At 42.0% G+C, this 72,089-nt stretch overlaps 2 protein-coding genes across 3 annotated transcripts in view; one reads left to right on the plus strand and one right to left on the minus strand.

Annotated features, from left to right (window-relative positions):
• Positions 1-3,711, minus strand: part of LOC139641534 (cytosolic beta-glucosidase) — a 4,525-nt gene extending 814 nt beyond the window's left edge. Inside the window, exons 1-4 of the mRNA XM_071515966.1 lie at positions 3,646-3,711; positions 2,913-3,140; positions 1,386-2,188; positions 581-704 (exon numbers count right to left, since the gene is read on the minus strand). Of these exons, the coding sequence (XP_071372067.1) occupies positions 581-704; positions 1,386-2,188; positions 2,913-3,140; positions 3,646-3,700 (1,210 nt within the window). The 5' untranslated portion in view covers positions 3,701-3,711. The remainder of the gene's footprint in view (positions 1-580; positions 705-1,385; positions 2,189-2,912; positions 3,141-3,645) is intronic.
• Positions 3,712-6,970: 3,259 nt separating this feature from the next.
• Positions 6,971-41,978, plus strand: adgra3 (adhesion G protein-coupled receptor A3). 2 transcript variants are annotated; one of them, XM_071515963.1, is made up of 20 exons: positions 6,971-8,005; positions 17,472-17,543; positions 24,334-24,405; positions 28,728-28,799; positions 28,960-29,031; positions 29,306-29,466; positions 30,770-30,983; positions 31,673-31,837; positions 32,588-32,789; positions 33,102-33,251; positions 34,266-34,424; positions 34,652-34,819; positions 35,091-35,298; positions 35,948-36,156; positions 36,455-36,579; positions 37,446-37,569; positions 38,304-38,449; positions 39,419-39,514; positions 40,151-41,318; positions 41,403-41,978. In XM_071515963.1, exons 1-20 carry the CDS (start codon positions 7,803-7,805, stop codon positions 41,622-41,624), a joined length of 4,008 nt encoding a protein of 1,335 aa, XP_071372064.1. In that variant the 5' UTR covers positions 6,971-7,802; the 3' UTR covers positions 41,625-41,978. The 2 variants fall into 2 exon arrangements, with proteins under 2 accessions (XP_071372064.1, XP_071372063.1); XM_071515962.1 differs by having other exon boundaries at positions 40,151-41,978.
• The last annotated feature ends 30,111 nt before the right edge of the window (positions 41,979-72,089 follow it).

Genomic DNA, 72,089 nt, shown 5'->3' on the forward strand with positions numbered 1-72,089 from the left:
ATCCACTGTTAGAGTTATACATTGCCATCTTAACACATCATGAAAGTGATTCCTCTACAGAAAGAAACATATATAAACCTTGCACTTCCTTTATTGTATCGTATGTGATCTCCGACAATGAGCAGATGCATTCCTTGGCTGTATTTTCTGCAACTGCAGCATGGTAAAGTGGTATGCAGCACGGTTAAAAAAGTAAGAGGGGATTTATATGTGGTGGTCAGTGGCTTAATGATAAATGACGTGTTTTGACAGCAAATGAGTGAAGGAGGGGGAAAATGTGTCAACAGCATTATGCAAAAGGGGAAAGGATATTGAGTCAGAAACTGATAGCAATGACATGCCAAATGTATTGGGTGCTGACTGAATTTGGGATAATAAAATGTAGTCAAAATACCCGAGGCCTTCGATGCCATAGAGTGTATGCCTCCAGAAAATATAGTATTAGCCATCACTTGATCCCTGGACACTATTACAACTGTCATGGAAATCCGAATGGCACATGTATGCATTTAACTCATAATGAATTGTTTGCTTGTTTTCAGTGGCAGACATCCAATATAGAGAATTTTCCAGTTATTACCTTTAGCCACTTCCAAGATGGTGTCCTGGTAAAACTCACATCGCTGCACATCCTCCATCTGCAGCGGCCCCACCTGAGAGAAGCCGTTCTCTGTGATGTAGACGGCAGGGTTGTGGAAAGTGTCCTGGAGAGTCAACGGGGCAGACGTTGTAGTCAAACAAGGCATCGCGGCTGTCAAACATTCCAGCGAGAGACAAAGCGGTCTACAGTGTGCCGTTTAGCTGCATTTCGACACTGCCAAGCTCAACCTAATGGTCTGTGACAAGTCACAACAGCAGGAAATTGCTCGTTTGCAAATAGTTTTCACCCAAATAACCGCTTCATTCAATGTGACAGCACTAATGGAGCATCAGTGTGTTTCTGGGGGTGTTAAAAGGAGATTACTGCATGCAAAATCGATAGCAAGACACTAAACAAATGTCAGAGTTTTCTCCGCATTTGGTTGGAGGGAATTTGTTTCCTAGTTTGTCAATTCAGTTTGATTGTAAGAGAAAAACAGAAAATATGAGTTCACATTTCGACTGATTGAATTCAAAGTCAAATTGAAGGACATGGAGCCCAGTTTGGAGTTTTCCCTAGCGACGAGGACTAAGTGGCAACTACAGCCTAGTTTTAGCCTAACATGAAACAGAAATATAAACTAGGGATGGGACAGTATGCTAATCGCACGATACGGTTCGATATGTGATATGGGGTTGAAATTGTGATGGTTGTATTGCGATATATTGAATTTCGATATATCGTCTATAAACCCAAGCTGCTGTGTCATGACCCCAAATGACGAAGGCCTTGGTAGTGCTTTTACCTTGATGTACTTGAGAAGTCTCCTCAAGCCATGAGGCACCACAGCCAGCCAGGACACCCCGCACACCGGCCAGGACGGGTCCAGGACGTCCACTGCGTCTCGGTCACTCTTCACACACAGCACCTGTCCGCACCCTCCTCCCGGCTTCACTTTCCGAGACGTGTAGTAGTTTAACGCGAAGAAGTCAGCCGTGCCCAAAACGGAGGGTTCGTCTTGGGAGAAGCTGGGCAGCCTGGAGCCGCCGCTGTGTCCCAGCTTCCTGCTTTGAGCGTCAATGGCAGATCTCATGACTTCTGGGTAATCTCCGGTGACAAATACCGGCCAGGCAAACCACCCCAGTGTAAAAGCGAGGTAGCGTTCAGTAGCAGCGATACCCTCGGTGCTTCCTGGGTGTAATGGCTCAACCCAGTCGCTGTTGATGGCCAGTGACACTGCGCCCCTCTGTTCCGGCCTGTAGAAGGAGTTGTAGCTATGCCAGGCCATGGCGTGGGCGCGCAGCATGTTATGGCCCACCAGGTAGGCGGCGACCCCCGGTTCTTTAAGCCCCGGCGCGTGGACGCCGTCTTCGTGACCCAGTTTGGCGCACACGTACGGCTCGTTGATGGTGATCCACAGTTTGACGCGGTCCCCGAATGTCTGGAAGCAGAAGCGGGCGTAGCTGTCGAAGGCGGCCGCTATACCCGCTGATTTCCAGCCACCATGGTCTTGGAGAGCTTGAGGCAAGTCGAAGTGGTAAAGGGTGACCATGGGTGACACGTTACAGGCCAGCAAGTCATCAATCACCTTGTTGTAGTATTGTACACCTGTCGGACAGATAGAAAGGATTGTCACAAATGTGTAATAAGCAGAAGTGGGGACTCGAGTCACATGACTTGGACTCAAGTCAGACTTGAGTCACAATTTTAACTGCTTGAGACTTGACTTGATGCATAAAGAGAACTGAGCCTTGACTTGACTTGGGTTCTGGTGACCTAGGACTTGACTTTGACTTGCACTTTGATGACTTGAAAAGGTTTCTAAAGCCTTGACAAAATATCTTGTGTTTGTGTAAATGACTTAGATTGAAAGTGATGAGATTTGTTCCACCAGACCACTGAATTTAAATTGTATGGAATGATTGAATTTATTGAAGTTGAAACTGATTATAGAAATCAAACTCATGATTCACTTACCACGTTTTTACACTATTAAAACCATATTGCATTGAAAAGTCCGAGATATTTTGTTTTCTATCAGATATTAAATTGATACTGGACAATGGATATTAATGACATGGACTTGATTTGATGTTCTATATTTAGACTTAAGACTTAAATTGAGACTTGTGCCTCAAGACTTGCGACTCGAGCAAAGTTGACTTGGTCACACCTCTGGACTAATCAGGTAAAACAGGACAAAAACTGTCCACAGAAGTCAAAAATAGCTGATTCTCTGTCCTACACTGATGAAAACCCTTCCCCAAACAGACTTGTCACAGTGTGTTTTGGATAGAACTGTGGCGTGGGTCTCATGGGATGATGGAAATACCTTTTTGATTGACATGCTGTGTGGTCCCATCCGGCAGCAGGCGGGCCCAGGAGAGAGACAGGCGGTAGTGCGTCAGTCCAAGCTGCTGGATGCACTGCAGGTCTTCCTCCCACAGCTCATAGCTGTTACAGGCCACATCTCCATTCTGCTCCCCAAACACTCTGCCTTTCTCATGATGACAAAACGTGTCCCAGATACTCGGTCCCTTGCTGTCGGAATCCCAGCCACCTCAACACACACATAAACGCTGTTTCATTGCACAAAATGAGGTGGAATGTAAAGAAAAAACACTATAATTCTCCTATTGGGATTAATAGTGTTTTTGTGGTACACAATAGGGAGTTTACTGTGATTTATCTCCTACAGTATCACTATAACATCCATATAATATTCCTACAGCATATTATGTATAGTGTTTGCTTTTGCTGTGATTATTTGTATAGCATCCTTCTAAAATGTATTATAGGATCACCATAGTTATTTTTGTAAGGGTGTGGCAATGTGTTTTTAATCAAGCGTTAATGCGTTTTTGTGTGCTGGTCCAAGTCTGTCAGAACTAATTATGGTGATGAGATAACTGATGTTAAATTCTTTATGGGTTACTGCTGACTCTCGGGAATATAGTGAATATATTCGGGCCTATTAAAAACCCCACCGTCAGGAGGAACCCATGCCTCGTCTTTTGAATGGAGTGTGCTCGCTACAACATTACAGGCTGGTTGTGTTTACATACCTTCTATTTGATACGCAGCAGTTCCCGCTCCCCACGCAAAGTCACGTGGGAACATGTTTATTAGTTTGACCAACTGAGCAAATCACTTCTTTATATTCTGCGGGCTCATAGTTTTACATGTTTACACGCTACTGTGTCTGTCTTCACACATGATCTTGAATCCGCATGGACACTGAGCGATGCGGGCTCTTTCGATCGAAAGAGAGGGAGGGAAGAGTAATGTAGCCTTCACGAGCTGTCGGACATTACGCGTTTTACGCTCTTGAACGAAACAACAGTCAACTAATACGACCGGGAACGTTGCCAGGGTGTACGTTTAGGAGGCGGAAGCCATCTATACAGCTGATGGCAAAAGTGATCAATTGTTTTTGTGACTATTTGGCATGCTATGTAAATAATTATCATTGTTGTATGTTTCTATTTCCACTTGGCTATTTGTTTGACTTTTAGTTGTCACTCATTTTGTGCACACATAACTCGATTTTAACATTAATTACAGACCTGATATGCATTTTCTCCCCTTTATGCTGACACTGCAGCAAAACGTAGTCTCGCTCTGTGCCCGCTTGATTACTAAAATAAAACAACAGTCACCAAAAAACGAATTCTCTTTGAAAGTCGTAGGCCTATAACTTTGCGATATCGGAAATGGGAGCTTACGGTGAGCACGTGAAGGCAGCACACTACACTCCTGCGTTATTACATCATGATTTGAGCTGTTCGCGGACGGAGTTTTGCACTGCGCAGGTTGGCCTAGATATCATGAGAGACCACTCTATTGGCCAATGATGATTTTCTCATGACCTGTACCGGTCATGAAGAAGTCATTTTGGGAATAGGCCTGTGTTATTTCACCCTTCAAGACATTTTATTCATCCGAATAATCCAATGTGTTCAGTCATTATTTATATTAGAGCGCTGCTGGTTATTTTTACGGCCATCATTTTTTTTTTTAGACATGTTCCCTATTTTGGAGTAAATTATAATATGACAAAAAACAGGCATACCATAGGTAACATTATTGTGGGAGATGTTAGTGTAAAAAGGAATATAATGTTTGAATGTGGAGATAAAAAAACAATAAATAAATTGAATTTTTCCCGCTTTGCTGCAGACTTTTGTTCTGCTCATATGATGACCGATTAAATGCTTAACTCTTGCTTTAATTGTAGCGACTAACATTTCAGATTCTATTGAGAGGAGTTCAGTGAAAGTCTCTTGTTTGCAGACAAACTCCTTTCAGTGAACGTCAAGCCCTCCAAGGTCCTGAAATCAAACCCAGGCTAATGGAGGTAAAAGCATCATGGCCTCAGGCTCTAGGTTCCCTGGCCTGTGATCACTACAAGGTTAGACTATAGTTCAGTTCTCTCTAAAATGAAGTCACTCACTCGACCCGATCATAACAAAGAACAGGGAGATGAATCGCCCTCTGGCAAACAAACCCTCTTCTTCAGCAGAAACGTTCCCCTGACGTCGGTGTTATACAAGGATATTGTTTTGCTCCACATGTGACTTCATTTTTCATTTATTGCTTATTGCAAGCTAGCCTGAACTTGTTTGAAGACAGCTAAACAGAAGAGAAGAGGCTGGATGGAGAGGAAATAAGAGGAGATAGGCTTACATTAGCTGGGCAAGCAATATGCTATTGGTTGGTTTATAGCAACTCGATTTAAAAAATGTCTCTGATGATATATTTTGTAAACGAATGAACTAGAAAAACTCCGTATAACACCACATTTGAGGTCAAATGTTTCCAACAAGTAGCCTATTCCCTTACGAAAAAGAACTATAGCTAGGTCTAACAAATTCATAATAGCCTATAGTCTAATTAAAAACACATTTTAGAGGGATATTATAAACAGAACATGTAAAACCATGAGTAGGCTATAGAGGAGTATAATAGCGATAAGAAATAGCCTATAAAATAGGATAATGTCACTATAAACTCACTATATCAGTGTTTTTTTTTCGTTATACAGGCCTATATAAAATAAGATAGATAGTAGTTAAACTTTATTTCATGGTTTGACAGCGTCTGAAGCTGTTGTAGCCTATTAAACTTTATTTTACCCTTTTATTCTGTCCGCATGAAAGTAAAGTAAACTTAGATGGCTAGAGAGGCAGGCTCTATGAGTGAAAGGTTGTAGTGACGTCATGGGTTTTGGTTAAAATAACCACAATTGGCTAGAATGAGACCGGAAGGTAAGCGAGGTTGCCTTCAAAACAAAAGAGTTAAATTTGTCACTTAGGAAAAATAATCACCAGGGGGGCACTTGCTGGTAGACGTGGAAATATGTAATATCATTTTTGAAACCTTCTATAGAGTAAAACAGTTGGTGACATCACCTGGCACAAAGACCAGCCAATAGCAGAACCTTACTTTTCACCATTAGGTGTCAGGCTTCACCATAAATTTGGGTTTGGGGTTTAGTTACTCTTTAATCTCAGTTTTATAAACTTTGCCCATGGTTAATCCACGCCTTCAAAGAAACCTTTCCTGCAGCAGACAGCTCAGGAGCTGGGTCAAATATATGCCAGCCATGCAGAAATAGCCACATTAATACTAGTAGCCTAGTTCAATGATTTAAGGCTTAAATGTACCTCTCTGTAATGCACTCTTTTATCAAGGAATACAATGCACCATAATTCCGTCATCATCACTTCACTCAAAATGTAATCCAATAATTCCACTGAGTATATTTGTGTTAGTGACAAATGTTGCGCTTTTATTTTGAAGGCAAAATCCTCTAACTTCCGGCATTATTCTGGCCTGTGACTCTCGCTGACTTGACGCAGCCGTTTGCTGTCGGGAAAGTTACTTTGAGAGCACAGTTTATAAAACTGCGAGTAGCCTACATAATATTGAACTGTACGCACGAGTTTTAAAACGGAGAGTACACATCGACTGTTTTTCTTTTTTTTTAACCAAGTGCCCCCCGGGGGCTCCGTACCAGACAGGAAGTTCCTCCGTTCACCATAACATGTAACTTAACGTTAATGCGGTGAACAGAATGACAAAACTCGTATCAAGATTCTCAGAGGAATCGCTCAAAGTAAAACAACACGTTAAAAACAACACCTGTATTTCATCTGCTTCAGAATCCTGCTTAAATATGACCTTCATTTTATTATCGGTGCCGCTTTGCAGAAAAACGTTGCAACGGATATTCGTTACTAAGGGTTTTATTATGAAATTCTAGACCGGATGTACTATTTTCTTTTCTATCGGGCTTGACACTGGTGGAGCCCCGGGGCAGGACCATGGAAGAGGACTTCTCAATGGATAGAGAACTGGCTGTGAATACTTTCCAAAGAGAGTGGGGGCTGAAAAAGAGCCACAACAACAACCGTTTTGGATATTCTCCATCGAGGGATCTAGCCTAGTCTACGTCGTTTACTGAGGATTTACACTCCACTTTCAACTCGGGAACGGCTGTTTTTGCGCTCTCGTGTTTTTTCCCTGAGTAGCATTATTTCCTCTTGGAACTAAAACTGGATACCATTTCTTCGGGGGAGAAAAGTTGAAGCTTTGCAAAGAGAGAGAGAGAGAGCGAGAAAAAGGGGGACGTTTACTTGCTCTTGTTTGGTTCAGTATACAGTCCCAGGGCTCCGGGGAATATCCGTGAGAAAGTTTTTAAAAGCTCGGCCGGGTTTCCTGAAGTTAGTGCATGGTGGTGGTGTTGATAACCTGGGATGACTGCAGCCGTCTCCTGTGGAGCAGACAACACTCTCACTTGGATCCGCGCTATGGCCAACAAAGAAACCCCTTCACCAACCGGACAACTTATTTTATAACCAGTGGACACGTTTAACCGTTAATATAGTGCGCGGTGGCAATGTCGGGGGAAACGAGCACCACACCAGGATGGAAAGGGCATCATAAATGAGTCGTTTGGCAAACAAAGGAGGACACCTCTGTCGGGTTGAATGCCGCCGAGCAAAGCGAAAGCCTTGCGAGAAATGGAGGAGGAAGGTTCATTTGAGCCAAACAAGATATTTGCAGCATGGCAAATGTTTCATTTTTGTCTTTAACGGGGCATGTTGAGTGTGGCTTACAGACCACCCTTTCATAGCAAATCCGCCGCCCGTCCTATTTATTATTAATACATTATTTTCTTTGCCAATGCTGCAGTGGTTTTCTAGACGTGTTTGAAAAAATGAGGGTGGATCTGTTGCAGTTGTTTGTGATTTTACTGCTCGGCGGCGGTGGCTCGGCGGTATCATCTGATTGCAAATCATATGATGAACGCTCAAAAAGCGCAGGGAAAAGCCTGCCGTCGGACAGGAAAGTGGTTTGCAGCAACATGGAGCTCCATCAGGTGTTACCCCCAGACTCCTTCCCCAACAGAACAGTCACTTTGTGAGTATGGCAGGCTATAAATCACATTTCTTGCACCACCGATGCTGTACCAGCGAACTAATGTGAAGCAATTTCATCTTATCTCCCAGACCTATTTATTTCACCCTAAAGTTTAAATATTGATCGATTTATTATCACTATATTTCCCCAGTTGTGGGTGGACTACAATAGATTGTTACTATTCTGCAATGACCCTAACGAAAAAACACTGTATATTCCATAGTGTGTACATTATGGTATTTTTTATCCCCTATGATATTACTATCATTTCCCCATAATATTATATAGGGACCTGTACATGTTTTTGTGATACTTATATCCTTCTAAAACTATTATTGGATTACCAAATGGAGGAAAGGCTGATCTAGATACATCATAACATACATGTTAACTTCCACATAAGTAGTCTGTCCTATTCATAATAATCATATAATCCACCCATCTTTAAAAAGGTAGATGTGGCTTGCCAAGAAGTCCACTAAGCTATATTTGTGTCCATTTGTTGTAACCCATACATCCCTCTTTCACAGCTGCAAACTGTAATGGTGTAAATGTAAACCCCATGTAACAGTAGCTTCCAGTCTTTCTCTAGTCTTGTGATCCACACATAGTAAGGTATTTTGGCTATTAAAACAGTGCTCACGCCAAAGAACCTATTCACTTCTCTTCCGATATCTCAGTGACATTTAATAGATATAGCAGCTGTCTGATCGGGCTACATCCAGATTGTGTAGCGCACTATATTCAACAACACACCCACATTTTTAACCAGCCCTGTGCTTTAATTAGCCAATAATTCATTGGGCTTCTTGCAGTTGATTATATTTAGAAGGGAGTTGTAGTTTGTCACTTGGTTAGCTAATACCCACTAATATGGTCAAATAAATCATAAACTCAAAACCGCTTGTGTGATGGGATGCCTTTCACCCATTACTCTAAAAGCCTTATTGGTACAGTTGTCAGGCTTTGTGTGGCCTCCCCTCGACCAAAATAATGAAAACACACACGACAGGAGGTTGAGCACAAGTGTAGCCTATGTCCCTTTAAAAACCTGTTTGTGACCTCAAGGATTGAGGTCTTAAAATATTCTTCTAGATTGCCAAGGCAATTTTATAACTGTGCTCTAGTTTGGTAAAGGTAATTTCACGTCAAATCAAATTTAATTACAAAGCACTGTTGACAACAAGGATTGTCACAGAGTGCTTTACAGAGAACCAATGGCAAAAACAAAACAAGAAAGAAACATATCACAAACTTTAAGCTATGGGCCTCGAGCACTTGTTTTTTGCGGTGGGGGAAATATGAGGGCACCATGGCAGGGTGCAGGAGCAGAAAGCAAATGATAGACTGCAGGGAAGGAATCAAAGGGACAGAAATGGCTAGTAAGGTATGAGTTAAGATAGCTTGTAAATTGCACCTAATAAATGGATCTTGGCTCTGGACCTAAATACTGAGACTACCACCACGTGTTATCTCGCTCGTAACATTCTCTCATTTATTATAGAATTGGAAATATGAGTTTTAAGTCATCTATCATAGCTATGGACTGCTGTAAAGTAATGCCAGCTAAGTCAGTGAGTGAAGTGGCCAGTAGGTCAGTCTCCAGTTCTGGTGTTTGCTATGTATGTATGCCTTCAATGAGCTTGGAGTCTGTCATCTTGTTCTAACGGACAGTGATGGATTGGAGGTTGATCCATGTTCCTCATGGCTTAGCATTGAGCTTAAGCACTGTGATTCAAGGATGGCCTCCACAGAACAAGAAAGATGTAATTAGAGAGCCTAGACAGCAAGCACTGCATAACTCTTAGGAATTCCTCCCAGTCCCCACTTGACTTTCTTTGGGTTCCTGGGCATTTTTTGACATCCTTTGTCAACGCATTTCAGAACAATAGTGGTTTGAAATCTTCTTCCAATGGAGCTTTCTTCACAGTTCCCTGCAGAAGAAAGTGGCAATGAAACAGCAATTCCTGTTGACTACACAGTTTGTGGGTGTTAATTTATGACCTGTAAAGTGGGCTAGCTCTCCCTGGAGGTGCTGTGGTCCAAGGGCTTGTTTTATGGCTCTCCCACTGTCTCGTGGTGGGGTTGACAGTGGCCTGGACTAGAGCTGCAATGATTAAATGATGAATCGATTAGTTGTCAACTATTAAATTAATCGGCAACTATTTTGATAATCGATTAGCCTAATCGGTTGGAGGAATTTTTTAAGAAAAATAAATCAAAATTCTCTGATTCCAGCTCCTTAAATGTGAATATTTTGTGGTTTCTTTACTCCTCTATGACAGTAAACTGAATACCTTTGGGTTGTGGACAAAACAAGACATTTGAGGATGTCATCTTGGGCTTTGGGAAACACTGATCGACTGATTTCACTATTTTCTGACATTTTATAGACCAAACAACTAGCCTACTCGATTAATCGAGAAAATAATCGACAGATTAATTGACAATGAAAATAATCATTAGTTGCAGCCCTAGCCTGGACACAGCTAGTCTGGACTGCTGTGAACTGCGGCAGGGGTCTCCGCCGCTCTGCTAAACTGTCCCTGAACTTGAAAATCAGTCCTATATCCCCCTGTTCAGCCGTTGTAGTTCCAGCACCTTCTCGCCTTACCTTCTCAGTTGGTGGGAGGACACCAAGTTCACCCAGTCAGTTCACTAGATCCTGCTGAAACTAAAATGAAAGTGACTAGTGACTATTACTGAATATGAGCCTATGCAGACATGTAAGGATACTGTTTGGTTTATTTTCAAGAAAATGAAAGATGATAAAGATTTCATTAACATGCATGGAAATTGCACAAGGCTAACATTTGTATGTGCCTTTCACCATTGTGAATAGATGTCTCAAAAAGGATATTTTGCTACGATTACTTAAGGTTTCTGAAGCCATGTTCTCTGAATCTGTTCAATATATGGACCTAGATCTAAATGGCTTGCATAGCCAGCCTTCATTAGTGTTGGCACACAAACCTCTCTCTGGTTTGTTTTGGATTTAATCCATGGTTTTCACTAGGCAGTGCCTAGAAGTAAGGCCTAGTGCCAGGTAGAAGTAAAACATTTCCATTTGTAAACATGACATAAAATAACACCAAATTTCACACCTGACTTTGGAATTACACTTTTCTAGGGTAATGTTGTTATTTAGTCAATATAGCAACTGGTTGAAATACAGTTCCCTTGTTATTTGGTTGCTTTTCAAATTGTCTATTTACATGCCTTCTTGTGCGTGCTAATTAAAGGCCTTGCCAAAAACAGTAGCACAAGTTAGGTGTGATTAGAGACCCATTCATCATACCTACCCTCTCTTTGGGCTTAAGACTTCCTGTTTTCCTCCTCAGCAGTCTGGACAGTGCCTCTGAATTTTAATTTGAATCCAGGCTTTCCCGAGAGAAAACCGATGATTGAAACCAAAAGTGCAGTTCTTTGAATATTTTCTTGAACATTCTTTGGGGCTATGATGAGTTTGTCAAACCGTCTGGATGATTGGTTTGGTTCCGTGCCAGTGAATTTAACCCAAACCAGGGTGGGAAGACCAGAACCGTGAGCTACGATGGGGCTTACTATGGAAAGCCCCTTATTTTGAGTATACCTGGACTGTACATGAAGCAGTAACCCAATAAAGTATCATTGTAACTGACTTAACTGATTGCGGGTAGTGTCAGTTTACCCTGAGTTTGAATGTATGTAGTTATGCAGTGCAGTTCTCTCCTAGTTAGGACTCTGAATGGCTCTCTGTAGAGAAAGGATGAGTGATGCATTCCCTGCATTTGTGCTCTCCCAATGATACCGCATGCCTAAGTAATCCGAGAGGAAATGACACAAATGTGTTTACAGCTGGCCTGTCCTCCCATGTCGGTGTAGGACACTAAAATACAAGGGCTTGGATGTAACCTTTGCCTCACACAGTGGGATAATTCAGGCTGTGTGCATAGTGTGTTTGGGTGTGTACATGAGTGTTTACTCTTGTGTACCTGTTCATGTTTCAGCCTACATACCCATGCAAACAGGAACTGGAACTGACTATATATAAGCTTGCTGTTCGTAGTCTTTACTCGCCCAGCTCATGTTTCTTTTACAAGGCTTGTTTAGTGTAATCTGGATCCATTCTCAGAAGCACCTGGGTTGGACAGTGCAAACAAGCACACCTGGTTTTGGCCCCTGCAGAGCAGCACAGGATTAATGTCAGGAAGAAAGCAGGGATTTCCTCCCCGGCTGCAGGAAAAGCATGCTCAGTTTGATGACACATTGGAGTGCAGTAAACTGTCATGGTTCACAGCAGCAGAAAACATGAGTTAGGGTCACATACGCATCTGGTTTCCTCGAGACTTCACTTCCTTTATCTGCCACTGGAGCAAACCAGAGTAATGTAGTACTCTGACTTCACTTTCAGAATGTCAGATTAAAAATAGTAATATGAAAGCGATTTGTATTCATCAAAGTCATTAGGGTTCTATATGACATAATCATGTCTTTCATTGACCGTCAGTTGAATGAGTCTGTTTTTGAGGTGTTATCGCGTCCAAAAGCATGATCCCCCCCCCTTAAGTCAATCATCTGTTTTGTTTATCTGCCCTAACATTAAAAAGGTACTCTGCCATGCTGGGAGCCTTTGATGTCCTTGTGTAGCTAGTAACCAGGTGCCTGCTGTCATGCATGTGCGGTGGTAAGAAGGGTCTGTTGTTGTTTTTGCTTTCCAGGCAAGTCTTTCGTCTAAAGCAACGTGCCTGTGTTTTCCTTAGCAATTCTGTGATGTTTGCAGAAGAAACACAAAATCCCAAAGGCAAGGCACTGACAGCTGCATATTCAGTCAGTCAGTCAGTTCACAGCCTTTCATTACGCAGACCTGTTGAGCCTTGGGTTTGCCAGGTTGCACTAAGACTTCAGATTTAATCACAGACGAGCTATTCAGTTTTGTGCATGGACATGAGCTAAGTGCATGTGATGCCTACTGGTTTCTGTTCATTTGCTGCTGATCTGCCTTTGTAATGGTGTTTGCATGGTGGATCATTTTCCCATTCAGCCAGAGGAAGCTATAAGGGGAATACCTCCTCCTGATACCGTGGCTTTTTGGATGTTGAAAGGGGATATTGTCAGGCTTATGACTTTGGGAGAGTGATGAGGCAAAGAGATCTTGTATGACAAGTGCCCTTTTCAGCTTGCCTCAACAAAAGTGAATTCCTTTACAGGACTAGATATTTTCTTTCCTCGGCAAGACTGTATGCAGTTGTTAGTCGTAAGCAACTGACGCTGTCGGTCCACTATTCTATGAGAAATTCAGATTATTTAGTATAGGCTACTAACATAGGATGAGATGTAAAAGGTAAATGCTGTAAGTAACATATTCAGCCTTTTGTGGCCCATGTTCTGAATAAATGTATACAAATATAAATGGAAATGAATATCTGCACACTCAGATCATTTGTGGAACAAACAAGGGTTAGATAGCTAAAGGAATCACCTTGGCAAGTCACAGCACCTCAACCATTGGCCCACTCCCTTTTTCCACCTGAGCTGAGGTCCGCTTTTCCATTCACTACATTCACAGAGGAAGTCACTCTAGCAGGGTTTTATGAGCTCAACTGCAGTCTGAAACTTTTTTGAAATCCTCTTGAAGGGTTACAGCTCTCCGCTCTTGGGAGTTCTTTGTCTAAGCCTCCTGAGCATAAAGGACGTGTTGAGAGAGCACCAGTTGGCTTTGTCCTTAAAACTCTATGTGCCTGTGAGACGGTTGTGCAGTGGCTGGCCATTTTAGTTCATCTCTGGTTAACGTTGTGCTTACAACCTGAGGCCTATGCTTTCAGAGGAGGAGTTTAAGTGAAAAAGAACACAGGCCTCCCATCAAGACTGATAATGTCAAGCATACTCCCTTTTGAAGAGGAGATGAGCTATAGGGCATTACAGTTTGTTATTTTATATTACTCTCTTTAAATCAAGGAAAACAAGAAATATGTCTCTCTCTTGACAACAGGGAGTAGATATATTACTGAATTTGAGGAGTTTGGCTATCCTGTGAATCTTATATAGTTACCTAGAGGAGAGGTTTCAGAGGCAACTTATAAATAGCTTCCTTTGAGATTTATAGCATCTTCGTCAGGGGACATGATATGAGATTTGGTAGGATCCCACTGCAGCTTGTTCCTGGCATGAGCTCAAGCAGGTCTTATCTATGCATCAAGATAAGGGCGACTCCCCTCCTCCATCGTTTCAGGCCTAGCCCAGAGGAATTCCATAGACTAGTTATTTAGTCTGCCAGCCTGGAGCCGACGACCAAGAACAGACAGTAAGGAAGCTGACTGTCTAGCTACAAATGTCCTGAGGGTGGTGGAGACACCGAGGGTTAAATGGCAATGTTCTGCATGCAGATGACCAGACGCTTTACTGTAAAAATTCGACTAAAGCCTTACAGAGTTCAAGACTATATCAGAATCACTTTATTCGCCAAGTAGAATAAATGTACAAGAATTTGTTTTGGTGACATTCGTGCAGGAACACATTGATATCTAACATAATATGAGTACATGCTGACACACAGGGTACAGGGGCACCAGGACCTCACATTCAGTGCAACCCATACAATAGACAGTATACCATATCACTCTCTCCCTCTCTTACTTCTGTCTATATATTGTATATATTCAGAATAGCCTATGTAATGTAATATATCACATATTGTAGCCTATATTCAGCCTTCTATCAGCTATTGGTTTTGGATAGTGGTGGCGGTAGTTAGATATTTTAGATGTAACTACTGCTAATGACAGTGATCATTACGCAGGCGCTAACACTAACCAGATACTCCAATATGTATCTGGAGTATATTTGTTGTCCTGACACAGACAACAAATATTTCTTCTAATGTTCCAGTGTGTTGTTGTCTACAGACTTATTCATTTAACCGTTACCAAACACCAACCATGGCCCTCAGGCTTTGACAGATTCTCACCTATTTCTGCTTGCCCTGTCCCAACTACTGGGAGGTAAATTATATTACTGGTAAGCAGTGTTCTCACCAATGGGAGAGTGTAAAGAACACTCTGTTTTGCAGCCAAAGCAGCTTCCCTCACACTGAGGTCACACTCCTGTCATGAGGAAGAGGGAGGGACAGGGCTAGCGAAGGAGGGTAAGCATGCAGAGGAGGGAGGGGTGGAAAGAGGGCAAGAAAAGGGCTCATGACTCTCAGGAGAACCCTCTTACATGGATTTATTTTGACGTTCCGCAGAGTCACAAGGCTGGAAGTGTATATTTGTGCAGCCGGATTTGAATGATTCCCAAGAAGCGCTGTTTTGAATTCATAAGCTACTCTGTAAACCTAATTACATTATTTTCCTGTGAAGATAAGCACTGACATACATCAATTTGTGAGAAACACTAGTCTGATTTGCACTGTATGGAACTTCAAATCACTTTTGTGTTGAAAGACTGGGGTACATTATTTGTATTCATAATCTGCTGAACAAAAAAAGAAAAGATATCAATATATTAGTATAAAGTCAGAGAGGTTAGATGTATTTGATTATGCTGATAGAGTGCCACAGTACTAATTAAAACAAGCCTTACGATGAGTCGATCCCTATTTTGTGGGATGATGATCATCATCCATAGGCATAGGTCTTCACGGTGCCAAATATTCTACCATATAAATGGAAGCTTTGTGACTGAACACTTGGTGGGAGCCCCGGTGTCTCTGCCTATATCATCAGAATGTGTGCACAGGCCGTGATAGAGTTTGCAGTCCTGTACCTCACCACGTTTTAACATCTGCCATTTCGGCGTGCAGAAGCCTGCAAAACACAGGCCGTGAAACACAGGAACTGTTTGTGTGCGTACTCTCTCTTAGCGGTCGGGAGCCAAAAAGCAAATCTCCAATGACTCTCCACCATCCAACCCTGTAATAAAACAACCCCTCAACACCCTATAATGACTCCAATCTGGCCCCGGGTTGTGGGTGCTGCTAGCATGTATGTCACCCACCACATCCCCTCCCTGCTAGCCAAAAACATATGCTAACCACAAGTCCCTGCTTGGTTTTCTGCCAGGAGTTAACATCGCTATTGATTTACCATGCCTTTTGGGACAGGTCTCAGAGAGACAGGAGCTCTCACGGACATGGGGACTGAAGGTGGAGCTGTAGTGCTTAGCTTTGTAAGAGATGCCTGAGCTGGTGCATTGCACTTGGAGTAAACTTGATAATAAAGCCTGGTTTATTACTGGGTGCGGAAGTAATCAAGAATCCACAGTTTGACTTGGAGGTTGTCTCAAACTGTCTCTATTTTTAGGATGATGATGTTTAAAATGACCTCAGTGATCTGTGATACAACAGAATCTTTTTTTGTTGCTTGCTGTGAACGGGTAGGTAGAGAATCAAAAGCCGTTTATGTGTGCTATTTCAGGCTATGTAGGATTATTTTATTGCACTGTGTAACACTAGTTTGACACCATAGTGCAATCCAATAACAGCTTAAATAAGATTGTGAATTTTATGTTTACAAAGTGCTCTTTGTTGTATGATAGCTCAATTTGAGGAGGTAGGCCAAACTCTGTAAGGATACAGTCAGACATCTTAGTATCACTATTGAAATTGCTGGGAAGGAAATCAAATCTAACCCATATATCCAGCAGTAAGCAAGCATCTAACATTGCACAAGTTCATGGCTAGATACCTAAGTTGACCCTGTCTGTGATCAAACATTTCCCTACTGCCAGAGTGCATTACTTAATGTGGCGGTTGGGGGAAAAAAGTGTGTCACCATCACCAATGAGTCACTGTTGCTACGGATCAGATTAGAATACCTTTACCCGTCAAAGCCAAGGGGGTTTCACAGAAAGATTGCACTTATCTCATTTTGGCTACCTGTTTGAGGAGTGCTCAGATGCTACCAATTTAACATGAAAGAAAATAGTCGGCTGAAGATCAAGTTGTTTTTCCTCTGATCTCTTCCTGGCACCAGGGAACATTCTGTGACTGGAATTAAAGAGTGTGATCTCTAAATGGGACAAAGAATGAGACATGACATAATATTGTTATAACAAGTAGCAGTGTGGCACAGTGTGGAAAGAGACACCTGATTCTTTCAAATTCACTTCCAAAATTGAATTAAGCATAAACAGTCCCTTTGCTGACAACTTGTTGAAATCTGTGGCTGGTTTTATATATGAGAATTGAATCAGAATCAGAATCAGAATTGCTTTTATTTGCCACATTCAATTTACATTTAATTTGACTTGGTGAGACAAGTGCAGAGAAATACTTAAGTAGGCCTATATACTTAAGTAACACACTACTACTGAAACATACAGTTACATGCAAGAGCTCATATATAGTGCAAAAAAGACATTGCAAGACATACATTAACATGTTAAGACAGTAAACTTTATTTTTACTACTCATACACTATACGTTTAGTTTCAATAGTTGCATCTTTCTCTGTTGCTTTGCATTGATGCATGTTTTCTTTCCCCACAGAATTTTAAGCAACAATAAGATTCAAGAACTGAAAAATGGATCATTCATTGGATTGTCTACATTGGAAAGATTGTGAGTATCACTGTTATTTTCTTCTCCTGAAAGTTATTTGCATGAGAAGAACTGCATCAGTGTTTACAGTCATGTCTTTGCTTGCTCTTTGGCATTGTTTTGAATACATCTGAAAGACAAAGTCACGATGGGAAATTAAATCTCTGCTTTGAATATGATTCGCACGCTAATCCGAGGAATCATTTGTCTTGGATTTAAAATGTTTTCATGCAGTGTTCCACTAAGCAGACATGTACGATTATGCGTGTCCATGAAAAATTGCCAATAGACTTTTACAATGACAGAACTTGATCTTGATGTCAGGCAGCCAGGCTATATTTCATGTTACACCTACCAGTGCATTAGCAGGATCTATCCATCACTCCATAAGTGAAGCTTGGGCTTGTGGAGTCGGAGCTTTGTAAAACACACATTGGCTTCATGCCAGCGGAACATCCAGGTCATAGAAAATGAGCAGGCATCCACACAGCACTTAGCCTCAGTTAAGAATATCAGGCCATGGCGGACGACCGTGGGGACGGCACTAGAAAAGGCTAATTATAGGTATAGCCCCCAGGGTTGGCTGTTGTCCGCCTGGTGACATGCTATCAACATATAGGAGAGTGAGTATTCGGGGGATGGGGGCCGCCTTCTTCAAAAGGAGTAGCACAGAATCAACCCCATCACTGGTCTTGGATATAATGAAGCAAAATTTGTGAATTAGATGTTTATTTTGTGTGCAGCCCATCTCTGACAGGCTACATTTGTTTTATTGTTACTGAAGATTGTAAACTTTCTAGTATAGTTTATCTTTGCTTCGCTTTGAGCTAGTAGGTGGGGAACTGTGTAGAAGAAGAAAGAAGAGGATAGTAGATGGTGAAGACGTTTATTGGGGTAGTGGTGTGTGTGCTCTGTCAATATTTAATGCACTATGGGAGGATTGCTTGAACCACGGAGATGCCATGCGACTCTCACTCTGGGGTTTGGAATCTCATCACCCATGTTTCCCCCCCAAGATTTCAGGGAAATGGCTCTGGGCCTACGCATACGGGCCGCCCGTGGGTGATTTATCACTCCGGAATGGCTTCATGCAGATAAAATAACCAGACCATTAATGGCCTTGCTTTTACCCAAGGCTACAATAACACATGACTGCATTGATATGGAATTCTAAGAGCATGTTTCCCCTGTCATGTTTCCAGGTCTTATTAAGAAGGCCAGAAGTCTGTGGCAAGCATATAAGGCCTTTTTGGCCACATTTAGCCCTCTGGTATCAGTTTGGAAACCATTGGCATGTAGTTGAAGATACAAGTACAAATATGCGCCTCATTGCCTGATATCATAGACAGTGGATTCTTGTGGATCTACGTCTTCACAAAATAGGCTACCTCTAGAAATCTTAAAAAATAATTCCCTCTCACATACCCAACACAAATACCCAACACACACACACACACACACACACACACACACACACACTTTTCCATTGTACTCGCAAGCCACCATATCTTGTACTCAAAACCATTCCTTTGAGTGTTCTTTGTAGAAGTTGTGATATTGCATATAATACCGAACTACACTTGATTCTGTATATCCTCAGAATAAAACAGGTGTAGTATTTCTTACGCTAATGTTTCTCTCATCTTGTGGTCGCAATTTGTGGTTTTGAGTTGTGTGAAATTGGACTGCATGCCTGTCCTCATGTTGACTCCCATATTAATGAGACATTCATCTGCCTCCAGATTGTTTATGGATTTGCAGGAGAATTCCCTCTGGGCTCTTGAATTGGGTCAGATGTTAGTTTTCAGAGCTGAGGCCCAGAGGATAAACAGGAGGCTGTGTGCTGAATCCACAAGTGTAAAAAGCTTTGATCTTTCTACGCCAAGGAAGCCTTTAAGGCGCTTCTGTGCTTTGTCTGTGAACGGCCAGTCGATTCGACTGTAGACTTGGTTCTGCCTGTCGTAGCTTCTATCCACAGGCAAGTTTACCTTCGAAAGCAGCTCCCATTGTGCCTCACAAACCCCACCCCACTCCACTCCTCTCCACCCTCGTCCAGTGAAGCGAGCTTTCTTGCCTGCTTGCTTGCTTTGTCATTGTAATGAGGCCAAGCCAAGGCCAGAGGTGTTGGCAGTACAATTCACTCACACACACACACACACACACACAATGCCAGCTTGACTGCATGCAGAAGCCTTTCCCTCTCTCAGATGTTCCCATACACTCCCTCCCTCCCTCCTTCCATCACACTTTCTTTCTCTCCTCAAACTCCAGTAGAGGGAAAAACAGAATCTGTTGCCTGAGTCTGTCTGAATGCGCTGAGGCGCTCCATCTTGCCTTTCACCCCTCCTTCCTCCCTCTGTCCCGGCTTTTCAGTTTTTTCTTAGTCCACAGTCAACAAAGAAACTCTCCCTCATTTGGACTGCCTACATGCAGTTGTGAACACTGAGACAGCAGCTGGCTGCGAGTGGCAGAGAAGGGGGGAGAATCGATTAGACCTATCCAGCGCTCTGCGTGAAATTGCAGAGTAACTGTGGAGACCGCTGTGTTTTGTCAGGGCCAAAGGTGTCCCTGCTTGGAAATAAGCCCCACAGAATCCCCATTATCACTCTCTTCACAGAAATATGAACCAAAGCTAGGCAACCGTCACATGCTAATGCTTTCCCAAATCCACTGCTGTGGAGGACTGTTTATTACAGAAAATGGAGCCAGGATAACTGCTCTAGTGTCTAGTTTCTGCAGAATTGATTGTTATCTGTTCACGAATGGTGCTATACTTAAGCACACGTGCAGAACTATAAAGCTAGTTTGAAATGGAAATTGTAACACTGGGATGCTTTTCTGGAGTACACCTTTGAAAGGGAGATATTTCAGATGAAAGATAAATATTTTCAGGCTGTTGACAAGACTTCTTTGTTTTACCAGTGCGATTAAGGAAGATTTGGCAGAGGAAACTATGGGTTCAGTAGGGCTTGTGATCTGTTAAGAAGGAGCCATCCATCATTCCGCTCCAGACTGGAGGCTTGTTTAACACCATCGGTTTCTCTCTCCACAGTGGGAGTTTTCACTCTCATGCCAGGAATCCTCCATATAAAAAGAAAGTAACTCCAAAAAACAACTTGGAGCAGGACTTTTGTTAATCTGAAGTTCATTTCACACCTTCTTACTCTTGGGCTGAACAACACTGTTGCTGCGCCCTCACAAAATGGCGACTGCTCCAAAACCAACCTTCGATTTGGGCCAAGTTCAAGAAGAGTTCTGGGACAAACTCGGACCTTTTTAGCCAGCAACTTCCATTTAAGCATGTCAAGCAAAATTGGCATGTTCCTCAAAATAGAGCTAAAAGGTTACAGGTCATTTGTGGTCAGCAGTTTTTGGAATCGGAGGTGCAGTTAGGGATGGTTAAGCACTGACTGGTGCTCTTACCTCCCCCACAATTTATCCACAAGGTATTCCGATATTGGAGAGCTAGTAGTAGTAGTAGTAGTGGTGGTGTTGGTAGGGTTGCAAAATTCCGGGAATTTTCAAAGTTGGAAACTTTCCATGGGAATTAACGGGAATTTATGGGAATTAACAGGAATTTATGGGAATAAACGGGAATAAACCAGGAATTTACTAAATTGAAGGTATGCTCTTAATAAGGAACTTAAATATAGTTGGGGAAAACATATTTTAGCATAATCCTGACTAAAACAACCAGATATCATGCAAGTACAGTTGAATATCTATGCTATTCCTCAATCACATGCACACATAGCACACTGCTTACTGCAGGGCTATTGAGACCACGCCCCCTACATGCACTGTGCATTCCTGTGCATTTTTGTTAATTTTTGAATGGGTTGGGTCAGGGGGATGAGTAATATTTAACTCAACATTCATGTTTTTGTTCTTCAATGAAAGAATTGATTGTTCAATAAAATATTTAACACTTGATAAAGTTCTACTTACAAATAAATCTGTTTTAATTGTATTATTTTGGGTGGATGTCTGCTTATAACAAAACAAATATTTATGCTTGGATATGATACCTTTCCATTAAATTACCCTCAATTCCCAGTTAATTCCCATAAATTCCCATAATTCCCATGGAAAGTTTCCAATTTGGAATATTTCCAAAATTCCCCAGCTTAACTTCCCATGTAAATTTACCGGAAACTTTCCAGAAATTTACCGGAAACTTTCCACCCCTTTGCAACCCTAGGTGTTGGTAGTATTTTTTTGCTCTGGCCAATTTTGCAGGTATCATATTCCAACATGGCTGATATCTTAACTTGGAAACAACCTGTAGGCACCATTCAGTCAATAGTGATCATGCTTTTGCTGATCATGATTGACATTGACTCATGATTTGACAGGCGTGCACTTGAGATTGCACCAAGCCTCTTAATTAAAGACATAGGTTACCTTTATTCTCTTACAAGAATGTAAACTTTTGGTGACTTGCTGCAGTTGTCTTAACAAAGATTTGACCTCTCCCACACACAGACGTAAAAGTCACAATTATGGGAAACTTTCAGATCGAGTGTCAATGCAATATGGACAATATGGAAAAAAACAATCATGAATATGTCACTCAAGTAGAGATTGAAATAAGCCCAGAACAATTCTGAATTGTTCAGCCTTTTTCCTGCATTTCAAGCTTTTCAGTCAGTGAATAGCTAATAGAGGGATTGGCTTTAGTGCTTTGCCGTGGCACTGATGTCTTGACATTTGACTTTTGGCTGGCACTAGTTCTGCCTTGGCACAAGGCTGACTGATCAAGGCACTGCTACATACAAGACGGATTTTTGCCAGTTGCCTTCCCTAAATTAATGGTTGGTTGGTTTTGTTGGTCACAGTATTGAACTTTTTAAATTAGTCTTAATTAAACATGTGATGTTTTGCTCTCAGTGTGAGCTCTAATACTACCAATGTCAAGTGGCATTTTGCAGTTATTTCTCAGCAAAAGTAGTCCTCATGTTGGGTGAACATAAATGAGTGAGATAATATGCCAGAATCTCGGCAACACTGATACTGATAGCGCCATTTCTCTGCTGTTTGCTTATAATGTAAATTTTGTGGCTCGTGCATCTGTCCAATTTAGGCAAACTCTGGAGCAGGACAGCTTTGTTCCACTGGCTCGGTGGGTAGTGGAGGGAGGGGAGAGGGGGGCTAAGTGTGTTCATCTTCCTGTTTTCCTTCAAACGTACCTACCGCGGCTCTAAGCTAAATTTACATAAAAATAAAGTGGCCTTGGCAACAAGCAAATTAGTAGACTCAACATCGCTGTTTTTGCCCCCCAGATACACACACACAGCTATCAGGGTCTTGTATCACCCTTTTGCCTTGCTATATTATAAGGCTAAGTCTGATTTCTTTGTCCTCCCCTCTCTCATTTTTCTGTCAACACTCCTGTACAGGGAAGCCAGTTCTGCTAGCTCACATCAAAAGCTATAACTAGCAATAGTTTCTTTTTGTCTATGACCTACCCATAGCCCCCCACCCCCCTCCCACCCACCTTCAGATGACAGCTCCTTGACATCAAACGGACAGAGTTACCCAGGGGCCTTTGTGTGGGCTCAGGTGGCGACTAGCGAGCCCCCTGAACCCACAGTGTAATGAGTGACTAGGCAGTGCCAGTGCAGGTGAGCGCCGCAGGTATTCTGTGACCGCAAGCCTTTGAACCTCCTGGGGAGGTAGGTGTGTGTGTGTTTGAGTGCCTGTGTATGTTTCTGTGTGTGTGAGGGAGTGCCTGTGTGTGTGAGAGAGTGCCTGTGGGTGGATGTGTGTGTGTGTGTGTGTGTGTGTATATGTGTGTGTGTGTGTGAGAGAGAGAGAGAGAGAGAGAGTGTGTGTGTGTGTGTGTGTGTGTGTGTGTGTGTGCGTACGTGCGTACTTATGTGAGAGGAGGAGAGATCCCCAGGGGCCAGGTTATCAATGTCGCTGTGTAGTGATGATTGATTTTGGTCTCACGCCTCTCCAACAAATGTCTGCTTAGTGGGCCCATGGGATAAGAAGGGCGTGTGCACCGTCAATTTCTACTGTGTACAACAAATAATGGTGGTACTATAGGGGTGAATGAGGTTACTGTCATGACATTAGATAGACAGTGATGGAAGTTCTTGCTTGCCACTTTTACTTGCTTGCCATGTTGGTGCTTCTATACTGAAATGTTGATTTCAGAAAGATGGCAGGGTAGCCTAGTGGTGTCACATAACAAATTCTCAGGTTCAGTCCCCACAATACTGAACCTCATTGTGAGTTGCTCTAGATAAGCTAAATACAGCTAAATACCTAAAATTCTTAAATTGGAAAAAGAATAGGGCTTGGCGATATGGTTGAAATCAATATCATGATAATCATAAGGATTTTTCTCTATCAATATATATCACGATATGGTTCATGTATGCAAAATCACGTTAAATAATCAAATTAATGTTCATCTCATTGAACCAAATGGTAATGTTAGGTGTGGTGTCAAACAAAACAGAAATATTCAAATAATATTCCTACCATACCTAATTTTATTTGAGAGTTTTTAAGTAAAATTTGCTCGTCATCATCAATTTAGACAGCAGAAATGTGTGTCACGATATTAAAATATCTTCATATCATCACGATATGATTCCACTGAAAGACGATAAACGATAATATTGAATTATCGCCCAGTCCTAAAAAAGAATATAATGTTCTACAAAGAACGGGGTTGAGGACTGGGATTGGAAAATTTGAGGACATAATCTGAGGCATATAATCAGTATGAACAGTGCATCCCATTTTTTTGTTGTATAATTTGCTCACAACCTAAATTTTCCCCTCTCCTTTTTGACAGGGACCTGCGGAGCAATATGATCAGTCGCATCGAACCAGGAGCTTTCCTCGGACTGCCAGCACTCAAAAGACTGTGAGTAGCAGTGGAGCTTCTGCAGCTTCTGTGTCTCATCTTCAGTGTGTTCTGTGCAAGTGTCTTTCTGCATGCGTACCACATTTGGTCCCCCTAAACCAAAATAACTCAATTCAGCAGTTTTTTTTAAAAATTGCAATGCAGTTTGGAGTGCTTGTTCTGATTATTTGCCATGTGAGCCTGAGGGTTTCTGAAAACTGTGAGTCAAAAGACAAATTTGCAATGATGGTTTTGCTGACAAGCGCTTTTGTTCAATGTTCGCAATGTGATGCAAGCCATTTTGTTTTGGGAATTGGAATTTTGCAATGACAAACTCCCTTAGAGTCTGTGTATTGTCAGGGCTATGCGTATGTGTACTATTTTTAATATGATTTGTTCAGAGACTACTAGACAGCTTTCAGCAATGACTCTCATCACATATCTTGTGTTTAAACCAGTTGTTAGCATCTATACATGCAGCCTACTGTGCATGTCCTAGCAAGTCCATAGTGTATCCAATTTCTATAAGGGAGCTTGGTCAAGCAGCAGTCTACTCCTACTGCTTTGCTTTCTCGAGGCTCTGCTGGCCTTCTGCCAGAGACCACTCCAGACAGCATGAGGCCCTATCCACTTTCACACATTCAAGGAAAGGAGGGTGGGGTAGATGTATATGCGCCTCCGCATGTGTGTGTAGCATCTATGTATATTGTGTAAGGGTAATTTTAATATGCAGAGGACGTATAGGTGGGCATGTACCCATCTGAGATATATGGTGTGTGTGCACTTGTGGGGGGTCAAAGACGGTGTGTACCTGCGTGTATAATTGTGTTTCCCTTTGTGTGTTTGTGTGTGTGTGTGTGTGTGTGTGTGAGAGAGAGAACACAGCATGAATTGGAATCATCCAACAGTACCCAGTCACTGCCAACATAAACTTGAGCTTGGCTGCTGCTGCGGAGCAATGTGAGCGAGACAGGAAGGCCGTCAGCTCTTTGGCTCAGACACTGCCTCATTTCCCCCTTGTTGCATATTCATACTGGACTCAGATGGATTCATACCTACCTATACATCCGCTGCATATTAAAATTACCCTCACTCATGATATTCATAGAAGCTTTTGTTATCAACAGCATAGTTTGATCCACAATTTCACATGAAACCGATAGCAGTGTTCTCTCCGGAACACAGTTTAGTCTTGCCTAAGGGTACCAGAGTTCAATTTGCCCACCACCTGTCTCCATTAATTTCAAAGGATAGTTGTTGCTCACATAGCTGTTGAGGCATTTTCCATGAGTAGAAAGGGCGAAAGTAGCACAGGAATGAGAAGAACAGTGAAAGACAAGATGAGGTAAATAGTGCCCTGAACCCTGGGAATGTACACACACAGAAGCCCTGTGCTGAGCACTGGCACCCGCACCCACAAATCCACCCCACACTTTTTCCTCAGCTTGTGAAAGATGGCAGTGGAGTCAATTGGCAGTGATGAGAGTATGACATGAAAATACATGTTGCCTCTTTCTGTCACACACCTTTGACATAGCATGAGCACCCATTGCTGTGACTTTGTTTCTCTCTCTGCCTCTCCTCTAGCCAATCTTTCAATTTCCCCCATTTGTCTCTCCACCTCCCCCGTCAGAAGTGCCTAATTAGATTTCTTCTCATTTCAAGACGTGCCACTTGGAGGGCCGAAGAGAAGCTACTGCCATTTTTTTATCTGCCTTGTGAAAGAGGAGTGACATGGACATTAAAAGAGATAGTAGCAGAAGTTTGGATAATATGGGATCCACACATCACACATTAGTGTTGTAGATGAAATGAAGAACAGATGAATGAAGAGACAGGATCCTAGTGGTATTCTAGAGGTTAGAGAGGCAGGCTTGTGACTGGAAGGCCAAAAGCTTAAATTCCTGCACAGCCTGGGAAAATGTGGTTCAGGAAAATGATTAAGTAACACTCAACAACTACTGTCAAGCTGCTATTGAGCAAGGCACTTAACCCCTACTGAACCCCTGCTTCAGTATAACCACCAAGTAGCCAACAGTAGAAGGCCGGTTGTGCCGGGCAGCGTAAATGTGTATGTAACAGAGTGAATGTGAAGCAGGGCGTTGCTGGAAAAAGAGCATGTGCGCTTTCCTGGATAAATAAAAAAAACAAAACCAAAAAAAACTTTCATTAAGTTACAAGACAGTCAACTGAATGACAACTTAAATCCAGTCCACAGACTAGTAGACTGGCGCCGAGAACTCCTCCACATACACCCTCACAACGGGACTAACATCTGATCTAGAAGTAGTCAGGTGGTGCCTGGTGGTCCCAGTTGTCTGGGGTTCATTATTAGTGCTGAGAGCAGAGGTGTAGGGTGTACTGTTGATTACAGCCTCAGGGGAAAGACACGTCTACCCCTCTACCCACTGAGGCCTCTTTACACACAGATAGTTGCAGACATACTCGCTAATACATGCATGTACACACACACTCTTACTCACACACACACACACACACACACACAGAGTCAGACACACGTTCCCTATGGATCCCACCGGTCTCAGCCCCCTTCACCCCGCATTCCATCAACAGCTGAACAGTCGTTGCCTCAGCCTAATCACATCGGGCTATTTTTGCATCTGCTCCTCATATCATTCACAACAACTGAAGCCACAGCACTGAAACACTCCTCTGTGCTGTTAATTTGCTACATGCTTGTGGCCGAAAGACTGTGTGTGAGATTAGACTTTGGCAATGAATACTAGTCCGCCAGTTCCCATGAAGAAAAGCAGATGGAGAGTAGTGGTGTTATTATGTTCCTGTCAGTAATGGGTCCATAGCAATAGAAGATACATCTATTTACATTATCTACGTTGAATGATACAGATTATTTTCACTGTGAAAATGAGTTGCATGTAAAAAAGTAACGCCGTCATTCAGCATCATCTCTCAAGTCTGTTATCCCTTGATGTACTATAGTTGTACATCAAGTATTTGAATCCCGGCGATAAAGTAAGATGAAAGTTTATCCCTTTAGCTAAGGAAGCACCCCCCCCCCCTTATTCCTGCTGTGTTATCCTTCCCCTGACACATAATGCTAGCAAGAATTGGCAAGCACGCAAAAGGCGGCTTTTTCTTCCACTCCAAGCGGAACTAATAACCTCACACAGTAAATTCCCCAGCTGCCACCTTAAGGACCAACAACAATAATTAAAGAAATGCTTGGATGTTAGCATATGCCTGACAGTCATTTTCCAGGTATCACTTTGTGTCAGTATCGCATTCCTCAGGCACCTTAGGAGATAGTTTCGCTTGTGGGTTGAAGTAATCGTCTATCTTTTCTCCCTGGCTCTTATTTCTTTACTTGGCACTTCTCTATCATATGATCATTGTAGGGACAGAGGAATATTTGTTACAGCTGTTGTATGGGTGCTGTGATTTTGAACTTTGAACTACAATTGGTTACTTCTAATGATGGCGATCTAGGAATTTAAGCTTATTGTGTCACGCTCATTGCAAGAGCCTACAATTTAGATGTGGGATAATAATCACATTTGTCAGCTTTGTTTAGGCTGACTTTTCAAACCTGATGTGACATTAACATTTAGACATGCCCTGATTTTATTCTTTTGATTTACTCAGCCCTGATGCAATGTTTAAAGAAACCGACTATTCAAGTGCTGCTCATGTGTATTAGTGGAAAGTTTACTAAAGTTGACCTGGGGCTTCCAGTGAATGACTGCCTTTCCCCTCCAAGCCATTTCTAAATGTTTGCACATTAGGTGTAATTCATCGAGGTAGGATCAGTCTTTTCCATGTTAGGTCCTGGAATTGTCTGCGATTCTTTATAAAAGGCCTCGAGAATCCCAGACACTTCCATCTGATGTTTGCCAGAAACATCATGTCAGGTCCCATCCAGAGGAGAAACACAGACTTTTGACGTGTCTGACTTTAATCATAGGCGATTAATCACCTCCCAGAGTGTTACTCTGCCTTTGATGTGTAGGTTAGCCCCAAGGCCAACACAGACATCATCTGAAATCACCTTGAAAAGTTGTAAACCTGACAAAACTGAATTTTTGGCCTTCTTGCCTCAACCTGTCTCTGTCAAGTCCTGGCTTTGGTTTTGAAAACCCCGTCTGGCTGTATCTCAGTGACTTAAACACATTTCCTAGTATTTATCCATTTGTCACACGATACCATTTGATTTTTCATGGCTTATCTTGTTGTTATAAAACTCTCACAGCCTTAATGCAACTTACTAATTGATGGTCGTTCAGCCAATTGTAGCTGTCATTTAGCATTGTTTTTGAAGTGTGGAAGAAACAAACCAGAAACCTCTTTTTCTTTGTATACTACAGAGATTTGTCCAACAACCGCATTGGCTGCCTCAATGTGGACATCTTCAAGGGCCTCACCAGTCTGGTCAGACTGTAAGTCATCAATATTGAATATGTTTTGTGCTGGATAATCAATGATTACACAGACTATGTCAAGTAGGCATTAATGTAAAAATTACACATTAACGCATCAGCAGTTTTGGTCAGTTTCTATAAATGCGTCAAATCACCGTTGTTGTGTTTTTCTTCTCAGAAACCTTTCAGGGAACATGTTCTCCTCATTGGCTCAGGGGACCTTTGACAGCTTGGTGTCTCTGAAAACATTGTAAGTATGACAAGGAGTCAGCGTGGTGTTGTTCTCTAAATGCAAGCACACATACAAGCATAATCACAGGATATTCGCCACGGAAATTAGGTCAATCATAATGGTTTTTAACAAACACTGTTAAAGTTGTAAAATACAAAAATAAGATGGGGATTGTCCATCAGGAAAATAGCTAATTTGCATGTGTCCCCTTCAAGTCACCTCACTGGATACTTTACCAATGGCAGTGCAATACCACTTAACTGATCTTCTGTGTGTTACTGTACATCCCCAGGGAGTTTCAGACGCCCTACCTGCTGTGCGACTGCAACCTCCTGTGGCTGCTGCGCTGGATTAAAGACAGGAACATCGGGGTGAAGGACACCAGGTGCTCCTACCCCCGATCTCTCCAGGGCCAGCTCATTACCTCCATCAAGCCTGAGCTCCTCACCTGTGGTAGGGACACATACACTTGACCTGCGCTGTAGTAAATTTACATATAGTATATATGTACATGGATTTAATGATACAGTGATACTGCTTTTCCACCACCAATACCAACTGTCCAATATTCAATACCATGCCACCATGTTTGTGTTGGCTATGTGTCTATCCTACACATGCTCATACATTTCTACTCCATCTCACATTGGGAACTACCAAATTATAACACACCATCATGTATTTAATATACACCCACTCCCAAACACACTCACCTATTTGCGCAATGAAAAGTTTGGTGACGCACCCAAGATGTCCAGTTTCACTTGGGCTATAAATGTAGAACTTGTGAGCTCATGTTTCCTGTTGGCAATATTTGGAAATGTAGACATGGCACAAACATACTGTATCACCCTACAGTCTCAAATCACCTAAAAGTGATTTTAACGTCCTTCCCAAACACTAGCATCTTTGCAATTCAGTTTACTTTCAGGAGAGCAATAGCTCTAAAGGAGCCATTCATCATTTCAATTATACTTTCTGATTTGCCATTTGTCCAGTCTCCAAGATGTTGAAAAAAGTCCCGCTGAGTGATAACTCCTGATAGTATTGTCAAAATGGTGAACTGCCTCTTTAATTTCTTTCCTCTTGGTATCAGAGAGGCTGGTGTTTGGGGAACAGGGGCTTGTGCAATGACACGGGAGATAAGAGAAGGGCCGCGCAGGCCAGTGCTGCCTTTGTTTGTACTTGCTCATGTCTTATCAGTTTGGCACTCATCACAGTGAGGGGTTATGAAATACATGGCACAGATCTAGCAAGAGCCAACTGCATGACATGAATGACAAATAGCTCTAAACTATTCTTTACCCAGAATTCAAGGCACTGTTATATTTTCCCTATCTCTCCAAAATATGCCAAGGGTGGAACAAAAAGGCATTGTCTCCTGAATAAATGTTACAAATCCCTCCATAACCATTTTTTTGTGACAAATAAGAACCAGGAAAGAATTATTTTACTGTGAGAAATTAGTAGCTGACCGTATCCTTCTGCCGAGTCTTCACACTCTCTTGGCTGTTACGCTTTGCATCTGAAGATATTTTGTAATTAGAAATAATGCTAAAAGATTCTCAATGGCCGATTTTACATATGGCATTGAACTAATGATGGTCATCACGTTAAATTTAATTATTTCGTCAAGAAGCCTTTTGATAGGAGTGCCTGACAGCTATTTCTGTAATGTGTGTAAATGCGTTTTTGGGACATCATAGTTTTACACAACCTCCAGTTAAAACTCCATTCTGCCCTCCGGTTCTCCCAGACGCGCCGCTCGAACTGCCCTCCTTCCAGCTGACTCCGTCCCAGCGGCAGGTCGTCTTCCAGGGGGATAGCCTGCCTTTCCAGTGTCAGGCCTCCTTCGTCGCTGAGGACATGCAGGTGCTGTGGTACCAAGATGGCCGCATGGTGGAGCCTGACGCCGCCCAAGGCATTTACATCGAGAAGAGCATGGTGCAGAACTGCTCCCTCATCGCTAGGTATGGCGATGTACAGTCATGTTTATGCAGGCAGTGTTGTGTATGTGATCATTGTGCATTATACAGGGAAATTCATCGACAGAGCAAACCCTTGTAGATTTGTAGGTGGTAAGACATACTTTAATTTCAGCCTACAGGTCAGTACATCCATACACAGATTGCAATCTTCCTCTGATAATCTTGGGAAAATATTTGTTTTTAGTGCATTTTGCATGGCGTGTGTGTATGTGTGTCTATCCACTCAGATGTTTTTGCAGCTGTTTATGATCGAGCTGTTTATTGTATGGGGAGGAAACACAACATCTAGTGTGATTATGTGTCATGTATTGATATAGCAATAGGTTGGTGATTGGTCAGGGGGGCATAAAAATGCATTTTTTTCTTTGATTCATCAGTAGCTTAATTATAATGTGTTTTTTTATGTTGTGCACTGTATTTCCAGTGCCGGTTGCTGCTGTAGCAGCTGAATTTCACTTCAGGATGAATTAAGTACCTCTGTCAAAGAAGCATCAGATTGTTTAGTGGGGACAAATGACTTAAATTTATTATCTTGACCTAGAAGGGTGGACCTTCAATCCCTAGTCTTCTGTCTGGCTTGTTTTAACTTTGTTCACAATTAGGCAAGTACAGATTTGTCTGGTTATCTGTGAACATTTTGAAGAAATGTTCTCCTTCCTGTTCTTCACCAGTGCGTTGACCATCTCCAACATCCAGCCTGGTTCTACGGGGAACTGGGAGTGTCGGGTCAGGACAAGCAGGGGCAATACCACCAGGACCGTCCACATTGTGGTGCTGGAGAGCTCCGCCAAGTACTGCGCTCCCGAACGCGTGTCCAACAACAAGGGAGAGTTCCGGTTAGTGCACATACTTAAACAGACATAACCACCTCACTTAATGTCAGCGGCCTGTCATTTACCAATGCACATGATCTGATGTAGCTAGTTGGTGAGAGCGCATATGTCATTGGGGTTATCAAGTTGGCACTTCTCATCACAGATGTTAAGTTAAATTAGGGTGAAAACACAGAGGGCTAAACAGTAAGTTCTGTCATCTGAACTACCCTGTATCTGCAATAAGCAAATACATAAGCTTATTTAATGGTAAACTGTATTTATAACACTACACATTTGTCATCTGACTTGGTCATTTGTTACATTTTAAACATAAAGGTGAACACAGATCTGCACTCACAAATTGAATGCCTTTGTTAAGTATGAACCAATACTTATGATGTTAATGTCTCTGAGGGATTGTTTATATGCTCTGGTGGTGTAGCTGTGTTGCTATGCAAGCACTGTGGCACCCCCTTGTGGTTAAACAAGTGCATGATTAAGCAGTGTCACACCTTTGACCACATTCATTATGTTATTCTGTTATTGTTGATGTTATACACATTAAGGTTCAGATGACACAAAGGTTACATCTTAGTCCAAATACACAGCATTATCCTCCTGCCCTCCACCTTAGCAATCCTCACCAGTCTCTACTCCATAAACAAATAGCTTGTGAGATCTTTCAAAGTTAGAAGACACTAGAGACATTGCAGGTGCCATTTTATTGGAGACGAAAACCCCCATAACGGTCATTTCTGTGGCTCCGTCCAGGTGGCCACGCACCCTGGCAGGGATCACAGCCTACCTGCCCTGCAACAGACTGTCATTGGGTGCAGGCATCTACTCAGGCAGCGCTGGTGAGGAGCAGCGGGCGTGGCGACGCTGTGACCGCGGGGGGCTGTGGGCAGAGGAGGACTACTCCCGCTGCCAGTACCAGAAAGACGTCACCAGATTCCTCTATGTCATCAACCAGGTTTGTGACTGCTTGGTTGACTAATTGATCTGCTGAATGGTCTTCATTTAACTGTCTTACATAGGGTTAGGGCTTTACACAAGCTTAAAAGACACTATTAGACAATACATAAATTTGCTTGTAACTTTCTGACTTCAACCTCGTTCTAATCCTTTCTGTCTTCCTCCTTTATTATCTTCACATTGTTTCATTTTATTTTCCCAGATTTCTCAACTACCTCTTCTGCTTTTTCTTCTTTCCTGAATAACTATCCGTGCCAACATATCAGACCATTTTATGCCTTCATCCTAAATGTCTGTCCCTGTCCATTAGATGCCTCTGAACGTGACCAATGTGGTGACCAGGGCCCAACGGCTGCTGGTCTGCACAGCTGAAGCCGCCACCTTCTCAGACAAAATGGACATTATCTTTGTGGCTGAAATGATTGAGAAGTTTGGCAAGTTTGCTGAGAAGTTCAAAGAAGTAAGTAGTGGCAGCCATTAAGTTCCACATCTCCAACGCCACACCCAATTAGGCTTTTTATAGTGTTGAGATAAATGTTTTACAGCACAAAGTTATAGGTCTATGTGGTTTTTATAAGCCTCAGCTTGCAGGAGAATGTGATGCTTGCATTTGGTGTATTAGCAGGTTCAAGGACAGATTTAGTTCTGAGCAGTTGTATGTTGTCCTGTTGTTTAATGAGAAAGGACGTCTTGTCAGGACTTCAGGACTTTCATTTCCACACAGCTGTAGGCCACACAAAGCAACCTTGTCCCGTGCAAATCCGCAGAGGAATCAAAATGAGTGGGGATAAGATAGGATCTGGAGCGATATGTTTTTTTTTCCTGAAGCAGAGGTTGGAAAGCGGATGAGATCAGATTTCTCTCCCTCGCTGTGATTTCTGCAGTGCACCTGGCTAGCCGGTCCTTGTAAGGGAAGGGTGAGAATGTGACACCAGGAGAGAGACCTGTGTTTCTCACTCGTTCAGCACAGTTAGAAGAACAGTAGAGAAGGTGATGATGAGATCAGAAAGACTTAAGTTACTTGTCCACTGAGAGCTGGTCTTTTTAGAGTTGGCTTCTTTTTCACATTAATTTCAAAGGAAAGGAGTGCTGAGAGCCTGGCATGGCTCTGAGCGTTGAGCATTAGAGGTTAAAAGCCTTTCAATTTTAACAAAGTGGGACTTTGTTGTAAATGTGCAACAAGAGCCATGACAAGCTCCTTCAAGTATCTGTTTAGCACTGCTTGCTAAAAACGAGATGCCCGGTGGACAAAGAACCTCATTCACTTTCTCATGTTTCCACTGGAGTGATTTATTGGCCAAAATATTGGCCGTGAAATGCTCAGCTGCAGCTAATAAGACAGTGTTTGGGGTTGTAGAGGTGATGAGAACAAGGCTTATATGTCAAGTAGTGTCTTTTTTTTAAGACAGTCCAATTGAATTTCTCCATAATCTGCATGTATAATGTGCTTGCATATCCCTCTCTTGTCTCCCAGCTGGGTGAGGTCATGGTGAGCATGGCGAGTAACCTGATGCTGGCTGATGAGCGGGTGCTGTGGATGGCCCAGCGCGAGGCCATGGCCTGCTCCCGCATTGTTGCCTGCCTCCAGAAGATCGCTGTCCACCGCCTGGTCACCGCACAGGCCTTCTCCCTGGTTAGTCCAGTTAGCAGCACCATGTCATGTTGCACCACAATATGGGAGTCAACATAGTTTCATTTTTATACCATTGATTTATACCAGCTTTGGTTCATCATAAAGACATCATTTTTCTTTTAACTTTGCACATAGACTGGGTAACATAGCCACATTCTAAAGTCAAATTCCCTAAGACATAATCCTGTGTGTGATATCCATGTTGAATGTACTGTATGTCCTCCCAGACATCTCCCAACATAGCGCTGGAGGCCCACGCTGTCAGGGCCAGCGACTGGAACGGCATGACCTGCATGTTGTTTCAGAGGCCCAGTCCAGAGCGCACGCCTGGTCAGGACCGCCAGCTCAGCTTCAAATGCAACACCACCAGCACCTTCTCCAGCATCCTGCACAAGGTCAGTACCTACCAGCGGTACGAAACGTGAATAGAGCGGTAATTACGACTTGTTAGCAGTTGAATTTGTGATTGTTTTTTTTTTGCGGCTTATGATCATCAAATTACATATGCATCAGTGTTTTTGGACAGGCACTGAACTGTTTTTTTATGGCGCACATGTAATGTAGTGGATGAAGATAATCCTCTTTCAGAACATAACAATATATGTATTTCTATTGTAGCAATTAAATTAAAATTTTACCATATCCCCTGTGCCTTCATCTCTGCAGAGCACTGTAGTGGAGGCGTCCCTGCAGCTCCCTCAGTCTCTCTTTTCCCAGTCCGTACTCCCCGGGCAGACGGACAACACGGTCTACAAGCTCCACCTGCTGGCCTTCCGCAATGGCAAGTTCTTCCCCTCCACTGGCAACTCCTCCCAACTGGCTGATGGTGGGAAGAGGAGGAGTGTGGCCACCCCCGTCATCATGACCAAGATAGGTGAGTTTGAAATGGAGAAATTGTAAAAATGTGTTTGTATTGGTGAGGTATTTTGGTATTGTCATAGTGTTTAATTCATGGTGATTATGCCTCTGTGTAATACCTCATTGGCATCATTATGGATGAGAAATCAGAAAGTTTCAGTCACTTTATGTGTAACATGCAAAATGACAAGATCAAAATAGCCATTCAGTTTCATTAGGACAGGTGTTATCACATACACTACCAGTCAAAAGTTTGGACACATTTTTCTTTATTTTTACTATTTTCCACATTTTAGAGTAATAGTAAAGACATCAAAACTATGAAATAACACAAATGGAATTATGCAGTGATCAAAAAAGTGTTAAACAAATCAAAACTATCTTATATTTTAGATTCTTTAAAGTAGCCGCCCTTTGCCTTGATGGAAAGGCAAAGGCTTTGGAAAAAAATTCATACATGGGCATCAACTTCGCTATTTATATTTATATTTGTCTGAAAAAAATCATTTCAAGCATTTAAGCATAAGCCTTTAGATCAAAATGGCTTTAAGTAATGAAAAACGTAGTGCATTAAATCAAGTGCGTCCAAACTTTGTACTGGTAGTGCAAGTGAATGAAAACTTGAAAACTTCTGTCTTTTCCATTCCGTCTCCGTGGCCGATCAGACGGCATGTCCCTGCGCGGCCTGCGGAGCCCCGTCAACATCACCCTGCGGCGGTTCGCCCGCGGCTCGGACGCCGTGTCCGCCTGCTGGAACTTCAGCTTGGTGGGAGGCCAGGGAGGCTGGCAGAGCGACGGGTGCCGTATCCTCGCCCACCACGACAACTTGACCACCATATCCTGCGACTCGCTCGGAAACTACGGCCTGCTCATGGTAGGGCTTGTGGCTGGGTGGTTCCTCTTTATTTATTCGTTATGATGGCTTTGAATTTTAGAAATTTTATAGTCTCTATGTTACAAGCAGTTAATTAAATTTGCATGATAGCTCCACAATATTTGGGTTGGCACTCAGTGCAACCTTTGCAAACAACATGATGTGTTGTTAGTTTTTCCTATCTTTTTTTTTTTAATGGTCTGTAAGCATTGTAATCCCTGGGCTTCTTACATGCAGTGATGTGACATAACAATCTCTTATAAACTGAGAACTCTAACTCATCTCATGTCTCTTCCAGGATCTCAGCAGTGTGGAGTATTTCTCCCCCAGCATCCAGCCCCTCCACCCGGTCATCTACGCCACTACCATCGTACTCCTTCTCTGCCTGCTCACCATCATCATCAGCTACATCTACCACCACAGGTAAAAGTGGTTGCTTGACTTTTGTATTGTTTGTTTTTTTAAGTCATTATTTAATCTTATTTTATTACACAAAAGTTTTTGCTGATTGTTTTTTTTTTTGTTGAACTATGAAATAATACATTTCCAGTGCATTTGGCCAATAAACACTCAATTTGTACCTCTAAAATTTGTTTTATTTTAAATCAAAATATACCACACGTCCCACACTCAGGGCAGAAGAGTAGTAGTGCTGTGTTCCTCACTTTGTCCTCAACTAGTCCAACCTCCCAGTCCTCGATTGTTGACTTTTTAGTAGGGTATTTTATTTTTTGTTGACACAGTGGTTTGTTTGGTGTCTGAATTTTCTTTTACTGCTGGCTGCATGGTGCCAACATTTTCTACTGCTTCAGGATGCATACTCAACACGTACTGTGAACGTGTTGCTTTCCTACCAAAAACCGATCCAGTTTTCTCACCCAGATCGTACTGGAAAGAATCCCCCGGTCAAAGGCTCCCATGAATCACCTATGGTGGCCCAAGGGGGACAGTAGTCTCATTCACCCATGAATATTTGACAACCTAATAAATAAAATATGAACCGGATGAACTCCTAATTATCAGGGGCATTTTTTAATTTCACGGGTATTGGATGTTTTTGCCCTGACCCCCGTTAATTTCGGACCCTTCTGTCCAGTACAACCGCAATCTTCCCTTGTGCATTTTTTGATTAATTATGTTTAATAATGGTCATAATAGTAATTACAAAAATATTGTATGAAGTTATAGTCCATCTCGGCGTCAGCATCACAGACTGTCTCATCTATAAGAGGGAAGTGCTTGTAAAACAGACTTATTTATCTATGTTAATTCTGTGTCCGTGAATCCAGGTCTGTCCGCGTAAGTCGCAAGTGTTGGCACATGTTGGTCAACCTCTGCCTCCACATCTTCCTTACCTGCGGAGTCTTCGTGGGCGGCATCAATCAGACGCGCTATGCAAGTGTCTGCCAAGCAGTGAGTATACCCCTCCTCACCACCACCCCCCACCCACACACCTCCAGCACCCCCCGCTGTGCATGCTTTGCTTCAAACTTCGTGGTCAGAAGTCAAAAATGAACGAGTGCCTCTTGGATGTTTTCAGGATCTTGAAAAAGTTGCCTTTGGCTAAGTTAACCCCGCTCATGAAACGCATGGAAGCACAGGGAGAAATACAGAGAAAGATACAGTAGATGTTTTCCATAGCTTCAGGCAGTTCTTCCCCCTGACGATGTGTTGTATTGAGACATATTACTTATTCATTTTCCACAAAGTGCCTGGCTGGAAAATTTTGGCAGAGTATATGTTTACTTATTTATTTATTTATTTATTTATTTATTAAGTCCCCTTGGAAATAAAGCTGTAACTCACAGGTTGAACATTTCTGGAGGAATTTTCCAACCCATACTGATGATGAGATATTCAATACAAAATTGCTCAAGGATCAGGATGTTTTTTAAAAGACTCACATGTACTGGGTTCTGTTGTTCTTATGTAAGGGTTTGATTGCGTGTCTGGCATTAACGTGGCATGGCATTAACACAATACATGTCATTTTTTACATGTCTTTTTCGGCAAGACTTCAAAAGATTAGTGTCACCAATTCAGTTAAATTTCCCATTTAGACAAATCTTTTTATTTTAAAAATATGATTCCTGACTAAATGAACATGAGATATCCACCAATTAAAAACATTCCACACCCTCTTCCAGGTGGGCATCTTGCTGCACTATTCCACTTTGGCTACCACTCTATGGGTGGGCGTGACCGCACGCAACATCTACAAGCAGGTGACACGCAAGGCCAAGCGCTATGAAGAGCTGGATGAGCCGCCGCCCCCGCCACGGCCCATGCTCAGGTACGACACCACAGCTCCCACAGCACAACAGAGAAGTCATTCTCTTATAAAAACATAATAGTATCAGTCAGAGTTTTAAAAATTGTTTGACTTTCAAAGCTGTACTAGGAACTTCGCACGTTGGCAGCTCCAAATGTCAAGAGGTTGGAATGAAAAATGTGAACGTATATACCCAGAAACGATGAAACGTCAGTTGGGCCTGACAGTCGCTGCAGATTATCCTGTCAACAGGCTAAAAACGGGAGACTTTGGCCCTTTGCCTCAACAGGTTTTTTCAAACGTGATTTTGTCAGGCCCACTCTGGTCGGACTCGTGTAGTGTGAAGCGGTCCAACACTCACCAAGACTGAGAGTTATCTTGGCAACAGCCAATGGGAGTTGAGCTCAAGAGGGAAGAAAAAGAGAATGAACCGGAAGAGAATTTAACAACAGCTACACTTGCTCCACTTTGGATACATTTCTGTACAGTTTTATACGGAGGATTAATCTCATGTATGTGACATATATGATCCCTTGTCTTTATGTGTGACGCCCCATCTTTGTCCCGTCACCTAGTGTGAACAGCTTCCTGACAGGACAGCAAGCGGACTAGTCATTTAGTCTGTATTGTCCTTGTTGGGCAAGATTTGAACAGTCTTGTAGTCTGACCCAGGCTTAAGACAGGTGTATTTTTACATAAAAATTGTGCCTAGTGCAGCTTTATCTTTACATTTGTTGCTATTAGTGTCATGTTTGCATGTTAGGTTTTTTAAAATAATACCATATATAATATTTATATATATTTATAAAGAGAGAAGTGGTGACTAGGTCAGTCAGCTTTCTCTTGTTATCAGTGGTCCTGTTTGTTGTGGAGACTGCCACACGGTGTCAGTGTAGATGCCTGAGATACCAATGGACCTAGGTGTTTAATTCATGCCCATTTTCACATCCTGCTAAAATAAGGGCTAATGCAAAGTTCTTTCTCCAAAAGGTTCTACTTAATCGGTGGAGGTATACCCATCATTGTCTGTGGCATCACTGCGGCAGCTAACATCAAGAACTACGGCAGCCGGACCAATGCGCCATAGTAAGTAGTCCCAGCTCAACTGACACATTGTATAGAAAGCAATTAAAGTTCCTGTGCTCATGGAAATGCTGTCATATTTTATCTGGGCAACAGTGTTTGACTATTACAGAAGCCCCCCCCCCACAGTTTTTTACATCCTGTCCTCAGGAGACGTTGCTTTGTTATCGACTGGCCAGACTGTGTGTGCGTTGCTTTAGTAAATAATGGATATTTTTATGAGGGTAGGAAAAGTTCAGTCCCTGAAGTTCTGCTTATGGAGGTCTATTAATGGTATGTGCATCCAAGCACCAAGGAACTGCTGCCAGTTTTCAGCTAACTCCCCCACCCCCCTTTCTACAGTGGCAGCTGTTAAGATTGTGCTACATGGCTGACTAATTGAGAAATCTGGACTCATATCTGTCCAAAGTCTTTGGAGTTTAATTAATTTCTAGCTAGCAAAACGAATCCAGCCTGTATTCTTAAATGTAATGGAACAGAAACTTTAAGAATTGAGAGTCAAAAAGTTTTATACAAAGCGTCTCCATTTAAACTTTGTACTTTACATGGCTGCTGTACCCTAGCCACTGAAATAAAGTCAAGAGGCCCTACATTGCTAGAAAGTGTGATGCCATGTCTCTTATCTCTCTCCCCCTCTAGCTGCTGGATGGCATGGGAGCCGAGCATCGGTGCCTTCTACGGCCCAGTGGGATTCATCATCTTTGTGGACTGCATGTACTTCCTCAGCATCCTGCTCCAGTTGCGCCGCCACCCTGAGCGCCGCTACGAGCTCAAGGAGCCCACTGAGGAGCAGCAGCGTTTGGCGTCGGCCGGCAGCGAGGCCGGGGCGGACGGTCCCAGCAGCCAGCTCCACCCCCTCACCCTGCAGCTGCAGCCTCACGAGGCCTCCTCCTCTACAGTGTCCGCCACCCACGCTGTGCCCCTCTCGGCCCTGGAGAACGAGCACACCTTCATCGCTCAGCTCATGGGCGCGGCGGGGGCACTGGGGCTCTATGCGGCCCTCTGGGTGTTCGGTGCCATGGCTGTGTCACAGGACCACCCCTTTGACCTCGCCTTCACTTGCCTGTTTGGGGTGGCTGCGCTGGCGCTGGGGGCGTTCATGGTGGCACATCACTGTGTCAACCGGCAGGATATGAGGCGCTATTGGTCCCAGGCTTGTTGCTCTGGGAGACGAGCCTACTCTGCGCAGGAGGATGTCCTTCTGCCCCAGCCAGGTGCGGCAACGGCGTTCTCAGCTGGATCTGTTGGCAGGGGAAACGGGGAGGCTTCAAAGTGTGGCCACAGCAGTGCCGAGTCTTCCTGCACCAATAAGAGCGCCCCCAGCGTGCGCACCTCCCCCCAGGGCAGCAAACTGACCAATCTGCACGCAGAGGCGGCCCAGTGTAAATCCATCTCGCTACCGGTGCCGGCCAACGGCATGGCCATTTTGGACAACAGCCTGACTGAACATTCACTAGACAATGAAATTAAAATGCACGTGGCACCAGTCGAGGTGCAGTTCCGCCCCATGAACAATAACAACAATCCTGCATCTGCCACTAACGGACACGCAGGCAGGCATCACAAGAACAGGGCGCGGGCCCACCGGGCGAGCCGGTTGACTGTGTTACGTGAGTACGCCTACGATGTGCCCACCAGCGTGGAGGGCAGCGTGCAGAGCGCCCCCCACAGGCGGCACCACCACCATCACGATGTAGCGGCACGCAATAGTCGGCGGGCAGCCTATATGGCGTACAGGGAGCGGCATCAGAGTCAGCTGCAGCAGGACAGCAGTGACAGCGCTAGCCTACCTCGACGCTCCCGCTACGCAGATAAAGGAGGGGGCGTCACTCTGGGCAACGGGGCAGTGGGTGGAGGAGGAGGAGCAGTGGCAGGAGTGGTAACAGTAGAGACCGAGCGAGCGGCTACCGCTTTGTCTAGTTCAAGTAAAGACACTGTCGCAGTGAAGCAGCCAAGCAACACAGAACTAGAAAGCCAACCCAAGTCATACGGACTCAACCTCATCACTCAAAACGGCACGTTGAAAGACAACGGGCAGCCCCTGCCTTTAATTAACACAGAGAGTACGACCAGTATAAAGACCGGCTTATGGAAACACGAAACTACTGTGTAGCGACAGTTTCCATGCCAAAGACTGCATAGTAATATGCTCTCTCCTCCTCAACTGTGAAATGTTTTTTCTATGATTGTGTTTTTGTTGTTTTTTTGTTTTTTTTAGATTGTACATTTTTCTTGGAAAAAGAGTTCTTTGAAAATAATTATTGGACAAATTAGCCACATTATTGAGTATGCCACTCAACTGTCTCTGTAGATATTTTTTTGTAAATGGTCTATTTTTATAACCTTTAATCCAAACCCCCTTACTCCATTTGTGAGTTTTGTACATGAAACTGCATGGTCTGTGCTGTGGCCCTGTGCATACCCTTGGGGGCTTTTTTCCATTTTCTAGTTTGTTCCAACATAATAAACCAAAAGTTACATTCACCTAATTGAAAGTTTTTATTCTACTGATAACACCCGCAATCCCCTCTCTTGGGTTTCTGAAACCGGTGCAAAGGTGAGTCAGAGCTGGTTTGTTTCCAAGAACAACCCTTGCTGACAGCGCTTATTTGACAAGCTGGTAATTGGGTTTTTCAGTGAACTTCTGGTGGCCTCAAGTTCCTCTCCCCCGGTGAAGCCACACTTTAATTGCGACTGGTTGTGGCTTTGGGCTGTATAGGTGTTTTCTCCCTGCCCGCTGGCAGATTTGATGGGTGCCCTGTACATTCTGGGCTCCTGTTGACTCGATGCAAAGGCTCTGATTGACAGCTGACTCTCGGGGCAGTCGATCTGCCATGAGAAGAAAGGATAATGAGAGGAGTGCATCTTCACCTTTCTCCACCCCCCTCCATTCTGTGTCTCCACCACAGCTGAACACTAGAGCCACACTCACAGCTTGATATCACTGTTGGGGAGAGAGAGTAAGACGGACGCAGTGTATGATTTGACAACTGAGTGGTGCCTGCTGAAGCTCGGTTACAAAGATGGATTAGCATCACCTTTCGGGGTTAATGTCATGTATTCATATCAACAACCACAGACTTGCTGAAGTCGAATGTTCAATCACTTCTTTGCATGTTTAGGGCTAATAATGCTAGGAAGAAATTGTAGTTAAATGCACCTAATGTGAAGAAGATACAAGATAGTTTCTAGCAATGGACACACAGCAATATGGCCTTGTTCTCACTTTCTCCCTAAGGCATGCAAAGTGATATTCAGAAACGTCTACAACACATTGTTTGGTAGAACATCCTCTCCCAAACATAGTTTGGGCAATGGCTTGTTTTTGCTTTCCTAAATAAAGCCTGGGTAATAAAGTCCTACCTATTGAAAGTGATGGCATGGGATGACAAATGATCTTGTTTTTATCAGCTTAACTGAACTTTTTGATGGTCATGTTGAAAAATATTTCTACAATATTGTATATTTAAGAGATTGTCAGTAATAGTCGGCTACTGATCATCCCAGTCACAGAAGAAGCAAAGAGACAGCACAGCTTTTGCTCCAATTTACCATTAATGGCGTATTAATAAAAAGCATATTTCACTGAGGCAAAGATATATTGCCCAGCCATCTTGGATATGAGAAACTATAATAAGACTTTTGAATTATGTAGGGAGCAGTTATGCCTTGATTAGTGGCGGCCTCGCTGATTCCCCCGAGGCATGAAAGAGTGATCTTCAAATAATAGCCAAGGTTCTTTAGTGGTCCCATCTGTTACAAAGTTCACTTAAGGTTGTCAATGAGATAGGAATGACAATCGTGTGTGTGTGTGTGTGTGTGTGTGTGTGTGTGTGTGTGTGTGCGTGCGCTCAAGGCACATTTTCTGTTTTCTTTGAAGAGCTCATCAAGGCAAAATAAACTGATAGTATCTGCTTGAAGATCACAGGGACACCTTGGGCAAAAATCGATAACAAATTAAGATAGTCGCTTAGGTGTCTTCTCTTCAGGTCTTATTCAGGCGTCTTAAGGGGGGATCAAGCATCTCAGAATCAGACTAACAATCTCACAGTTAATGATATGTGGAAGACCTCAAAATCTTTGGCAACTAAATCAGAAAAGATTTTAGAGAGTCGCAAGTATTGAAACACCCACAGCATGGCTGAAACTTCAGGTGGATAATAAACACTAATCCATCTAGTCTCATATAGAATGATGCTCGTCTCTTCTGTGCTTCCACCTGTTATTCGGCTCTGTGGAGCGTATCTGAGCTCCGCTGCCTTACCAGGAGGCACGGGGACGACCAACATCAGACAAGTGATGCGCTGTTTACATTTTCCAATCGCTGCCCATAGCGCCTGGAGGAAGCATCTGGCTCTGTTGTGGAAACTTGCCACTGCAATGAAGATTGATACTTTGTAGAAAGTTAAGCCATCTGTGCTGAATGTAATTAGCTGGCTTTAACTGTCCAGGGGAACCAAAATATATTACCTGCAGTGTGCTAATCACCCACAAACGTCAGAGGCTGGAAATATAGATTAAAGCATTAATTAGCATCCAGGGTTCGTGATGATCACTGTACTGTCAAGCAGCTGTCTGTTGAGATAATTGGTAAATGTATGTTGTTGTTTGACTTGTATGTTGTTTTTTTTAATTAATAGTTGCAAATGAAGAAAAAGCACAACACTGCAAATTGTGTTTGAGCGCAGGTCAGGGCTTTTGCAGATGTTTGCAGCTGAACTATTTTTTCTAACTTAGGGATACAATAAATACAGTTGCATGAATAGAGCATGACTTCTTTAAAGACATTAATAAATAACTGTTCCTAAGCTGTAATTGACGATTGTCCTTCATGTTAAAGGGATATTCTGACATTTTTCATATTAGTTGGGCTTTTTTTGTTTGTTTCCCATCAGAAACTTAGGGGGAAAAAGTTTCTGTATTTGTATGTCATTTTCTCTAAAATGGCTTACTCGCATTCCTCACCGAAGCCAAAGTGTGTGACTGTGTGACAATTTGCAGTTAGAGGTGCCACATGGTTTTTAATGAGGACTGCCAATAATGCCAACAAGGCATTTTAGGGAAACTAAATCAAAAAATAGAGAAACTTTCCCCTCCGATGTGATGAGTCTGATAAAAAAAATAACTGACTAAAATTGGAAAGTGTGCAGATATAACTTTAAAATTGATGGTAAATGTAGATTAGTTGTGAGGAGGAGGGAGGGCAGTCGACCCAGTCATATATATATACAACTTTGTGTTCAGTAAGCATTTGCTTCCAAAAAGAGTGAGCAAAGACAGGATGATGGGTATTAAATCAGAACCAGCCTCCTCAGCTTTTACTCAAACTTGACCTCAACTTTACATTATAATGGTCAAGGTAGATGGTCACTTTATTGTCAATGGCATCTAGTCTTGGAGGTTGTGTCTTGTCCAACCAGTGGAACACAGATAGAGAGAGAAATTCTTGACTCTTTGCTGTCAATTCAAATTTCACCTCTCCTATTATATACACTACCAGTCAGAAGTTTGGACACACCTGATTGAATGTTTTTCATTATCTTAAATCTAAAGGCTTATGCTTAAATGCTTGAAATGGGTTTCTTGGACAAACATAAATAGTGAAGTTGATGCCTATGTATGAATTTCTTTCCAAAGCCTTTGCCTTTCCATCAAGGTAAAGGGCGGCTACTTTAAATAATCTAAAATATAAGATAGTTTTGATTTGTTTAACACTTTTTTTGGTCACTACATAATTCCATTTGTGTAATTTCATAGTTTTGATGTCTTTACTATTATTCTAGAGTGTGAAAAATAGTAAAAATAAAGAAAAGCTTTTGACTGGTAGTGTAAAACTTATCAGTATTTGTTTTTCTGTCTGCCCTTGACCGTAACGGCAAAAGACAAGTGGCAGAGTGTACTTATTAAAGCTCAAGATTTTATCATCCAACATTACTTGTCAAAGACACAGATATAGGGACTATTACCTCTGTAGGAACAGTAAATTAATGGGTTCTGAGAACGGCTTCGGGATATTCAGTCTTGGGATTGAATAAGAATGATGGGATGCCTCTCCGTCTTATTTCATTCATGCTGATTAAGGTGTCCGAGGGATCGCTTGGCAGATGAGCTGGCTCTAAGTGAGTGTGCCATGTTAAATGATGGTGGGCACAAATGGAGATTCTGCCTGTCATAGATTGGAGATCGCAAGTACACATTTTATCCTATCACACCGCCGGAGACTGCAAAATCAGCATCTATTTCCACCTCAGAAATTCACCCATGACATATATTTCTCCCCCCAATGAGTTTGATGAGGGATATTATGTTCATATTCATACTTAACCACATGTTCGCGGGAAGGGAAATTATGGAATTCCAATATCACCGCCGCGGTCTCCTCATTAAACACAGCGGTAGAGAACTTTTGTGCAAATCCAAATATATCATGATTAAACTTTGGGCACTCGACACCATCAGAGATAAGCCTAGCAGGACAGAAATAGATGCTCATTTAGTGATCTCAGGGGGCCAATAGGAGGAGAGGAGGGCTCTGCCTGTGGTTTGATATCATCATTAGATCAGAATCGTGCTAGATGGTGTGTGTGTGTGTGTGTGGAGGAAGGGTTTTTCCAAAGGGCCTTAATTGATAATTTTCTCTCTCCATATTCAGCCAACCTGGACTTAAATTACATGTTATGTTCATGTTGACTAAAAGAGTACAATGAGGGTTTTACAGCTGCCCTAACTGGATAAATTACTGCTTTTACTATTATTGTATTATTATTATTCTTCTTCTTCTCATTCTCCTTCATCCCCTTCTTCCATTTCTTCATCTTCTTGTGATTATTATTAAGGAAAAGTGAAGGTCAATCATTCTCCTACGCCGTTTTCCTTCCTCTTCACTAAGTCACACACACACACACACACCCTACACATACTGCCATATAATGATGGTATCAAACCATCTGCAGAGCTCCCATCCCCATGTGTTGGCGGACCCGTGCTCTCATTAAAGCCCTCACATTGCCATCCATCTACCTGTGCCAGTGTGTCTGAACAGATTTTGGCTTCATCTTCCTGTCCAGGTGCTGCGTTATTTATAGCCACCTCAAAAACAGTATTAGTCATTGCCGGGTGACAGTTTCAGTGGTCCTGTCACACTCGTCTCACAAAGTGAAGGTTGTCTATTGGAATGCCTTTGTCCCACTCGCGCATACATTTACTGATTCCTAGGAGTTTGGATTCAGGTTTTTTCGCTGAATGTCCGTTAACGCTGGACGGACATTTCTGAACAATGAGCATCTGTGAAGAGCTTTATCTGTGACCTAGTTATGTTCAATAGATTATTTTTAAACCACAGCAGTGCTCTTCTGCGATGCCAAATTGAGATTTTGGAAGACACACAAATGAACCGCTGACTACAAAACCCCCAGAAGCTCGTAATATCCAAAGCATGTGCTGAAAGCTACTTTTTAGTCAACTACAACCGACCGAATCAAGTCATTTTAGACTTTACAGTTACATAAGCCCATCACACAAAATAGACCTTGCTATGGCTCTGTCAGCCCCCCAGGCCATTCTCATTTTAAGTGCTACATGTTGACAATGAAGTGGAGTCAAGTGGTGTCATTCACTGTCAAAATCACACATAATGGCATTTACAGGATCATCTACTACTAGTGGAATGCCATTTTATGGGCTGAACAAGCTGAATTTCAGTGGTGGAAGTTAATCTCAAAGGGGTTTGCAGGTCTAACATTGAAAAGATTTGAATATCACTGAACCACCATCAGGCACACATCGGCAGTCTATCCTGTGTGGAGCTAATTTGGATTGCACTCCTTTGACTAATATTTCATGCCTTCATTTGCACTACTGAAATCTGCATTTTATATGCAGCCTGACCCACCTCTCACCCTTGGACAACATGTGCCCTAATGAATCACAGTATAATTAGGTTAACTTGTATTATAAAATTGCTCTGGATTACCTTTCATTTTGACATATCTATGTTGCAATCCATGTCAGGTATATGGAACATGTGAGCATTACACACATATCTAAACTTTCCCTTTTCAGCTACACACCATGCATGAATATCCTGGAGAGAATCGTGTCTTGCAGTAACTACCTGCTCCAACACTCCCATCAAAATCACTTAAGAATGAAGTTCCTGTTTCTGAGAAGTGACAGCATTACCAGCAGAGTAAATGGCCTTCTGTTCCATGATTTGTCTAAAGCTGTCTGTTGTGTTTAAATAAACTGAGCGCATGTTTCATAGCGAGACAGGAAATTTTTATTCCCAGTGGTATTGTTGGGAGACAGTTCAACACTCGTTTGCAAACTCCGTTTTTTTTTCTTCTGCCAAGCAACTGATCCACTCTGTTGTTAAAAATGTTCTGTACTTCAAAATAGCTGTCAGTTGTTGTCTTGATGTGCTGAGAAGCAGTCCAATTTATTCTCGGTTATCTTTTCATCATAGCCTTTTTTGTTGGCTTTGGTGGTTTTGTTTCCTCATGCTGCTATGTATGGATAAGCTCCACTTGAATTGGACTGTGTGTTTGTATAGAGACATACTGTACTGTCAAACAACTGATATATATCTCTTGTTTTACTGCAGTTTGGGTTTGTGTATGAGATAGACAGATAAAGAGCAAGGGAGAGAGAATTATGTGCATTGAATGTGTGATTTCCTTCATGAGGTGTGTGTGTGTGTGTGTGTGTGTGTGTGTGTGTGTGTGTGTGTGTGTGTGTGTGTTACCTGCAGACTCCCATTTTATAAGATAGAGTCCCAAAGAACTCCATTTGAGACGGTATTTATTATTTGTTTTGACTTGGTGCAGAATTATATAACTGTCTAAACTGTCGGTGGGGAGAGGGAAACATTTGATGAAAACAGCCATCCTTCCACACTCTCTCACTGGGCTTCTAGGGAGAGAAATAATAGTGAAATTAAACTATTCTTCATTTTGCTGGATACCCACTGGAACACTCTGTAAGATCCCTGGTAGTCCCCGAACCCCACTTTGGGAACCGCTCCTTAATAGTTTAATGTACCCTTAGGCATGCCAAACAAGCCACCTGGCAAAAGAGAGACCATAAATATTCTGCCAGTGGATGGAAAGGTAGAGGTTATACCGTGAGCCTGGAATGATAAGGTTGTATCTGGGTAGAGTGCATTTCTGAGATATTGAGCATCAAAGATTTGACATCCCATCTGGCAGAACTGTTATGTACTTTCTATCTTTTTAAATATTAACTCCAAATGGTTCAAAGCATACAGAAATAACACCACACAGGCATCAATAACATTCAAACATCATGGATATGTTGATAACTCCATTTTGATTTATGTATATATAGTGTATCATATAATATCTGACATCAACAATCCTATAATATTATCGCAGTATAGACGACCCCCTCCTAAACCACTAGGCTAATGCTCGCGCCCGCGAGAATAGGGTGCACGAGCAGCATTCCGGTGCTGTCTTGCCACACTGCGAAACTTGGAGTTGGAGGAGCAACAACTATCCACTGCCTACAAGTGAGCGCAGACGAACTCCTCCGGTGAACGAAAGAGGGTGTTTCGACTAGATAAACAAGTCCAACTTAGGAAAACAATGGATGCAAAGAGAGTGGAGACCATTTCTGCCAGGGTGGACGCTGCTGTTTCTTCACCTGGTAGGACAGTGGTCGCATGTTTTGGCGCTTTCACCGGGTGGATAATTTGGTGATGATGGGTCATGCTAGCCCTCATACTTAATGTTCTCTCTTGCATGGAGAAAATTTCACGCCAAACTATGTCCAAAAATCTGGCGATTTACTGTTGCCTTGCTTATCGGCAAGCATGCATGCCTGATAGAACATGATGTGAGACATTTTATGAATGGTGAGGAACCACCCCTCAATTCGGCATACAAGTAACACACCAAGAAGCACTTTGTTTTAGTAACATTTAAACTTTTAGTTATTTTCTTTTAGTTCCCTCGTTATCCCCACAATATTCTTCCACCAAAATACAGCGCGGAGGGTGGTATTTAGCAGTGTGAATCAATTTTAAAAGTTGAAATATTATTGAATTAAAGTGCTGCTTCGTGGATCATATGGATGCCGCATTTATCATTAGACACTGTTGATTGCTAATAGGATTTAATTCATCTTCTACGTCGTAACGTATGTGTTTTACTAAGCAAGGCAACATTAAGTTGCTAGGTTTTTGCATTGAGTTTGGCATGATTTTCTCTCACACCAAAGTCGAACTTTGCATGCTTCTGCAACACAGATTTGTAGCGTTTTGTCACTACAGGGTGACTCACTTTTGCCTTCTGTTGAAAGGATACTAGGACTTGTGGTATTAATTTTATGTCATAGGTTGCTCTTTGTATGGGCGACTGTTGCCAGTTTGAATCACTGATGCAACTGGCCTAATTGGCAGCGCACAAATCCAACCCTGCCTGCTGTCCATCCAGTCATGTGCCATGGAGGGCCGAGAGTATGTAGGTTTTCGTTCCAACCGAAGACTACACCAGGTGAAATCACGTTGGAACGAAAACCTGCTGACTCTCGGCCCTCCATGGCACATGATTTGACACCCATGCTATAGGTACTCAATTCCGGTCCTCAAGGTCCGGTGTCATGCAGGTTTGTGTTCCTCCCTGATAGATAGATAGAATATTTTTTGGGCATTTTTTTTTTTGCCTTTGTTTGGTAGTTGACAGTGGAGATAGGTGTGACAGGTGTGGCTCATTCACCACCAGGGAGGAACAAAAACCTGCAGGACACTGGACCTCGAGGGCTGCCTGGTGTCCTGCAGGCTCTCCATGGCACACAATTGCCTACGTTTGCTACTGTTGCATTGTAATAGAATTGCATTTTATGTTTTCATGACGTGCAACTGCAGCCTACATTCTGAAGATTTGAACCGCCCCTTGTGATTGCAGATTGTGAGTTAATGAGCAGACAGGCATCAGGTCTGTAATTTAAAAAGACCATAGGCTTCAGGAGCAGAAACCCTCTCCTGGCTTCTCCCCTCCTCAGTACTTGGCTGGCCTCCAGAATGATGATCACTCTGTTATAGTCGATAGGTTTCCCCTCAGGCTTCTCACTGCCAGACCAGCAGTTAACTACTCATTATTCCCAGCTCAGGTCAATGTTTGTTTGGCGTGTTTGCATACCTAATTGACTTCTAATTATCCTTTGTGATGAGTATGAGTCATACCTTCAATGTTTCAATCTGATTTGTGCTGTTGAGTGGTATTATCGCTCTCTAACTTAAAACTCCTTTAGAGCAATTGCTATTTTATTGAACTGGGTTTTTTTCTTCAGGTAGTTTCTTTCCCAGTCTTACCCAGGGTGTGAAGGTTGGGGAACAATGTTGTATTCAACTGTTAAAAACAATGGCATTGATGAATGCTACCTATCTGTCAATTACAGAACAAATGAAGATGCATGCCGTTTTTTATGCATTCCTGCATTTGAGAATTGTTAAATTTTAGGTACACAATTATTAAAGGGAAAAAATAATCCAGTTAATGTTCTACCTGGGCACACAAGATGTATTGGTCACAAAGTTAGTGTTGTGGTGAAGGCTTATCTGTCCGGTACAACATCAGATTATCTCTCATTTCTCAGTGTAGTCTACTGCAATATTTGGAGTCTGATTTGTGAGTCTGCGTTGTCTAAACTCTCAGATGTCTTGTTATTGAAGGATACTGATCGTTGTTCTCTGTCCAAGAGTAGCATTTAAAACACAGACACCTGTCAACCTGGATTTGTGCAGATGCTGAAAAGTTTGGAATTTCTCTGCATTGCGTAAGAAAAGTGGTGCGCTACTAGCGGCAAGTAACCCACTGTTACTGTAAAGTTTCTCATGACTCAAGTGGCTGAAAGAGTCGGTCTAGGGGACTAGAGACATGCAGGGCATTTATTAGTAGTTTGCATCGCTAATATTACTGATTATTGTTGAGAGATGAGTACAGACACCAAATCATGTTGCTAGGGCTGGGTTCACTACTACCTCTCCACTTCTTTTTCTCTACTCTCTGTCTATTTCTCTCTCTCTCTCTCTTCTCAAATGTTCTCTCGTTCTGTAAAGCCCCCTGCTGTATCTCCCCCCTGGTGTGCCACCATCATGGTCACTCCCCTGGGAAATCTTAAAATGTAACGATCGCCTGTGAAAATGCTACAGCCACCCAGCCATGAGTTGATCCTCCCAAAAGCTGCTTCCTTGGGCGCAATGATTCCTTGCATCAGTGCCTTGGAGCTCTCTCAGATCACCAACGCTGCTTTTGTCTGTGCTTGCCAAAGGTTCCCCCAGACATTTCTCTCCTTTAGTACCATATTTTCAGTTTCAGAAATGTGATGAATGAAGTACGGCCCCTTAAGGTTTATTGTTCCGATTGAGCTACTTTCAGCACCATGGCCAGCTCCGTCTTTTGCCATTTAAATAGTTCAGTACTTTGAGAACAAACTATGACCAGTCCAGTGTAGACTCTCTGTGATGAATGCCCTTATTTCCTTTGCTTCGGTGTGAACTATCATTGCTAATTATGCTTCATATGCTGAACATTAAGCAAAAACATTAACAATAAAAGTGTTACCATGAGGCATCACCTTATAGCTGTTGAACTAATGCTTCCTTTTGCTCAGATTTGCATTTAATGACTTAGGCTTGTTGTGTTTAGCCTGCTACATACATAAAATCTTAAAACAAAAGAGGTTCATGAACTACAAATGTTGCAGACGACTGTCCACAGTCAAGAGAGAACTTGAGCCAGTGAGATATTTGCAATATAAGTATATCAGGGACATTTTTAAAGTGCCAACATATGGTGCACAGTTAGGGGGTTACCACAATATTAGCACTTTCTCAGTGGCAGCCACAATGTAAATCTGCTGCATATGCATCGCTTAACAAATTGGATTGGGGACAAGTGGACTTCTTCTTCAGTAATAAATGTTAAGAACATCAATATTGACTCAGGATTTTGCAGTTTCAGCCAATAAGTTGTGGCTTTTAGTGTAATCTTTTTGTCATCAAGATCTCAGGATGGAGTAGGCTGCATTTGATAGTGACAGCAGTTTCATGATAATTATAATGATAGCCGCATTACACCAGTTTCTTTATTCAGTGTTGGTGGAGAGATCCTAGTGTAAACATTCTTACTTCATAGTTACAGTGAAATGGAAACAAATGAAATAGTGGCATGCAAACAAATCAGAGATTCACTTAGTACCCAGGTGAGGCTGACAGTCTAAAATGGGCTGCAAAATCATAACATTAATCATAACTTATGGAATAGATAACTCATATTTGGAAAATTCAGATTAACATCGGGATGTTTTAATTTAAGGCTGTGCAGTCCACATGCAAGTGAACCATGCCTTTGTTTTGTTTTGTTTGTTTTGGAAAGATAAGGAACTAACAAGGAAGCGTTCTCAAGTAGACTTATGTCTGCTCCTAGACAGCAGCTTTGAGCTTTTACTGAGTACACAAGGTGTGTGTGTGTGCGTGTGTGTTTCTTCACAGTGATTTTCAGCCAGAGGTCTTCAGCTCACAATGACGTTGTGGTACAGATTGAAGAGCCTGCTCCAAATATGTCAAACAACAGAGCAGTGTGTATTTTTGCTTCTGAGAGAATCGTTTTGACAGTATGTAGCACTGGATCAATGATCTGAAATTTCTTCAAAGAGTTGTTATTAGGCCAGTTTCTGTGCGGCCTGACAATTTCTCATTATGAAGTGTGGATTAGTTAAAAATGGTTAGGGTTAGGGTTAGAAGAAGGCACCTAGAATTGGCACATATGTTTTTCGAGGACGGACATTTACTTCAGGTAGCAGCTTCATAAAAGATGCGTTGTCCAAGTAGGCTGTGTCTGAATCTGTTCCCAGGTATTGTGTAGTGTTTAAATCCTTCACCCCTGGCAGGACATGTACCCCTGCTGAACTAGGATTTAATCCCATCTGGGCCTTCTCCAGTCTGGCTTCGTCTCTGCTTCCTTACTGTCTTGATACAGAAAACCCACAGGGAATGTGCTGATCACCTTTCCTAAAATATGTAGGCTAAGCGATCATGAATTTATTCTTCTTGCAAATATTGATTGCGATCATCCTGTAAAAGATGCATCTGTCTATTTCGGAAAATTATTAATATAACATATGATGTGATTGCATAATTTAAAACTCAGTCTGACTTTGCACCTGCTTTAGTGTTGCTGGATGCTTGGACAAATTCTTAATGAACTAGCAATCTATAGAGGTTCTGCATTAAAAACATCCTAACAAGGATAATTTTTGGAATCTGTTGATGTAGGTGTCTAGCCAATCTATTAATATATTCACAATTGGATAGTTTGACTCATCACTGTTAGACCTGGCACATATATATCCCTCAGTGGGATGAACTTAATGGCATACCCACTGCTATGAGGTTAACTACACTCCCTGGCATCAAGATGAGACCCAGAAAGAAGTCTGTGGTCTTGGATTAATTTTTTTGACCACCTGTACGCTTCCGCCCTGCCCCTGCTATAAAAAGCAGTCCGCGGTCAAAGCCAGGATTAATTGCAGCAAAGAACTTCCCCATTCGTCTCCCGGGCGCCCTCCAGCAGATTTTGTTTGCTTTGAATCCAGCCTTTGTTTTTCCCATCGGGAGACTGGGTGGGGAGCATCTGCTTGCATGGACCATCTGCCTTGGGACTCAGGCCAGAGAAGAATGAGAGAAGGAGACGTGGAAAGAAAGAGGGTGAGATGAGGATAGGGGAGGGAGAGAGAGAGGTGGAGTAAGACAGCGAGCGATGGATGAAGAGAGGGAGAGCGATTGGGATATGTGGAAGGGAAAGAGTGATGTGGAAGGAGGGACAAGACACTGATGTGACGCGCTGCTGCTGCAACTATAACCAAAGGGAGGGGGGAACAGAAGGCGCTTGTTTATGATTGCTGAAGGCCAAAAGGAGAAGTGGACTGTCTTTCATGTTTATATTTCCACCCGCAGGCTTGTTTACGCCACAAATTCACTCCATTTGACTTCCTTGGATGGAGTGCCAAGCAGCCGATGCCAACTGGGTGGCAAAGCTTGGCCTCAGATTACAAACGTCACTTTGTTTGTGCCAAGGTCATATTAAGGATAGACCACATTCCCTGGTGCGGAGTAGAATCTTTTTTTTTTTTTTTTTTAACTGCCATCTGATATTTCTTGCTTCCGTGTCCAGAGTTTCAAGTGGTTCTTCAAAAAGTCTAGCACTCTTTAGCCCACAAAGAACCTCTGAGTATCTGCAGCCAGGCTCTTCTCTAAACTGTCCTAGGGTAAAGGAATGGCATATTTGAAGGCTGAAATTCCTCATAACTTCTTAATATTCCTCATTAACTTTCTATCTGAAAGTCTTCACGTATATTTAATGACATGTTCTTTCTTGTCATTCTGACAGAAAAAGAGTTTCAGCGAATTAAAGCCGTGGTCGGCCGGAGTTCTTAATTGCCATTTTGTTAAAACTGAACAAAAGTGTTCCCCGTATTGGGAGGACATTTTTGAGTATGCTAATATGTCAACATCTCAGCAATATTAATAGCACCATTGCTCCGATATTTGCTTTTTAAAATATATTTCACGCTTCAAGCATCAGATAAATGAGGCAAACTCTGAAATTGGAGGGCGTCGCCCCAGGTTATCGATCATCTCCTCACCTCAAGGTTATCTGCTTGATAATGTCACCAAGCTCATATTTCCATATTTTGACATGAATTATTAGTTGTCAGTCAAGCTGGACCTTGATTTCTTACCTATGTGCAGCAAGTGCAGATGAAAGCATGGGGGGGGGGGGATTTCTGGTTGTTGTTTTTTCAGTCACAATGACTTTTCCACCTTGTCAGCTAATTTTTCATGTCATAATATACACATTTAACAATGAATGCTAATAAATTTATGAAATGATTAGGTAACGCTTTATTTTACAGCCCGCTAAATACGGTGTAACTAGTGTGTAACTGTGGGGTACTAATAAAATAACTGTAGTTACAGGGTAACAAAACAAGAAGTCCGGGAATTAACTTCAACTTTATTGTCATGTGTATTAAATACAATGAAATACTTGTGCTCTGGCTCTCTCTGCCTTAACACAAAGGGCACACCATCACAAAACCAACAAAAAAAAAGAGAAAGACACTACAGACCTACATAGACTATGTACACAATGCACTCGTATGTATACGTTATTTACACAATATACAGTACACAATAACATTACATACTATACAACAACAGGGTAACATTTTGTAATTTTGTAATTATGAGAGATTTATAAGGTAGTTATGGTATGTAATTAGCGAGCTGTAATATATAAATAAACAAGTGGTATATTAAAAGCAAAATGGACTCTCAGTGAAAAAACATTTAGAATAAATATTGATTATATTGTAATAGAGGTATAGAAAATGTTAATGGCCAACATATATTTACTAATCCCATTACACTTTCACTGCTTTAGGCTACAGGTTAGTCATAACTGCAGGGATAAAGGTGTGTTTTGAAGAAATGTGCAAAGACACTATAACAGTAGTGTGCAAATAAATGTATTCAAATAAAATGATTCAGTTCAATGGAAGATGACAGGAGTTCAAAAGTGGACTGCAGGTGAGAGGGCAGTCAAGCAGGACTTTGGCTCATCTGCTTCTGTCTGGCAGGTCTGTTGGAGCGGCGTCTCTGCTGTTGCAGCCATGTTGTCAGCACATTTCTTGTTCTTCTTCCGGAATATGCGGGATAGCCAAGAAAAGAAGCCGCGCTTCTTCTTTGATTTTGTCGACAGGCTGTCTTTGGCACTGGAACTCTGAGGTCCTGTAGGTTCGACCAGTTGGACAGGTAGAAGTGTTTTTTCCAGGGTCAGACCGGACAGATCTTTGGTGTCCTTTACAGTTTCAGCCACAAGGCTTGGTGGAGCTTTGACCTCAACCTGGATGGCTGGAGCCTGGGACTCCTGAAGCAGGTTGGTTGATCCTTCTTTAAGCAGGTGAATCAGGGTGTGTTCAGCAAGAGAGACAGGGAGAACCTCCTCTGAGGTGGAGATACTGTCAGGTCCAGCAGAGAGGACAGTCACTTTAGTTCCCTTGCAACATTCAGGTTGATGCAGGACGGTGACAGAGCTTTCAGCAGCGGCCTCAGTCTGTGTACAGGAGTTGACCGTTTCCCTCTTGATAATAAAAGGACATTGTTCTTCCTCCTCCTCCAAGTCCTGGAGGAACAGCATCCGTTTAGAATCAGCTTTGACGGTTGGCTCCCATTCATCGAGATGATCTTGAGTAGGAACATGGTGTGCAGCGCAGGCAGCCATAAATGTAGCACTCACTGTTGAGGAAGCATAGATGTGCTTTTCGCCAAGTTCCTCCTCCTCCAAGAGGACTGAGAGGAACTGCATCAGGTGAGAATCAGTGCTGCTGACTAGTGGTTCCCATTTGTCAAGATGGTCCAGAGATGGCCCATGCTGTGGGGAGCAGTCAACTGCAAATCTAGAGAGATGTGATGAAGCGTAGAGGAGCTCCTCACCAAATCCCTCCTTCTCCAAGTCAAAGTAGGATTTGACCAGTGGCTCCCACTCATCCAGGCAGCCCAGAGTAGATCCACAGGGTGGAAAGCAGTCAGACACAAAGCCAGATGTGTCACATGGGGGGGCATAGAGGTATCTCTTTCCAACTGCCTCCAGGTGGTAGTCATCGTCAAAACCATTGGGGGAGTGCTGAAGCTGACTCAACCTCTCAATGATTTTGAAGTCATCAGTCATTTGAGTCTCATGGGATGAAGCCTCAAGGAGGAGCAGGTTAGACTGAGCCTCAACATGCTGAGCAGGGTGGATGGATGCTCCAGCATTAACTAACACTGTGTTCTTGGTCATGAGAGGAGACTCTTTCTCTGTGGGAGGAAGGTCTCCTTCGTCCATATCCAAGAGAAGTTTGTATGCTGATGAAGCTGTGCTGACTATTGGTTCCCATACATTGAGGCTCTCAAATCCACAAGCAGGTTTGGAGCCGAGACCAACAGCAGACTGAGGTGAAAGGTCACAGTCGAGCTCAGCGGTCACTCCAGAGAAACTAGAGGCTTCAGCATGAAGGTTCTGCTCCTTATTCAGGACTTTCGCAAACATGCAGTTGATGTTTTCATGGCGATCGTCATTAAGGGCATTGAGTCGAGCGACCATTTGCATGGATGCTGAAAGAAATGCAATGGCGACATCTTAATAATCAAATAACCATAAGAGGCCATCTGTCAATTTACAATGTAAATCAAACTAAGGAAGAACTGGATTCAAATGCAAATCCTTCAACACAAACAACTAGTTTATCCTGACTGTCTGTCTCTTGTTTGTCTGTTTAGCAAAATTCTCGGTACTAACCTTTTCCTGTTAAATAATACAATTATAAATACATGTGGCTTACCAAGATGAAAATCACTCTCCATGGGTTCCTTTCTAAAAGGTAGATGATGTTGTTGTTGATGTTTCTCCAAGTAAAAGCAACGTGAGTTTTCTGTCTCAATGTGCAGGTGAACACTGATCAGAGATGAAACTGTGAGTCTGTTTGTGTTCAGGTCAATCGCTCCTTTATGACACTGACATTCTAAATTCTATGAACTCTGCTGCATTCTGTCCAGCTGCATTATGATTCATCAGATGAAGCTCAGGCCCAGTAAACTTTGATGACAGAGATGTCTCACTTCGTACATGGTTTATAACACACGTGATTAAAAAAACACATAACTGAATATTTGGAATTTGTATTAGATACTGTATTTTTATGCGGAAAACATCTATTTAATTGCTACTTCCTATTGCACTTTCACTGTATTAAGCCACAAGTTAGCTCACTCTAATCTTACTACCTACTACTATTAGTACTATATATTACTATTACTACCACCTACTATCATATTTGAGGGGATACTTTAGAAAAGTTATTCATCTTCAATTCAGCTTATCAGGTGTAGAATTTCTTTTTCCCTGAACAACCTGTGCATCAACCTATGTAGTTAATAGAAACATGGGTAGCACTTTACAATGGCCTTTTTCTAGTTTCTTAGTCTACTTACACCATAATTGGCGGGCTGTAAAATAAAGCGTTACAAGTGATTATTTTCTTGTATTTTTATATCAATATCCCAATACTGTTATTTCCTATCTTTAGTGTACCAGTAGGAGTACATAAAGAAATTCCAACCACTAAAACCATGACAGATTTTTGAACAATCCCGCCCCTCCATCCCTCCCATCAAGTAAAAGTGCCTTTCTCTACATAAAGAATATGACATTGGTTTACACTTTTGAATGATCCCTCCCCACATTATGTCCCCAGCCAACATTCTGTTTCAACAGGAAATATGTCAATTTATGAAGGCAAGCTGCTCTCAAAATGTGGTTCATTGTGACTTTAAGGTCATGGTTATGTCCTGGAGAATATTATGAATAAAGAAAAGTCAATGCACATCTGAGCTGATTGGCCGGTCAAAAAGACTCTTGCATGTTTCAAAGGCTTAGATTGGGCAGACTGGAAGGAAAGATGGAAGAAATGCCCTTTGGAGTTTTTCAACCAGCTGTGCAAAATGTGCTTCCATTTTTAGGTGAAGTAAGCAAATGTTTTATTATCACACAATTCAAATAGAGTATGGCATGTTAAAAATTAGAGGGTTGATCTGTGGTCTGGATTTATATTCCCCATAGTCGTATAAAGTTACACTGCAGACTGCTGCCAAGGATATCTTTTTTTTTTTTTTTCTTTTTAATTAATTCTCCCAGTTGGTAACTTGTTCCATGGTCGGTGGCATTGAAGGTGTCAGGGCGGCCCGCTGGTTAGAGTGACTGTGTAATAACCAAAAACTTGCAGGTTTGCCGACAAAATCACGACAAAAGCCATGTGTCCATTCAAAATGTCCTTGAGTGAAGACACTGAACCTCGATCTGCTCACTCATTCCAAGTTAAGGATAATGGAGTTGGCTAAATGCCTAAAATTTTAAATGTAGTGGAACAAGAAGCTAAACTAATGATAACCTCTGTGCTGCTTTTTGACCTCTGCGTATAAACAGTATGCAGCATTGATTTTAATTTCTCACTTGTTAAATGTGCCTTGCTCTAACTTTAAGGTGTTTAGTCTAGATAATGGGAAGGAAATCAGAGTGTGCAGGTGTTGTGACTTTTTACTTACTGTATGCTGTCTCTATGTTGTGTTGTTCTGGATCATAGTGTAAACAATGTTTTTGTGCTCTTTGTGTGATGCAGCATGTTGCCTCAGATCCTAAATTTGGCATGATGTATTTGAACTAATCCCAGAATAAAGGATTTAACCATATTTCATGCCAATGGAGTTATGTAAGGAGAAAAAAAATAGTTCATCAGTTTAAAAAGACTTGGCTGTGAAATCCAAATTATCATGATGTACTGTAGTCGCCTAACTTGGACTGACAGACTTTGCTATCGTAAGCTTTAATTATTCATCACTTATTGCACACTGTCCTTGCCATTATGTCCGCAAGCAAACAAAATGCATCAGCTGTAGATTAACTTCAAAAATGTTAGCCTTGGGTGTTGTGATGGCTCAGCAGACTAAGGACTCACACACACACACACACACACACACACACACACCCTCCCACTTAATACCACATTTGCTTCCCCTATTCATTTTCTGCATTAGGGCTGTTCTTATTAATTTTATTTCCCATGTCATTTTGTGGATCCTGTTCTAGTGGTTTCCACTATGTTAGCATTTAGATTCTGTTATTCAATTCAGTCATTTCTTTGCTTGTCATCTGATTTTTTTTTTTCTTTTGAGGTAAGATATTCTTAGGTAAGTTATTTTTATAAATCCCTTTGGGCTTTAAGTCTCACCTGCACAAATGAGTGTTTATTTATTTTCTCATTGATTTTATTACTTCACTTCTTTGTGTCACTGCACATTAAGTGAAAGAAGCATACTCTGTGCTCCTGGGTTCACTTCCAGCTTGTGACCTTTGTGACCTGTCAACCCCCCACCGTTACTCTCCACTGTGAAACGCCTTAAAGAAATCCAAAAAGAAATAAAATGATAAAACTATCATTAAAGAATCGGCTGAATGCCTTTTTTAAGATGAACCCTGAAAAAATGCTTCCTAGATGAAATGGTGTCAGAGCTGAACTTCATGCAGGCCATATGTGGAGGCAGGTCCGATCGGGACTCTGGATGAGTGGCCAACTGGAGGGGCCGTCTGTCTTTCTGCTAGTCCCAGTCGGGGGGCCCAGAAGCCTTTCCAGCTCAACACTACAGTCCTTCCAAAAGTCCGTGTCCTCCAGGGTCTCCGGCTCGCCAGCCCTTATTATAGATTTCCCCAAAAACACAATACTAAATATAACAGCCATTCATACAACAGCCATGAGCGCATGGCTGGCCACATCTCGCTAATTAGGCTAGACCTGAAAATAGATTGGAAAAATAACACCAGACTTCACAGGAGAACAATGGCTGTCAGTTGGCTAATCTACAGTGGCTTAAGTTATTATTAGATGTTTTTCAGTGTTATGTCAACTAACTTTCAACCTATAAAGTCTGTGAAAGAATTTGCCTGTGTGGTAGTGGCGTCTATGCAGTATGCAAGGCTGACACCAAGTGGTTGTACTGAGGAAATGATTTCTCTATAGAGGAGAGGAAAAGCTTTTCACACACTATTCATACACAGGATAAGCTGTACATACAATGGATAGATGTCTCAGCACTGTTTAAGAGTCTCAGTAAATCCAGATGACTTTTGTACATTTTGTTGTGCTATTAAGTTATTTAAAAAAACATTTATTCAGGATTTTTAGTCTGAGCAAAGCATTCTATTCTATCAAAGTGAAAACAAAATTGCAGAATTGTACAGTATGTGAAAGTATAGAATAAAATTAATATATTTTGCATAAGTATTCAACCCCTTTGCTTCGTTTGGGCTAAATTGCTATACTAGAAAAATGTTTTATTTGTTACTCATGTCATATTTAAATTGTATTTAGTGGTTCTGAACAATGTTTTCCCTTTTTTTTTTTTACTTTTTTAAATTCGTCTGTATTGCCAACAAAGCTTAGACCAGCTCCCTTCACTAGATCTTAATGGGACTCAATGAGATTTTAGGGTGTGGGCTGGACTCTACATCCGTATACAGAATATGGGATACAAGGTTCATTTATGGACGACATTAGAGTCTAGTTCTTGAGGTTTAAGAGAAAATATAAATCAGCCCTTTCCAGTCACTATAATGTAAAATACAGAAGGTGCAGTTTCAGTGGGTTTTCCAGTCCATTTTTACTATGGAAGTCAATGGAGAAACTGGACAGGAAGAACTCATAAATATTTAAAATTATTTCCCTAAGTGCGATGTGAAGGTGATGATTTATATTTTCTCTGAATCTTCAAGAACTGGACTTGAAGTAATCCATAAACGAACCTTGTATCCTATACTGTGCTTAAGTATTCTGATGGAGAGTCCAGCCTACACACTAAAATCCCATTGAGTCCCATTAAGATCTAGTGAAGGGAGCTGGTCTCAGCTGTGTAAGCAAGAAAGACAAATAAAAAAAACCTAACATTGTTCAGAACCATTAAATTGAATTGAATCTATATCACATGTGAGTAACCGATGATAAAAAATGTTTTGTTTTGTTGCACATTTTTGCTAATGTGGCAATTTAGCCCAAAGAAGTGAACTACTAGTTACTTTAATATATACCTTCACATTGATTTTTTTAAGTTTTGTTTTCTCTTTGATAGAATAGAGTGCTTTGCTTAGAACTCCCAAATAAATGCTTTTTGAAATAACTTGATAGCACAACAAAATGTCCCAATGATGTTTTTTTATGACCCCTTTGGGGTCCTAAGCATTAATTTGGCTTCTGTTGTATAATGCCTGCTATGCAGTATTTGACAGAAAAGTATTAGATTATTTGATATAAATGAGTTAATAACTTTATCTTAGAGTTGTAACAGTATAAAGGTGAAATCAAACTGAGACAGTGCCACTGCCTTGGCAAAAGATCGCTCTTTGTCTGATGAGCTGAAAGAGAGAATCCCCCCCGAGGAAAATGAAAGTGACCTTACAACATAAACTGCAGATAGGCTATATTCTTTTGTATGCTCCACTGCCACAATGACACGCATCCTTACACAGAAGGTGCCCCAAATCCCTCTAGGTGCTTGTATAGTCACCGGCGCAGTGTCTCTGTACACGCTGACCGATAAAGAGCCACTGTTATCTGCAGATAGCAGGCACCGCGGCTGAATAATTTATGGAGGCATTCCAACACATTGACTCAGAAAACGGCACACACCCACAGAGGGCATGGAAGTGGTAAAAGGTTCTACGTGTGTCTCTGGAGGTGTGTGTGTGTGTGTGTGTGTGTGTGCGCACGTGATTTTGTGTGGGTTTGTGTGGCACATGCACCCATCTGTGTGTGATTGAAAGTGTGTATGTATCTAGAGGTGTGTGCTCTCCTCTTCCCGGTGCATGTATGTTTGCATTCCTCCCATTTTTTTTTTTCCCCCCATGCGAGGGTTTTTTCTTTCTTTTTTTTCACTTGGACCACAATGTCACACTCCATTTAACAGGTGGACGAGGCAGCAAGTGCAAGGGAGACAGGGCAAATATGAACTGATGGACTGTTCCCACTATTCATTTTCATTATGCCGAGTTGCCTTCTCCCAAGAGCATTGTCAATTACCCATTAAAAAGTGCTGAACTCCTATTCATGCCATAATTAATACCGGTGCATAATTAAAGCATGATAATGATGAAAAAATACCGTGATTGACACATAATTGTATCAGCAAGGTTGTGAGTTGGATACAGCAGTACGTTGTTCATTATCTTGTGTTAACCTTCTGATTAGCCTTGACAACAGTACTTAAATTTGAGTAAACCAGTTACATACTTTTTAGGGCTGCTTTTGTCAAAAATTCTCAAATACAACCTGAAAACTAGGAGGGGGGACTTAATACAGGGATAGAAGGAACTTTTTTTATTTTTTTTATTTTGACAATGATCTTCGCTTTCTTGCTTCCTGTGCAGCATGTTCTCCCGGCTATCACATTACCCAGCGAAGGTCAAAGTGGTCATTGTATCGATTTCAGGTCAGCGTAAGTAAATAAGTGAACAACTTGTGTTTCCGTGAAGCACAGCATTATGGAGCTCTCATCTTTCAAAACCAAGGAGGAGATAGACCCTGAATATATTGGATGTACGCTGGTTGTGCTATTGATTTTTTTTTTTTCTTTGTGCTTAGAATTTAGCTTGAAGCCTACATCTCACAGTTATTGTTCTGAGCCCGGCTCATAAGAACGTTAAATAGCGCATTGTAGTTTATTTAATCGAGAAGACTATTCCCCTCCTGCACTCTGCTAATTTTAGCTGCTGCTTTGGAGGACAAGGTCATGGCGGGTGTGTGAGGTGTGTGTGTGTAGCAGAGAGATACAACACACCCGGTGTAGATGCACACACAGCCTCTTCTGTCTGGCCCTGCTGTGACTACCCACCGACCTGCTAACACTGAACCACAGGGTTTGTGACCATCATGACATTGGAGCGGGGGCAAGAAGGCAGACACACTAGCTGCTCATTTCAGCGTATCAGAGTATAGAGAATAATGAGCGCTCGGGTTTATGGCCTGAGCCTGCGACCAGCTTCTTTTACACGGTTCTGCAGTGGCCGTTTGATTGTGTGTAAACTTTCAGCAGTGGTTTTGACGAGGCTGTAATTTCAGAAAGTTTAGATATGCTAAGGTTTAATGTTTCCCATCTGTCTTGTCACATGCTTGTTGCAAGGAAAATATTAAACTGCTTCATTACGGTTTTACCCCACTTCTGTAATCTTACTTTACTGTTACTTTGAAATCATACAGTATTTTAGGAAACATCTGGGCGCAGACTGATTCCCAATTGAATTTCATCACATCCCATAAAAATTATTCAATTTAGGTCTAAATAAATGTTTTATTTTCCAAAAGATTTAACTTAATCTGTTTATATTGGCTAGGGTATATGAGGCTCTACTCAACTGCTGCTTCCTATAGACTTCACATTATGCTTGAGTAGTAAAGGCAATTAGTGAATTCTACTCGGAGGAATGCGGTAGAGAACATTCAAGAAATAAAAAACGCTGATTTCATGTCATGTTGCTGATGCTGCTGGGCAGCAACCTCCTTGGCTGTGGGTAATGGCCTCTTTAATGGGCCATTGCATTATCCTTGCAAGGCTTTATGGAAATGCGGGACCGGGTTCAAATGAGCCTGTTTTCTTGGATGTGTGTCTTCCATCATTTTATACTGAGACAGCAGGGTTGTTAATATTCCTTTAGCTCATCCAAACCACCCTCACTAGTGAGACAAAAAGGCTCGAGTCAAGGTTCCTCTTAAAGGCACAGAAGCTCCAAAGTTATGGGAAGTTGTGCCAGTTACATTAGTGGTTTGACAGGTTCTGTGACTGATGCCTCTGAACTTCTAACTCTTCATTAAACACATCCGGAACTTTAAAATTTTGGCACCCTCTTTTTGAAAGGAGCAGTTAATGACATATGTATTTGGGAAGTTGTTGATGCTTCTGCAGAAAGGTCTTATATGATGAAATCTGATGGCATTGTGTTTACATAGAAAGATTGCTCACAGTGTAATTATTGAGATTGTTCACCTGCAATCCAGTGCAATGACAAGTATTTAAGAATGTTTTGCAAACTTCAAATGGACACAGTTCATTTAATAAATAATGCACAAGCGCATCTTGAGAAATGATCTTGTGATCAAGTTGAAGATGGAACCCAAGTACATTTTTATAAATGAAACCCTGGCCGGGGACTCGCACTACTCAGAGACCACCCGTGGTGAAATGGAAATGACATGATAATGCTCTGAATTATTCAATAGCCAAGTGAAGTGTTTTGTTTATGCGTGGCTCCGGGCTGTAGCAGTGTTGGGATGGTTTGTCTTGTTTACATGTGTATGATGAAATAATGCATGCAAGCTGAGGTTGTTGTCAACAACCTTATTATGTTTTATGCAGCACTATTCTTTACACACTCATCAACAACTTTCCAGAACTGAAGCAATGATAATGTCTTCCATTTGTAAACCAGGACTAAAAGGAGAGAGGTGTTGATTGATTTTAGAATACATTACAGCAAATGGCTTCTGACCGAATCGATAGGTGTCTGTAATTAAGGAACAATGAAGATTTAAGTCCACAAGCGCAACAATATTTCACTCAAACCAGCGTCATCACAGCACCTGTAAGTGCACATTCAGCAGCAAAAGTATGTGGTCTTTATTTTAGCAATTTATCTTGGAATTGACTTGAGCAGGACAGTTAATCGTAACTAAAAATGATTGGACGGGAAGAGAAATCCCCCCATCCCCCCATCCCACCACCACCCCTCTCTGCTTACTATTTGTTATGAGTTGTGTGCTGCAGAATAACAGCAGCACAATCAGGTGTGACAAAGACTTCAAGCTGGAGACGTCCTACAACTGGAAGGTCACAGATTTGATCCCTTCAGTAGCTGTCAGTAGCCATGTATCATGTTCAAGTGTCCTTGAGCAAGAAACTGAACTCTTGCCTGCTCACTCACTGTAAGTGGCTCAGGGAAAGAACATCAGCTCGATGCATAAAATGTAAATGTAACCGCACACCTCACTTCAAACAGAACGCACTATAATGGAAGACTTGGAAACCTTTGGCTTTCTGCACAGTCCGGTCTCAGTTTCGAGTCCGGTCCTCAGACCACTTTTCTGATGCAGCGATGGAGCTTTTAATCTGTTTTGCTGTGCATTAGCCGTTAAAATAGAGGCCTTGAAGCGTGAGAAGAGTGCCTTGGACTTGGTTTTTCTTAATTGCTCTTCATTGTCTGCACACCCCAACTTCCAGTTATCCTCCAGCATTTCTCCTCTGGACCACTTCTCTGACATCTTGGACTTGACTCTGTCTTTTACCTTTTTTAACTCGTACTTTTCTTTGCCACTATTTGATGTTGCCTATCTAAAAAGGATGGCAAAAGATACACTGGAAGTTTCTTCACCTGATCCTTTGTTTTCTTTCTTCCCAGCACTACAAACAATTTATTTTCTGGTTATAGTATGTAAGGGTCCTTAAACTTTGATGCATTGATCAGTTGCCCTCCTATGCATTAATTAGGCTAATTGGAACCTGAAGAGTATAGTACAGCGCTCCTTCAGATCTACATGTCCGTTGATCATTAAGAAACTCCTTAAGCATTATTTTTACATTTTGAAAGGCATGTACACTGTTTATTGCCTATTTTGGTTTTGAATAGGAATCCATTTGCTCTGGTCTTGGTCTTGAATTGGTATTGACTCCTTTTGAACCTGGTCTTTACTCAAACTCAGCTGAACCTGGTCTTGGAATTGACTTGTACTTGACTAAGGTGGTCTTGACTACAGCATCGTCTTTTTTGAATATAAATTATTCCATATTGTGGGGACAAAACTATTGCTTTAAACCGCTCTCCCTCAGGGTGTGGACATACCATGGGATGTGCTCACCTATGCACACACTCACAAGTGTTCCCATAGAGTGCATAGCATACTGTTTCTCTGAGACCAATCGGTTTACTCACTTCAGGTATCAGGCTTGTGTCCCGGCCTGCTGGGATAGGATGGCACTATTCCCAGCTCTCTCTGTCCAGGACCCCCCCTTGTCGTCTTAGGTACATAATATGCCTTGCTCATCTCAGGGGAAGCAATTAGATTTAGCATTGCTGTCTCCCACTCAAGCATAGCCATCTATCACCACACATTAATTAATGTTATGTGCATTTAAATGTTAGCCAAACCCATTTGGCAGAAGACCAGGGACAAATCATTTGCATTGGGAGGTATGTTTATGATACTATCATGTGCTGTGTAAGATGCCACAATGTAAATGAAAGAGGATTGCTATGAGCCTGTACCGACAAAAATTCCACGCACAGCCGATAGTCCAATGAGCAATGCAGTGATAAATTCAGTGTGGTAATGGCTAGGCTATGCTGCGGTATGCAGCATCTTTAATGAAAAGCTGAAGTAGGCTACAGGGTTTTATCAATTATGAAACGGGTGCATTTGTGTTCCACAGGTTTTTTTAAGCAAGCATCTGCTCTTTAGTTAGAATGATCTGTCACCGCAGATTTGTACTGATGTTAGCATTTGACATTAATGACACTGAAAGTGGAGCTGGTTGGGATTCAGTGCCTTGCTCCTTGAGCAGGGTGGATGTTTGCAGGCATGGGGCTTGAACCCAGGTCATCTGGTTGACTGTCTAACCACTAGGTCACCCTGCTGCCCTCCTGCAACCTGGAAAGGCTGTGAATAATGTGATAATAAAAACACACCTGCTATTTCTTACCTACATGTTTTAGCGCAGTTGTTGACTTTGTATTGGGGAGACAGACGGCAATAAGTTTGAAACTGGGAGGGTAAGAATATGTTTTTCTGTTGTGGAGAGTGGACATATGTGTGGGCATATGTGTGTGTAAATGTCATTGAGCTTAAAGGAGAAGGTTGAGCTCTCACTGGCTCATTGAGGATGCACCCTAGGGAGCCGCTGATGATGCAGAGCCACCAACGTGTCTCTGTCTGTCTCTCCCTCTGTCTCTCTCTCTCTCTCTGTCTCTTGCTCGCTCCCTCTGTTACACACATGTACAGCTTTCCAAAGTGAAGCAAAAGTGTCTCTCTCTCTATGTCCCTCTCTCTCTGTCCCTCTCTCCCACTGTTACACACACACAGATGTACAACCTTCCAAAGTGAATCTAAAGTGTCAAGTGCCAGCATTTCTCTCTCTCTCTCTCTCTCTCTCTCTCTCTCTCTCTCTCTCTCTCTCTCTCTCTCTCTCTCTCTCTCTCTCTCTCTCTCTCTCTCTCTCTCTCTCTCTCTCTCTCTCTCTCTCTGTCCCCCCCCCCGCTCCCTAGAGCGGTCATTGCTCTCCTCTTCCTCCTCCCGCCCCCTTTCACACTGTGTTGATCAGCTCAGGAAAAGAGAAAGTGCTTGTGTGAAACCTGAGGATCACTTGCAGACTGAGGAGGGAGAGAGCACACATCGTGTCTTAACCTGCAAGGTAAGACAATGCTTAGAGGGACAATTGATAGCAATTAGCCTCTACACTGTACCTTAATTTCCTTAAGTTAGCAGTGGGATGAATGCTATAAATGGTTGCAGTCTTCAAAGCAAGCCCAAACTCCTTCAGTCAGGGTGTGTGATGTGTGATCTGTTGATGTCTTGAAACTTCAGCTGTTGAAATGGGACCTTCAGGGGGATTGTAATCATAGTATGGGTAAGGTAGGGTATCGCTAGAGCATGTTTTATTCAGTAGCATCATGGAATCTTGTTTGTTGTACAATGGGATGATTATCAGGAGACAATAGGCAAGATGCTTATTGAAGATGTAAAGTGGATTGTTAGGTTGATTTTTTACTTTAATGGTATCACTGTTGCTAGAATAACTGGATGAATAATTTTCCAACTTGATGTACAAGCAGGGCTACATATAAAGCAAGGGTTGCTTGGTTCCAAAAGGGCAAGTTGAAATGTCCTGCATTTCATTATGGCCATACATGACTGTGGGCAATACAACTTTCTAAATTAGCATATGCACTCAGGTTTATTGCCTGAAGTTGTGACTGCTTCTTTTGCATTCTGCACTGGCTGTAGCTATTTGATTGCATTTAAATGTTTACTAGAGGTCATGGCAGGGCCGTAATTTTAATTATGAGGCTAATAATAATAACCTTAATGTTATGATACATCATAGAATTACTAGAGTCTCACAACTGTGCACTTTTAGTTGTTAGGCTTCAAGCCTGTAGATGGCTCTTTGGGAGTCGCCCAAATAATTAGGCATAGCCCTGCACACAATTTATCTCGATAATACGTCCTTTGCAAATAATGGCACGCTATATTTCACAGTAGTGAGGTGCCAGCCATGTCTACACCAGCCAAGAGGACTCAGTGGAGGGAGGACCTGCAGCACTTCCGTAAGGACCATGGCTTCTCCAAGAAAGTCCTGCTCAACTGCTGCCTGGTGCGACGCATCATCAGCTGGGCCTCCCCAAACCCCAAAGGTACAAAAACCTCAGATTTAAAGCCGTGTAGTCACACAGTATCGAGTTGTGGTTAACTGAAACTTCCTCTGATTACCAGGTTTGTTAACAATTTAGTGTAATCTAAGTTGGTTTAGATAAACTTGACAGTGTTGTGTTTAACAAATCTATTTGACAAGTAAATTTAATTGCTTTGGTTAGTGATTATCTCGTCCAGTGACCTTTTTAATAAGCTTGACTTTGTGAATTTTAGAAAGAGCTCTTCTTAAGAGCTTCTTTGTTTTGTTTCGATCATGTCTTGACATTTATAGCAGTGCTAAAAAACACCTTCCCAAGAAACAAAAGTGGCATTCCAGTGGGCATGGAAGCAGGATTGATCCTTGTTGCTTTGTATAATCGGTTTTAAGCTCTTGTCATATTGTCCCATTCTTTGCAGCAAAAGAGGGATCAGCATTGTTTATAGGGCTGTGTGTAATCCGTTATTTCATTGTTCAGCTAGCTGTGGGATTCAAGAAACTTCCAGCCTAAATGTGAAAATGGTACACAGTGAAAATAATACTGGGGCCAATTAAATATCAGCTTCGAAAAAATACATAGAACATAGAAAAGTAAAGGTTTAATTCCCCACCGTCAGTGCTTGGTTGTTTTTTTTGCTTTTGTTGAATATCCTCCAGTCCACATGGTTATTAAACCAGTGTAATGAGCGGACTATTATGTGGAGGATTGCTTGATTATGTGCTGTAATATGTTAGACTTAATGATAACTTGCCATTTTGGGAAAGAATAAAAAAAAATCATAGAAATTGATTTTTGAGTTCCAGAACAATTCTTTTGATCTACACTGGGGTCTTATAATCAAGTTTAGTGCCGTAAAAAGGCTCAAAATCACTAAAATACTGCAATGGGACTCAAAACGCTATGATGCAGTACACACACACACTTTTTCTATTAGGCAGCATGACTACACACAATACAATATACAATAACTGTACCGCTAAATGATATTTTGCCTGACTTTGGACCGGAAACAATGGAACTAAAGCCCGAATCAAGGATGTGTATGATCCCAAAAGCCACTCAGGCTGTCAAGACCATTTAAGAAGTATTAATGTGGTATTGATCAGTCATGCACCGGGATTTATGATATTTAAGGATTGAAAAATGATCAGAACTCATTGGTTCCATAAGTCACAGCTGACAGCTCCAGTAAATTAATTCACATTGAGGCTGGAGCATTATTGATTACTTCAAGGGTTGTATATTTACGTTGGTCATATGGCCTTATGAAATTTAGTATTTACCACAGCAAAGGTTCCATGGGAGCAGGGGAAATTACAGGCAGTAAAATGCAATTACAGGGTAGAGGGAAAACAATAAGTTGCCATTGGCTGGAGGCATTGTGTCACATTTAGATTCATTAAAGAGTGTGGATTAAGCCTTTCCTGTGTCAGGAATGATGGAGATGCAATGATGCTAGGTTTTTTATTTATTTCTTTATTTTTTAGATTTATGTTGAAAATTCCGATTTTGAGAACTCCATTAGATGGTGGATTTTAAAACGCCCATGAAAAATGTCCTTACTTTGTAAAATAATTTGTACTGCATAAGAAAGTCCATTTGCTGTTGGCATGCATGACTCTTAATTGGGCATTTTCTGTCTTGCTCAGTGATTTGCATATCATTTGCCTAGAGGCAGAGGTAATGAGAGGTGAGCTCTTTCAGTTTTTGTTCTGCCTTGAGATGTCATGGCAGAATGTTACTTTGGCCCATAGTAACATGTTCTGAATGCAGATTAATTTATAATTCTTTCTTTCCTCATCTGTTCTCATTGTTGCTGTTTATCAGTTACAGGTCCTTGGTTCTCATGATGGTCTTATATCTTAGCTCAGCAATATGCCAAGCATAACCTTAAAAGCCCAAGCTTTTTTTTAATTGGCAGGTGCTGTTCCATATTGGTATGGCTTGTCAGTCCTTATGAAAAATGGCTCTTGCTTGAGTATGATTTATGAGGCTATTAGACCGTCACAAATGTCACTTTAGGAATTCACAAATGGCATTTGCAGTCAAGATGTTTCTGCAAGGGAAAAACAACAACAGAGGGACACCAAAACCCCTGTGCACACCATGCATGCCAAATGCAGGATTATGTACATTCTCCTTTTCTGAAAGAGATGGCTTTTTCATTTGGTCTTTAACAATACTAGTGCAGTGCCCGTTCGCTTTGAGCCCCGCTGCTGCACAGAGCGCTGTTCGCTTGTTTATTCAAAGTTTATTAATATTGAACGTGTCGCGTGTCCAATCCGACACTGCACGTCCTTGGGTCCCCAGCAATACACCCCCCAAGTGTGAAGTAGATCGGACGAACGGTTCTCGAGATAAGCAAAGGACACACATACAGACAGAGATTCCTTGCTTTATAGTATGATGATTAGATTGGTGTCAATGGGGCAGGTGCAGTTTATAGATGACTTAATCAATGGAGTTTCATTTTTAGTTTGTACTGTGGCTTAGCCATCGGTAGGTCTCTCCCTGTGTGT

Source organism: Centroberyx affinis, unplaced genomic scaffold, assembly GCF_046629955.1.
Source record: "Centroberyx affinis isolate AG114_WGS23_722 - 3 ecotype Tasmania unplaced genomic scaffold, CSIRO-AGI_Caff_v1 ptg000385l_1, whole genome shotgun sequence".
Taxonomy (NCBI): Eukaryota; Metazoa; Chordata; class Actinopteri; order Beryciformes; family Berycidae; genus Centroberyx; species Centroberyx affinis.

Bases quoted from the DNA above. Each gene is read 5' to 3' on its own strand.
- adgra3 (XM_071515962.1), top strand. From the start codon at position 7,803: ATGAGGGTGGATCTGTTGCAGTTGTTTGTGATTTTACTGCTCGGCGGC. The intron at 17,544-24,333 runs GTGAGTATCACT...CCTTTTTGACAG, and splicing joins TTGTCTACATTGGAAAGATT to GGACCTGCGGAGCAATATGA. The intron at 37,570-38,303 runs GTGAGTATACCC...ACCCTCTTCCAG, and splicing joins ATGCAAGTGTCTGCCAAGCA to GTGGGCATCTTGCTGCACTA.